Below are 60,948 nucleotides of genomic sequence, written 5' to 3'. Positions count from 1 at the left end.
TAGTCATTATAAAAATCAGACATCTAGGAGTTTACATTTAGTACAGAATTAAGACACAACCTACCCGTTAGTGCTCAGAATTTGTTCTTACTATTAAAACATAAATAATAATAATTATGCTTTTTTTTTTTCAACGTTCGTTATTATAGTTCCAGTGTGACTGGCTGGTAAGATAGATTTGACTTATGTAACCAAAGTTTTTTTTTGAGTTTTTATCCGTTTTCTTTCTTGTCTTGTTGTTGCTTTGTTTTGGTCCCTTCTGTAACCATCTTTGTTTTTTGTTGTTTTTTTTAAATTGAACCATCATATTTTTTGTTTTTTTGTTTTTTGCCTTACATTCGGACATCTGTGATATTTATAATTTAAAAATATCTACAATACCCACATAGCTTTTTTTTGTTGAGAGATTAAAAGCCAAATGCTTTCTTCTCCCCCCTCCCCTCCAGTGCCTGATGATGCTCAGTTTCTGGTTCTCAACTGAACATTCGATGGAGACGTTACCACCCCAACACTTGCCAAGGACCCTGGATGCAACCCCTTTGAAGGAGGGAGCAAGGGGCATAATTTTCTATGGCAAAGAAAATTATTAAGTGTGCAAAATGACGCCACAATGGTCCATGCCTTTCCAATGACTGTCACCGGAGTGCCTTATTTGCAGGTGAAAACCTCTGTCCTTTCACTGCAGGTATTGCATTTCACAAAACAGCACCAGTGGAACTTACAGTTGCATTGCCAAACTTTCGTATACTGGTGGGTATTGTAGCCACGCCCACAGCACATAAGGTCACAGCCATCAGTGTATGGAGAAGTGCGGTTACAAAGCCGTCCTTGCGTCCCCACACTCCCAGTGGCGCTGTCCTCCTCACAGTAGTTGGGGGACCTCTCAATGTAGACCAAGTCCGTCTCCATGGGTTTCTGGTAACTTCGGACTTTTTTGATCTTCAGAAAGGTGGGCTGCCGTAAGCGATTGGCTCTCACCACCTCTACGTGCACCGCGTCGTTGTACTTCTCCTTTAGGACAAATCCAATTTCTCGGAATTTAGGCAACGTGTTCCAGCAGGTTTTTGTGGTACAGGAGCCCGAAACACCATGACATTTGCACTCCAGTTTCATCCTTTCTTCCAGCACCTGAGTATACAAATAAATAGTAAGGAATACAATGCTACAAAAAATTAGAAATTGTCTACTAGACTGTACTGAATGTTTTATTTTTATCTTATAAATTTCAAAAATAACTGTAAAAAAAATTCAGGAACAAATAAATCTATATCATACAAAAATATTTTTTAAAAAATAGAAAAAATTTATAGATAATACAAGAATATTTTCAAAAATATTAGGAAAACATCTATTTAAAATAGAAAAATAATACAATATTATTAAAATTGAAACCATCAATATTATTAAAATAAAAAAAGTCAGCGAAACTGAACCGGAGGTCTGTAATTGTTTTATTATTATATTTTATAATATAAAATTGTTTTAAAAAATATTAGAAAAACAATTCTATAAACATTATATAATGATACTGTATTAGGAATACAATATTATTAAAAGGGAAACCATCAATATTATTAAAATAAAAAAAGTCAGCGAAACTGAACCGGAGGTCTCTTAATTGTTTTATTATTATATTTTATAATATAAAATTGTTTTAAAAAATATTAGAAAAACAATTCTATAAACATTATATAATGATACTGTATTAGGAATACAATATTATTAAAAGGGAAACCATCAATATTATTAAAATAAAAAAAGTCAGTGAAACTGAACCGGAGGTCTCATATTTTTTTATTATTATATTTTATAATATAAAATGGTTTTAAAAAATATTACAAAATAAAACAATTCTAGAAACATTATATAATAATACTGTATTAGGAATACAATATTATTAAAAGGAAAACCATCAATATTATTAAAATATTTTAATAATATTAAAATAAAAAAGTCAGTGAAACTAAAACCGGAGGTCTCTAATGTTTTATCATTATATTTTATAATATGAAATGCAAAAATAATTAAAAAAAATATTAGATAAATAATTATATAAACATTCTATAATAATACTGTATTAGGAATACAATATTATTAAAAGGGAAACCATCAATATTATTAAGATAATAATCCATGAAACTGAACTGGATGTCTCTAATTTTTTATCGTTATAGTTTGTAATACAAAATGCCAAAATAATTTTTAAAAATATTAGAAAAATAATTATATAAACATTATATAATAATATATTATTAAAAGGGAAACCATCAATATTATTAAAATAAAAAAGTCCATGAAGCTGAACCGGATGTCTCTCATTTTTATTAATATATTTTATAATATAAAATGCAAAAACAATTATATAAACATTATGGGGCAAATTTACTTATGGTCGAATATCGAGGGTTAATTAACCCCTCGATATTCGACTGCCGAATTGAAATCCTTCGAATATCGAACTCGAAGGATTTACCGCAATTCGTTCGATCGAACGAAAAATCGTTCAATCTAACTATTAAACCCTTCGATTTTAATCCATCGATCGAACGATTTTTCATTGACCTAAAAAAGCTAGCAAAGCCTATGGGGACCTTCCCCATAGGCTAACATTGACTTCGGTAGGCGAACTAGGGGGTCGAAGTTTTTTTTAAAGAGACAGAAACTTTGACGATTTTTACTTCGAATCGTTCGATTTGAAGTCGAAGGTCGAAGTAGCCCATTCGATGGTCGAAGTAGCCAAAAAAATACTTTGAAATCCGAAGTATTTTTTATTCTATTCCTTCACTCGAGCTAAGTAAATGGGCCCCTATATAATAATACTGTATTAGGAATACAATATTATTAAAAGGGAAACCATCAATAAATAAATAAAAACAGCCACTAAACTGTACTAGATGTATTCTATTTACTATTCTATTGTTATTATTTATTGTTCAGGCCGACCTCGCACTACTCTTCGCGGGTGGCGGGGGGGTGGGTTCGCGTTGAGCTCTTCTTCTGCTCTCCCCTTCCGCCACCTTGTACTGCTGGCTTCCGACTTACGGCTTCTTCTTTTATAGACAATGCGCCTGATCGCCAACCCCTTTTGTGACATCATCGGAGGGGCTATAAAAGGGTCTATAAAAGGAAGCCGAGCGAGGGCAGGCTTAGAGCGGGTTGTGGTCGGGAATAACCTACCCACACATCACTATTATCTTTCTTCTCATGAGTACTGAGGGAGGGACATACATGGGCTGTACTCCTCCCACATGAAATAGCTCCACCCCCTGACACTCTGGGAACACAGAGAAGACTAGAGTCAGGCAAAAACATCAGCTTTTTAATGCAGTTAAAGACATTATTTTTGTTCAATATCGATACCATCCAGTGGTTTCTTTATGGCAGGAACTGAACTCCAGTCTTCATCAGTAGAAAATAGATTAGTCACATTTTATATAAATCTGCAACATTTATGGGTTCGCATCAGATAGGACTTCAGGAATCAATTTAGACAAAGGATCCCTTCTAGAACCTCCATGACGAGCTGGGATTCCTGTTTGTCATTAACTGGTGCACCTTTCTTCCCCCCCCCCCAACCCTTGGGGGATCCGTAGACATGATTTCCCCGACACTGTAAACTGATATTTGTGAGGGTTTGGCAGCCTCTTAATTTGCATTCCTCGCAAAGTGATGCTCTTTGAAGGATCTCAATACTGAGCCTGGAGCATTCACTAGGACTCCTCGTTTGCTCAACCTTCCCACCTCTGGCCTCCATCCAAGGGATATACTGTTAACCAATTTCTCTAACGGCTGCCAGAAACGGCCTGATTAAACATTGAAAAACCATTAGTCTTCCATGACCCGAAGATCCATTAATCATGTGCTGGGACCTTCAATAATGCTGTATGAACCACAGGACAAATTTACAATCTCAGGACACTGGTAACTAGTTTTAAAGGGGAAGTCTAATCTTTCCATTCATTTTGAGCATCTTCTAGAGAAATCTGGTCTCTTTTATTTACTTTGGGTTTTTATTCAAATATTTCTTAAGCCTGCAGCTAAGAATGCTACCTGGTTGACAACCAGATAGCATTTATTGGGGAAAAAATGTACCTGTATGTATGACCCATTCCCAGGTGCAGTTCTGTGCTACAGGTATACATGGGTCATGCCCAGTTGTTTCCAAACTATGTTGGATCAACAACTTTATCATAAGCCCTTCCCCTTTGTGAAATAAAGTTCAGAACTACCCCAAGAACTTTTAGGAGGAAGATTTATAGAGGTTTCCTGCACTATTATTATGGCATATAAGGCAATTTGGGGTATTTTGTTGACCTTATTTTTAGCTAAATTGATGGTGATTTGTACAATGGGCTTTGAATGTGAGTAAAAACTTTCAAAAGTAAAAGGAGTTGGGGAGCAACACTAGCATGAAAAATGTTCTTTGGGTGCCAAATAAGTGCTATGATTGGCCATTTAGTAGCCCCTATGTGGATTGTCAACCTACATTGAGGCTCTGTTCGGCAGTGCACCTTATTTTTATACAACCAAAACTTGCCTCCAAGGCTGGAATTCAAAAATAAGCCCCTGCTTTGAGGCCACTGGGAGCAACGTCCAAGGGGTTGGAGAGCAACATGTTACTCACGAGCTACTGGTTGGGGATCACTGGTCTATATGGTAAATATACACATGGCTGTAATATATCAAAATACCCAAGTTAAAAGAAAGTTGCCTCTGATTATAATTAGGCATGGAACTCACCACTCCCCCCTTCCTTGAGACCCCCGTATTCATCTTAGAGACCCCTCCTCCTCACTAAGCCCATCTCCTTGTAAAACTGGCTTTTTGTTATGATGAAAGGTTTATGGTGTCACAACAATGGGTGTCTCTTTGTTATCAGTGCAGACGATGAATGAGGTCTCTTCCTTGCACACTTTCTGTTCCTTGGGGGTCTTTTTGGAGATTTCAGAGAGCAACTAACCCCTTTCTTCAACTTGTTACACACGTGAGCCTGTAGTTAGGTCAGAGGTTGGAAGGTCAAGCCTGTTTGACCCAACTAGACCTGTCACATGCTTGACTGCAAGCTCATCAGATCTCTTACCTACACTATTGTATGGGGAAACCTCATCATTGAACCATCCCCTGAGACTTATGAACACTCAGAATGTGACATCTCATTACCACTATGTACTTATTAGTGGAATTCCAGCAGCTGTCCAATGAGCAATTAATTACACTTCAAAGGATCAACAAAATACCAAAATTAATGATACGCCAATTGTAATTTTTGTTGCACTCTACCAGTTAGAGCAATCCTAAGAAAAAGCCAGAGGTCTAGTATATAGAATTGTATGAATCCCACAATGTAAATGTCAATTGCCTTGGAGTTGATGTATTCATAGAATAGGTGGGGCATCACAATCCCAATTTTGCCATTTGTAGTTCAATTTCAATGGTTATATGGTTAACCCCTCTAGAATGCAATCATGTTCTACAGTTCTTTCTGTGCAAGCATCACAAGCAGGGCCAAGTGTTTAGGGACCAATCCTGTAGAAGGGGTAAAAATTTAGGAGGAATGAGGAAATATTATTCTACTGATGGGCATAGGAAGTGACTACTCAAAGTATTGGGAGGTTTAGACTCACCGATAAAAGAGACCAACTGCCATATAGTGGAAGCCTCCCTCTATACTCCATTTATACACCATAAATAGTGAACTGCAATACACTGATCCCAAAGAAGGACCCATTTTGTACGTAGCGTACCTTTCTTCCCGCCTCATTGTTGTGCAAGTTCATGAGCCTCCGCGCATTCTTCTTGATTTCTCGAGCGTCTACAAATTTTCTGGAAAAATCGATGCCATATTTAATGTCAGCCGAGCAGCCTCCCCACTTCCAGCCTTCCTCCTGGTTATAGTAGCCTTGTTTCTCCCGGTCACAGCCGCAGTTACTCAAGTTGCCCTGGCTGCATGCGGATGTCACAGCGTGGGCAACTCCAGCAGCAGTGATGGCGTACGTGAATGCGGCTTCCCGGCTTCCTGTGGAGAAAAACAAATGCGTTAAAGGAGTCTGAGTGGCCCATCCATGCCTCTGGTGGCTTCAATTCAAGTGAAGTGACCCCAACAAAAGTTTTCCTGTGCCCTGTGGACTTCGGGCTAAATTCCAAATAGTGTTTGTATTGGTCTGAACATTGTAGGAGACCAAATAAGCATCCATGAGCCCAACAGTCACTGCCATAGATCTAGGGGAACCTGGGGAAGAATAAAATCACTCACCCCACATCTCAACTTAACTGACATCTAGGCAGGGCCCCCTTTGCCTATACCAATGTTATAGATGTTTAGAAACATTGGGGTAACAGTCACCCTGCTATAGTTCCAGGGGTACCCAGGGTACAAATAAGCACTCACCCCAAATCTCCCCCTAACTGACCTTCAGACTGGGCCCCCTTAGCTCATAACAAGGTTACAGATATATAGAAACGTTGGGGTGTCACCCTGCTATAGTTCCAGGGGTACCCAGGGTACAAATAATCACTCACCCCAAATCTCCCCCAACTGGCTTTCAGACTGGCCCCAGAAGGCTACAGATATATAGAAACATTGGGGTAACAGTCACCCTGCCAAAATCCCTAGCAACAGGGACCCCAAACAACCAGATAGCATTTTGTCAACACACAATTAAGGGTGTCATACCTTTTTGATAATGACTTGCATGGTGGTTTCTCCTACCCTTTAACTCACCTTGTATTTTGAAACCTCACCAAGTGCATTTCTCACCCACATTCCCTGCATTCTGTCTCTGCGCATGAAAAATACCTGAGATCTTTCTCATTGTTGAGGAACCAGAATGGCAGAAGGCAAGAAGGTGAGGATGTAGTCAGACAACTTTGCTACAAGGTGAATAGTTCAACATCGTCTCTCCTATAACAACCTAAACATATCCACGTACATTTTGTAGCTGCACCGGTGTCTGTGGCGCCTTGTTCTACTGACTGCAAAAATGTTTGTTTGGATTCTAAAGAAGTTGAATGATAAGCTGTAGGGCGTAGAGGTCCTGCTATTGGTGGGAGGTCATATCCATCTGCTGCACCACTCTTCTAATAATTAGATGTAGACGGCACTAAATATAATGGATTCCCCCGGGCATAAGGTAACATCAACAAATTCAACCTTTGGAGACACTTGTGGCCCAGAAGAAGCCAAACAACTCTCTTCACTAGAGTATTAGGCAGTTCAATCAAACACAATTCCATTGACACCAACACCAAATTAGATTTCTCCCTGGACACCAACAGAAGATAGAAAACCCATTTAATACAGTAGCATCTTCTCCTCTAAAGCTCTTTAGGAAGTGCAATCAGCTTCTTTATTTTGAGCAAAGCCACCACATTAAATTGTTTCTTTTGCCCTAAATCCCAGTGTTCCTCAAGTATTCAAACAGCCTCAACAACTGCACCAACCTGCCGATTTTGATACTACACAAACGTGTGGTCAATAGTCAAGACACGCGGTTCTGTTTTCTACTCATTTCTCACACAAGCCAACATGTGACTTCAGAATCCTTGGTCCAGATATTCTGGTTTACTGATTGGCCTGGCTGCACAGGTTCCTCACATTGACTCACTTCCTCAAAAAAGTATATTCCCAAATTCAAATGTCCTACTCTTATGGGTCAGAACCCTAACATTAGCCCCTATGCTATTTATCTTAAGTCCCATGATCCTCTTTAATTATGTGATGTTTCTTCCTGCAATACATTATACAGGTATAGGATCCCTTATCCGGAAACCCGATATTCAGAAAGCTCCAAATTACGGAATGGCTGTCTCCCATAGACTCCATTTTATCCAAATAATTCAAATTTTAAACAATAATTTCCTTTTTCTGTGTAATAATAAAACAGTCGCTTGTACTTGATCCCAACTAAGATTTACTTAATCCTTATTGGAGGCAAAACCAGCCTATTGGGTTTATTTCATGTTTAAATGATTTTCTAGTAGACTTAAGGTATGAAGATCCAAATTATGGAAAGATATGTTATCCGGAAAACCCCAGGTTCCGAGCATTCTGGATAACAGGTCCCATACCTGTAGTACTTAAAATGAGATGAATAATTGGTTCTAATCCAGTTTTTGGGTCATGAAACCAATTCATCAATGGATCTGGGTCTCTTGGGGATAAGGTTAAGCAACACTGACGTACACAGAAAGTCCCAGTGACTCCAGTGTTCTAGAAATTGGAAATATCTCCTGTCTAATACAGGTATGGGACCTATTATCCAGAATGCTCGGGACCTGGGGTTTTCCGGATAATGGATCTTTCCGTAATTTGGGTCTTCATGCCTTAAGTCTAATAGAAATTAATTTAAACATTAAAGGGATACTGTCATGGGAATTTTTTTCAAAATGAATCAGTCAATAGTGCTGCTCCAGCAGAATTCTGCACTGAAATCCATTTCTCAAAAGAGCAAACAGATTTTTTTATATTTAATTTTGAAATCTGACATGGGGCTAGACATTTTGTCGATTTCCCAGCTGCCCCAAGTCATGTGACTTGTGCTCTGATAAACTTCAATCCCTCTTTACTGCTGTACTGCAAGTTGGAGTGATATTACCCCCCCTCCCTTTCCCCCCCAGCAGCCAAACAACAGAACAATGGGAAGGTAACCAGATAGCAGCTCCCTAACACAAGATAACAGCTGCCTGGTAGATCTAAGAACAGCAATCAATAGTAAAAACCCATGTCCCACTGAGACACATTCAGTTACATTGAGAAGGAAAAACAGCAGCCTGCCAGAAAGCATTTCTCTCCTAAAGTGCAGGCACAAGTCACATGACCAGGGGCAGCTGGGAAATTGACAAAATGTCTAGCCCCATGTCAGATTTCAAAATTGAATATAAAAAAATCTGTTTGCTCTTTTGAGAAATGGATTTCAGTGCAGAAGTCTGCTGGAACAGCACTATTAACTGATTCATTTTGAAAAAAACTTTTTTTCCCATGACAGTATCCCTTTAAATAAACCCAATAGGCTGGTTTTGCTTCCAATAAGGATTAATTATATCTTAGTTGGAATCAAGTACAAGCTACTGTTTTATTATTACACAGAAAAAGGAAATCATTTTTAAAAATTTGGATTATTTGGATAAAAGTCTATGGGAGATGGCCATTCTGTAATTCGGAGCTTTCTGGATATCGGGTTTCCGGATAAGGGATTCTATATCTGTACAAAAAAATGTAATGCTAAATCTAGGGATGCACCAAATCCAGGATTCGGTTTGAGAATCAGCAGGATTCCAATTCGGACAAATCCTTCTGCCCGGCCGAACCGAAGCCTAATTTGGGACGGGGAGGGAAATTGCGTGACTTTTTGTCACAAAACAAGGAAGTAAAAAATGTTTTCCCCTTCCCACCCCTAATTTGCATATGCAAATTAGGATTTGGTTCGGTATTTGCCGAATCTTTCGCAAATGATTCAGGGGTTCGGGGGAATCCAAAATTGTGGATTCGGTGCATCCCTAGCTAAAACCTATTTACTATGTGAGCCTTGTTCTTAGCCCTGGGTCAAGAACCAGAAATGAGGCTCCAGTTCCCACAATACCTTGCATGTTCTGTAAAGAAAAAGTCTGGGAAAAATACTGATTTCCTTATTTTTATTTCCAGTTCTACTGCCTGGAGAAGGCTCTGACTTAGGTTTAAGAGTGGGAGTGATATGATAGACTTGGTTGAGTCAGTGCCAACAGAACCCCTGAACTTTTACAATTATATAAAACTATAATATTAATGAAACTAATAAGGGCAGATTTTTTTTTAAAAAAAATGCAAACATACCCAAGAATATTTTTTTTTTAAAAAAAAAGTCAACAATTCCCATGAAAAAAAAACCAGCTGTAATTGTTTCCCAGGATTTTCTTTAATTTAAAAGTGAACTGAACAATTTGTGTGCAAGATTTTTCAGTGCTATTTCAAATTATCTGATTCGCTTCCCCAATGTTCCCATTGAAATGATTAATTTTTGGTTGCGGCAGAAAAAACTATTTTTTTAAACCGAATTAAAGATTCTGTTCCTGTTTTGGAAGTTGTTTTTCAATATATTTACAATCTTTTTTTACAGGATGCAGTTAGATATAAGATAGGAGATCATTCGATAAGAAACATTTTAAGTCTAAATAGCCTACTTATTTAGAAGGGTCAAAAAAGCAATTCATCTACAACTTTAAGGGTAAAGATTTTGAGATCCGATGAGATTTTGTTATCGGTCAGGTTTGAATTACAATATTTTTTTTCTTTTTGAATTTATGTGAGTGATGTTATTTTATTCTTTGGCCACATGGTAGTTTTTAGTTACTATTATTCGTTTTCATTGATTTTTAACTAGTGTTGATTAATATACTTCTATTTATCTATCAATTATTTTATTTCATAATTCATTTCATTTAATAAATAATTGAATATAAAGTAAAATTATTATATGAATTGCTTATTGCTGTATTATTATAAAATTAAATAAAAAGAGATTGAAAAGAAAGTTTTTTTCAGTGACAAAACACGACTGAGACTAGTGCTCAAGAATTTAATTAGAAATATACGTTTTGTCGCGTCCACCTCCCAACCAGGTTTCTAGCCTTGGTTTTTTTTTTAAAAAAAATGATAAATCTGCCCCAGTGTGAATTAACAAAAAATCAAATCTAATATGACCTATTAGTTATTTTTTTTTCAGAATGACATTAATTAACAAAAGTTAAATTCTATTATTAATTCTAATCAGATTTCTGCATCAATACTTTCAGGGAGGCCAATTTATCAAAAATCTAATTGTCGAATTTTTGCATTTATTTTTATCGAATGTGCATGCATCGAAGCATAAATCTCAAAAACTAGATGGCATAGAAACATGAGAGAACAAATCAAATCAAAATCACATTCTACCCCAATTTTAAATCTTTAAATTGATCTCGAAAACCAGACTTGAAAAACATGCAAGTTTCGGAAACTGAAATATGAATTCGCGATTTTTTTGTGAATTCGATTATAATTTTATAAATTGTAAAATAAATTATTATTTTAATTTAAACTGTCTTTAATAGTGCTTAATAAATTCTAGTTTTATTAAAATGAAATAAGTATAAAAAACAGCTGTTATTAATATTTCTGCTTTGTTCTAAAATTTCCTAAACTTGTTCTTCCGTTTTTTTTTTTACATATTTTTAATTATTCTTTTTCTTATAAATATCTCATATCTTTTTCTAAATATATTGCAACAATATATTTTGGAATTATTATTTTCATTTTTAACCTTGTTATAGGACCAATCTTGTTTCCTTTTTTTACCTTTCTTTCCTTTTTTTACCTTTCTTTCGGTGATTCAGAACACAATAAACCTTCACCCTCAAGGCTCTATTGGATGCTCAGATTTCTCTCCATTGTGAACCCAGAATATTAGGTGTGGAAACATTATTGTGGTTTTTGATCATAATGGTGTATGAATTTCAGAGGTTAGGAGACGCACTAATATTAGGTGGCCCAGTGAATAAAACATTTCGGCAGCCAATGGGACGTCTTGTGTGGCACAAATCATTGTAAGGAACATTAAGACCCTCTGCATGGTCTACAGAGCAGATCAGGTGCCTGGATCTCCGGATCACGTTGGGGTTGGGCAATATTAAGTCTCCGGGTGGAGAGGTCAGAAAGCTAATTGGGATAACAGGCACCAGTGCACCAGAGCAGCTTTCTATAAAGCCGCAGATGAGGTGTTGATGTGTGACTCCATCCATCATATCATTTATGCGCCGCACTTCCCAAACTCTGTGAGTGCCATAAACTTCATCATGTGGAGCCGAGCGTTAACTCTTTTCCACCAAAATTGATAGAGCGTGTTTCGTTCATTCCTGTCTTTGTATGGATGGTAGAAAACAATCACTGTGCAGAGTTATAACCATTAGTGTAACTTAGACCTTTCAGCACCTTGATCCCCTCTACAATGTTTCCTCTTAGCTAATTGTTTTTGTAATTGTAGGAGGGTTAAAAAAGGTATTATATAGAAACATTGAGGTAACAGTCACTCTGCTATAGTTCCAGGGGTACCCAGGGTACAAATAAGCACTCACCCCAAATCTCCCCCTAACTGGCCTTCAGACTGGGCCCCCTTAGCTCATAACAAGGTTACAGATATATAGAAACATTGGGGTGTCACCCTGCTATAGTACCAGGGGTACACAGGGCACATATAAGCACTCACCCCAAATCTCCCCCTAACTGACCTTCAGACTGGGCCCCCTTAGCTCATAACATGGTTACAGATATATAGAAACATTGGGGTGTCACCCTGCTATAGTGCCAGGGGTATCCAGGGCACAAATAAGCACTCACCCCAAATCTCCCCCTAACTGACCTTCAGACTGGGCCCCTTAGCTCATAACAAGGTTACAGATATATAGAAACATTGGGGTGTCACCCTGATATAATTCCAGGGGTACCCAGGGTACAAATAAACACTCACCCCAAATCTCGCCATAACTGACCTTCAGACTGGGCCCCCTTAGCTCATAACAAGGTTACAGATATATAGAAACATTGGGGTAACAGTCACCCTGCTATAATTCCAGGGGTACCCAGGGCACAAATAAGCACTCACCCCAAATCTCCATCTAACTGACCTTCAGACTGGGCCCCCTTAGCTCATAACAAGGTTATAGATATATAGAAACATTGGGGTAACAGTCACCCTGCTATAGTTCCAGGGGTACCCAGGGTACAAATAAGCACTCACCCCAAATCTCCCCCTAACTGGCCTTCAGACTGGGCCCCCTTAGCTCATAACAAGGTTACAGATATATAGAAACATTGGGGTAACAGTCACCCTGCTATAATTCCAGGGGTACCCAGGGCACAAATAAACTCTCACCCCAAATCTCCCCCTAAATGACCTTCAGACTGGGCCCCCTTAGCTCATAACAAGGTTACAGATATATAGAAACATTGGGGTGTCACCCTGCTATAGTTCCAGGGGGACCCAGGGCACAAATAAGCACTCACCCCAAATCTCCATCTAACTGACCTTCAGACTGGGCCCCCTTAGCTCATAACAAGGTTACAGATATATAGAAACATTGGGGTAACAGTCACCCAGGGCACAAGTAAACGTTCACCCCGAATATCACCCTGATTGGCTTTTAGTCTGTGCTTCCAGGAATATCTAGAAGATAAAATAAGAATTCACCCTGAAATACTAATATTCCTTCTGGCAGCCCCCCTTCATTTACTGTCTTACATGCCATTGACGGCTCCATCCCCAGAGTTTGAGAACCGTTGCTATTAGTTATGTGCTACCCCATAGCTGAGACATAAGCCCTGACGTCATTAAGTGGTAAGCGCTGAAATGTTTTTTGAGCCCATACATAAAACAAACCCCACATTCAAGTCAATGATTAGAAAATGCACAGTGATTGTTTCCTTAGAAATATGATACATGGTTCAATGCGTACTCAGACCTCCATGCTACATGTGTACTTTTTCTAAAATTATTCTTCGCATAATCTATAAAAATGAGAGGTAAATCAGATGAAGGGTGATAGCAATAAAAAATTGCATAGGTATATGGATGCCTTCATTTCACTTCAAAAAAGTCAGCTAGCAGAAGATATTTTTGGCACCCCAAGGCCATAATCAGTGAGAGGTAAAAAGCACCCTGGACAATGAAGATGAAGGGAATGACAAATATTGCTGCCTTTGAACTTTCCTGTTGGTGAAGACTTTTGAGAATTCGTAAGGAAAACAAACACATGGATCCTTGGCCATATCAAACCTGACCTTGTGCATGAAGCACAAATAAAGTTAAGTTAAAGCCCTCCTCTTTGGAAGTTTAATGAGGAGAACCAGTTCATTGATAAAACAGTCATGATGGGAAGAGTTGAAGGCAAAATTGGACAACCGTTGGACAACAAGGTGGAAGGACTTAATGTAAACAATCATGAAGATGTCATTGGGAAGGCTGAAGCCTAAACATGAGACAGGATATTCTGGAGAAACACTGCCGATAAGATCAACTTGTAGGCACTTTGACATATAATGAGAAGACCCAGTTCATTGGAAAAGACAGCCATGATAAGAAGAGTTGAAGGCAAATGAGGATGATCGTTGGAAAACAAGATGGAAGGACTTAATTTCAGCAATCAGGAAGATGTTATTGGGAAGGCTGGAGCCCAAACATGAGACAGGACATTCTGGAGAAACACTCCCCATAAGATCAAGTTGTAGGCACTTTGACATCTGTATAATGATAAGACAGAGTTCATTGGAAAAGACAACCATTATAGGAAGAGTTGCTGGCAAATGAGGATGACCTTTGGAGAACAAGATGGAAGGACTTATTGCCAACAATCAGGAAGATGTTATTGGGAAGGCTGGAGCCCAAACAGGAGACAGGACATTCTGGAGAAACACTACCCATAAGATCAAGTTGTAGGCACTTTGACAAATAATGACAAGACCCAGTTCATTGGAAAAGACAACCATGATAGGAAGAGTTTAAGGCAAATGAGGCCGACTGTTGGACAACAAGATGGAAGGACTTAATGTCAACAATCAGGAAGATGTCATTGGGAAGGCTAAAGCCCAAACATGAGACAGGACATTCTGGAGAAACACTCCCCATAAGATCAAGTTGTAGGCACTTTGACATATAATGACAAGACCCAGTTCATTGGAAAAGACAACCATGATAGGAAAAGTTGAAGGCAAATGAGGCCGACTGTTGGACAACAAGATGGAAGGACTTAATGTCAACAGTCAGGAAGATGTTATTGGGAAGGCTAAAGCTCATACAGGAGACAGGACATTCTGGAGAAACACTCCCCATAAGATCAACTTATAGGCACTTTGACATATAATGACAAGACCCAGTTCATTGGAAAAGACAACCATGATAGGAAAAGTTGAAGGCAAATGAGGCCGACTGTTGGACAACAAGATGGAAGAACTTAATGTCAACAATCAGGAAGATGTTATTGGGAAGGCTGGAGCCCAAACAGGAGACAGGACATTCTGGAGAAACACTCCCCATAATATCAACGTGTAGGCACTTAAATGATAGAATTCTGATTCAGTAACCTAGAAACGACTGGACCTATGTTTCCCTAAACAAGGAATCATTTGGCCCCCTCATGTCTATTGTTGTGGCTGCTCTTCTGCGTGTGGCAATTTGAAATGTGTGTTTGTAATGAGGGTCACTGGGAGACTTTCCTTTCCCACAGGTTCCCACCTGTCTCAGCGACAGCCTTGGTGTTCCCAGCGAGTTTGTGTTGCATTAGTAATATCAGAGCTTTTGTCTGTGCCGTGTTTTTGCTTTGCTGGAGTTTGGGAGAAGTCTCGTCACTGACGGGAACTGAACCAGAAATAAGTAAGTGTCTTTTTAATGGCATTGTTATGAATTTTTCTGTTGGCTTAATGACATATTTTAGCTTGATTTGTTATTACACCTGCGGCTTAGTGTGCGTTTGTGTCCATGAGGATCTCACACACGCATTACAGACTTGCAAAGAGACACCCGCTTGTTCAGATTGGAGCGAAATGAACTTCGAAAGCAGTCTGTGAGTGGGACGGCTGGAAGATCTGATTCATCTCAACGAGATAATTACTGATCGGGCAAAGTTCAGAACAGAACCAAAACATAACACTTGTTTTATGTTTTATTCTTTTATTGTACTGGGGAATCTGTGACCAGGAGTCTCACTATATATTTTAGCCAATGCAGGCTCCTCCTCCCAACCATCAGTGTGTTCTAGTCCCACCCACTGCTTGAGTCACAGACACTCTTCCCAAAGATTAAGCCATGCACTCTTCCCACTCTTAGATGACCTTGTAGCCTTAGGAAGATGCCCTTAGGGTGATGGCACATGAGTTTTCAAAGGATATCACTGATTGTGTCAGACATTTCCCATTCAAGTGGATATGAAGTGGCGGCAATAGTTTTGGGGTGCTTCCCCTTTTGCCATATTACAAGCTTGCGTATCATTGACCGTGGAAACTAAGTTGATTCTGGCGAGAAACTATCTGTATAAGATTGTGGTAGGGACAGTAGCAGGACTAGACACCCCAGGGGCCGGGGAAAAAATTTGCAACTGGGTCTCCCTGCCCCCAACCGCGATCCCCTAATGATATCATTGATGGCCCCACCTCCACTGCTCCCAATGAATGGGCAGGCCCCGGTGCCCATACCTCCCCAGTAGATTTCATGCACAAAATCAATTCACAAAAATGGAGGAGACAATCTCAACAAAATATGTGATTTAACAGAATGGGGTTTCTTGTAGAGAATAAATATTCATTTTTGGGACATTTTCCATAATAAGTTATTTTCTAACCAGGGCTGGCATTTTTTTTCTGTTCTTAAAATGTTGAATTGCCTTGAAAATGTAACTGAATTTCTTTTGTTTTCTGAAAATTTCAATTTACCAAGGAGTCGCCCCTAGGATCAGACATGTTGAAAGGGGCAGGCCCACTAAATTTATTTCTTAATAAGATGAAAGAATTTGGGAGAGAACCCGATTTGCTCAGCAGAATTTGACAGGAACACGGTTCAAGCATTAGTGAAGCGCTGAAGTCAAAAGAAAAAGACAGCTCTTTCACGGCTCAGCGCTCCCCGAAGAAAGCCATTGTGTGCGACTAGCAAGGAGACAAAGGCTGCTTGGGTTTTGTCTAAGTGCTTAAGGCAGAATGACACATCGACACACATGCAGGTTTTGTCTGGCCTCGAACTCTCTATTCTCTGGGGAAGTTCAAAGGCAACATGGTCCCCTCCCCTTAACTTCATCGTAGGGAAAAAAAGGCCGTGAGACCAAAAGGAACTTGGATTCGGGCCAAAGAGAGTTTACCGTGATCAATTTCTTGCCTTGAATGGCTTCCATGAACATTTTTCTGGAATGATAATGATAGCCACGTCTTGAGAGTCCATTAGCAATCAGAAGCCAATCGCGTTCCTGTTTGGTCTTTTATTCTTCTGCTCCCTTCCTTTTTACTAGTGAACGAGATCAGCCCAGACGTTGGCAAGTCTACTTTATTCATTCCAACTTTATCATGTAGGCATGTCTATGAGCTTCTCCTGCAGCAGCCTAACATTGAGCGTTCCATCCAACACAACTCCAGAAATCTCCAGGAACGCTTTCAATATCCATTGGTCCACCAAACAGGCATTAAATTTGGTCAAGATCATGTTCTGCATTTCTGCTGTATCGTTGCAATGCTCAAATTCCTCCAGAATTCGGCTGAAATATCACGATTTCTATAGAAACCGTTTCAACTTGCGCGCAAAAAGTCTTGGTTTTTACAAAGTGAAATTAAACATGAAAATGGTGCAGTTTCCTATTGAGTCGGCATGCAGGATCATGACTTGTTAAACCTGAATTCATGCCTACTTATGGAGACATGCCAATGGGCTTCTCCTGCAGCAGCTTGTTGAGCGTTCCATCCAACACTATGGCCTGCAATAACTCCCAAATCTCCAGGAACGCTTTCAATATCCATTGGTCCACCAAACAGGCATTAAATTTGGTCAAGATTGTGTCCTGCATTTCTGCTGTATCAACGCAATGTTCAAATTCCTCCAACATTTGACTGAAATAATGTGATTTCTATAGAACACATATCAGCGGGAGCACAAAAGATCTTTAAGCCTGAGAACAGAGCAGTTTCCTATTGAGTCGGCATGCAAGCCTGTAATAAGCTTGGACAACGTTGAATATCAACTTTTATCAGAATTCCATGGACGATCAAACGGGAAGATGGTTCATTTAGAAACCAGTCCCAGTCTGTAACTGGCTTTCAAACGGGCATACTGGGTACCTCATATCATTTCTCTGAATATCCCAGATATTTGGGTTTCCTACACCAGATTCTTGGCGGTCAACCAAATGAAATGAGTCAAAATATGGTATCTGGGTAGAATTCACATTATCTTTAGCAATTTGAAGTATCTGGGATATCAGTATCGGGATAGAAAGTGGTCCTTCTGTGCACACCCAACCCTGAAACCCCTTCCAAACATGGGGATGTTCTGACCCAATGCCTCATCCACATCCAATGCAACACAGAACAGCCAACCAGTAACTCGGCCTAAATCATAAAACGAATCACTATTGTGGGTATAAGAACCGTCCCACGGAGCCAATACACTGGCGGATTATTTTGGGAACGCCATAAGTCCCTGTTTTTGTATTTACAAACACAAACTAAGCCAAACATTCTAACCAGTCGTGTAACTAGGGGGCCCAGGAACAAAAAATGGCCCCCCCTCTTAACTCCATGTGCTTCTAAAGTGACCAATTGCATCCGTTAGCGTTAAACCACTTTCGCCCCGTGGTATTTTAAATGACCCCTAATGAGACCATACAGGATTCTGATTGGTTAAATGAGTAGCCACAGAAAAGATGATACATTGCAAAAAGCCTTTCAGCCAAACATCAGAATGTGACGGTGGATAAAACCACAAACCTTTAGTTGCCCTTTAACTCCAACCTGTCAGCAGAGGGTTTTGTGCCAGTTTAGCAATAACCGTCCTTTCAGCCCGTGGGAAATGCCTGACAAAATGAGCTGCCTCCCTTTTTTTTTACGGTGATTAACCTGCCCCGCGCCCGCTGCAGGTATCTCCTGCCTAATTGGCGGTGGATAATGTGCCGGGGCCTAATTGGGGGATTAGACAGATTAGAGAGCTAATAGCAGCACAGGTAAATAATGGCTGAACTGTATCGGTTACCTGATCTTGCTATTTTTAGGTTTCCGATCAGGGACTCCCTTGTGTAAGTGCCACCGAAATGGGCACCCGTTTATCTTTCCTGGCACCCATGACAAAGGAATGCTCTGTTCTAAAATGTACTCAGCTCGGCATACTCGGCATGCTTCCCTTTATTACACCGTGCCCGGCGCTCTCATTGTTCCAAAGTAGCCGACGGAGGCTGATTCTGTCAACACAATGGCTTCAAAGGGAAAATAAACCCTGTGTTTGTGTGATTTGTGCCATAAAGTAAGGCCTCTGCTGTAAAACACCCTCCTCTTCTGCAGCCACCAAATTTGCTTTGATTAACTAACCATTGGCTATTCTCTGTTAATTATGCGTAACCATATACCAGCCTTGTTTATTGAAAACAGCAACTTCTTGAGTCGGTCTTTTGTGAAATGATTGAATTTTTCACCTCTGCTGGTTTGTTATAACGTCTCTCCCTATGTTATAGGGAATGACACGGCAGATTGCATTAACATAGGGAGAGAGAAACCTGTGACCTTTGAACTTTGTGTCCAAAGCCCAACATTCGTAAATGGAAAAGAAATAAAAGGCACACTATGCCTTTTTGTGGCTCAGCCATGCTGAGAAAAGGCTCCTAGTGGCTGGGAATAAAGGTTTGTGAGTGGTTCAACCTGTATGCATACTTAATGAGCTGTAGTCAGTGCTTCTTCTTCTGCAAGGGAACTTTCCTGCAGATTTGCACTGTGTTTTCCCTGCCCCCTATGTTACCTAACTATTGCCTATACCCCATAAATTATCCATATACTATAGACTTAATCAACCGCCAGCCTTGCTGCTTGCTTTATTATAAACCGCAACCGCAGAAGTCCCTCTGCCCTCTTTTGACTTCAGAGCTGCACAGAAGCAAGTGTTAAGCATTCATTTTTTTGATCGCCACTCGGGATGCACCGAATCCAGGATTCGGTTCAGGATTCGGACTTTTTCAGCGGGATTCGAATCTGAATTCCGACTGGATCCTAATTTGCATATGTGCAGCTCTGACATTTGCATATGCAAATTAGGAGCAGGGAGGGAAATCGAGTGACTTTTTGTCACAAAACAATTAAAAAAATGTTTTCCCTTCCCACTCTTAATTTGCATATGCAAATTAGGATTCGGATCTGGTTCGGTATTCGGCCGAATCTTTCGCGAAGGATTCGGTGCATCCCTAGTCTCCACAATTACATTTAGGATTGCTACATCTCCCGTCCGTTTCCTCTCCCTATGTTATAAGGAATGCCATGGCAGATTGCACTAACATAGGGAGAGAAAAAACTGCCATGTGACCAAAGCCCAACATTCTTATATGGAAAAGGAAGAAAGGCGCACCATTCCTTTTTGTTGTTCCAACATGCTGAGAAAAGGCTCCTAGTGCCTGGAATAAAGGCACGTGAGTGGTTGGACTTGTATGCATACTTAATGAGCTATAGTCAGTTGTTCTTATGCCAGGGAACTTTCCATTATGTTTTGCCTGCCCCAGATATCTCTTGTTCTGATTACCTAACTATTGGCTATACCCCATAAATTATGCATATAGACTTCAATGCTTTATTATAAATTGCAACCACAGAAGTCCCTCTGCCCTCTTTTGACTTCAGAGCTGCACAGAAGCAACTGTTAACTATTCATTGTTCATCTCCACAACTATGTGTAGGATTGCTACATCTTCCGTCCGTTTTCTCTCCCTATGTTATAGTGAACGGCACTGCCGATTGACTAACATAGGGAGAGAAAACCTGCCGAAATTCTTACATGAAAAAAACGGCGGCCCAGTAACTACACTGCACCAGTGAGAATAGACTGCAGTTGCCTATGAACCAGGCAGAAAGACTCTTGATTGGTTCAATTAGTACGAATAATTATCATAGTGACTCTATGGAACGGCAATGGGGAGACAGAAGGGAAGAGAAAAAGTCAAACTAAGTAGTAATAATCCGAACCACAATCTTGATATAAATCACTAGTATCAGTATCATACAATCAAATAATAGCCAGAGAGTTGATGTAGCGCAGGTCTCCGGTGTGTGAAAGGTTAAAATGTTTGATATTCAGATTGAGTGATGTTCCCTTGGAAAGAACTCTGGCCAGTTCAGTGGTGAAGCCGATTGGCAGATGCAGTGTCACCCGGCCGCTTAGTGACAGATCATCAGGGCAACTAGATGAAAAGGGAACTTACTGCCGGAACCAGATCAATGGGACAGACATTTGTATCAAGTTTAACTATTAGCAACTGTCAGTCAGTCTCTTCCAAGCGCTTAACTTTCGACTCTCTGCAACGCTAAGGTGTTGGAAATAGGATGATACATGGATACGGCTCTAAATATAATCCTGATATAAAAGAGCAGAGAAGGAATGTTCTGGGCACACAATAAGCTATACCCTCATACTGTACTGTCTAAGGGAATCAATATGGCACCTCCTCCTCCCATATGTATAAATACAAATATAGAGAGAAGGAATGTTCTGGGCACACAATAAGCTATACCCTCATACTGTACTGTCTAAGGGAATCAATATGGCACCTCCTCCTCCCATATGTATAAATACAAATATACAGAGAAGGAATGTTCTGGGCACACAATAAGCTATACCCTCATACTGTACTGTCTAAGGGAATCAATATGGCACCTCCTCCCATATGTATAAATACAAATATACAGAGAAGGAATGTTCTGGGCACACAATAAGCTATACCCTCATACTGTAATGTCTAAGGGAATCAATATGGCACCTCCTCCTCCCATATGTATAAATACAAATATACAGAGAAGGAATGTTCTGGGCACACAATAAGCTATACCCTCATACTGTACTGTCTAAGGGAATCAATATGGCACCTCCTCCTCCCATATGTATAAATACAAATATACAGAGAAGGAATGTTCTGGGCACACAATAAGCTATACCCTCATACTGTACTGTCTAAGGGAATCAATATGGCACCTCCTCCTCCCATATGTATAAATACAAATATACAGAGAAGGAATGTTCTGGGCATACAGTAACCTAAACTGCTGTACTTCTAGCCAATGACAGTAAGGCAAGCCCCTGGCAATTGATGGTAGAGTGTGCTGTGACTGATATAAGCACAGTTGGCTCCAGGCATGGGTACCATAACAACCCCAATTACATACCATGCATCTAAAACAGACTATTACACAAGTATCACATCTCTTTAAGAACCACCAGTGACGATACGATTGGATAATAATCGCTTACCTACTCGCAGCTCTTGACCGAAGACCGTTCTTTCCCCCAGCGCCGAGCAGTTCCATCGCCCGTAGCGGAATTGGTACTGACATTCATTGATTCCCATTTGTGCCCCTTCGCCAATAATTATGATGGCATCTGGTCGGCTTTCACAGATCGCTCTTTGCCGAGGCGCCAGCCCTGGGATTTTATTGCAGATGATGTTCGCTCCCAAAGCCACCACGGATGATAAAGCTCTAGAGGGAATCAAAAGGAGCTATCAGAGAGGAAAGGGTTAAACTCTCAGTGGATACAGAGAAGGATTCAGCAATATCTAATTTAGAGGAAAGATACTGTACTGTCTAAGGGAATCAATATGGCACCTCCCTCCTCCCATATGTATAAATACAAATATACAGAGAAGGAATGTTCTGGGCACACAATAAGCTATACCCTCATACTGTACTGTCTAAGGGAATCAATATGACACCTCCCTCCTCCCATATGTATAAATACAAATATACAGAGAAGGAATGTTCTGGGCACACAATAAGCTATACCCTCATACTGTACTGTCTAAGGGAATCAATATGGCACCTCCTCCCATATGTATAAATACAAATATACAGAGAAGGAATGTTCTGGGCACATAATAAGCTATACCCTCATACTATACTGTCTAAGGGAATCAATATGGTACCTCCTCCCATATGTATAAATACAAATATACAGAGAAGGAATGTTCTGGGCACACAATAACCTATACCCTCATACTGTACTGTCTAAGGGAATCAATATGGCACCTCCTCCCATATGTATAAATACAAATATACAGAGAAGGAATGCTCTGGGCACACAATAAGCTATACCCTCATACTGTACTGTCTAAGGGAATCAATATGGCACCTCCTCCCATATGTATAAATACAAATATACAGAGAAGGAATGCTCTGGGCACACAATAAGCTATACCCTCATACTGTACTGTCTAAGGGAATCAATATGGCACCTCCTCCTCCCATATGTATAAATACAAATATACAGAGAAGGAATGTTCTGGGCACACAATAAGCTATACCCTCATACTGTACTGTCTAAGGGAATCAATATGGCACCTCCTCCTCCCATATGTATAAATACAAATATACAGAGAAGGAATGTTCTGGGCACACAATAAGCTATACCCTCATACTGTACTGTCTAAGGGAATCAATATGGCTCCTCCCTCCTCCCATATTTATAAATACAAATATACAGAGAAGGAATGCTCTGGGCACACAATAATCTATAACCTCACCCATCACCATCAATGTAGGGAGATAAAATGGAAACTAAGCCCTTATCATTATTGTCAAGTTTCACCAATAAACAGACTGTACAAAGATATGGGCCCCAGGGACACTTTTATTATACGGAACAAGTTCCAGCAGATTCTCAGGTTGGTGCCCATTTCCCTGAGGCAGGAGGAGCCGTGAGCCCAATGTTAAATTCTCTCTGGTCAGACCCATAATCACAGGGTCAGAACCACAGATCCGTGGGCCAGTGCCGACGTTTCAGTTAATCCCTTGCTGCTGTCTCATCATTTTGTGTCTGAACTCAGTAATCAGGCCCCACCTAACCCAGAGCGGAACCTTCCCGGGTGCAGAAATCACGAGGATTAATGGCGTTTCTCATGGTCCCGCGCCAGCGCCCACAGCACTCATATCTGGGGGACGTAGTCGTTTTTGGCAGAAGCAAATCATATTGTTAACAAAACATTGCCAGGCCTGAAATAAGTGGCAGTGGGTAAATATTTGGCACGGGACTTCATTATATATTTTACAACAGCTGATTCTATCTGATCCCCATTGTAAGCAGCAGTCCTGTCCTGCTTTATGGCAGCTGAGATTCTAGCTATCTGTATAACAGAACATTCTGTCCCAGTGGCTGCACAGATCCTATCTGATCCCCATTGTAAGCAGCAGTCCTGTCCTGCTTTATGGCAGCTGAGATTCTAGCTATCTGTATAACAGATCATTCTGTCCCAGTGGCTGCACAGATCCTATCTGATCCCCATTGTAAGCAGCAGTCCTGCCCTGCTTTATGGCAGCTGAGATTCTAGCTATCTGTATAACAGAACATTCTGTCCCAGTGGCTGCACAGATCCTATCTGATCCCCATTGTAAGCAGCAGTCCTGTCCTGCTTTATGGCAGCTGAGATTCTAGCTATCTGTATAACAGAACATTCTGTCCCAGTGGCTGCACAGATCCTATCTGATCCCCATTGTAAGCAGCAGTCCTGTCCTGCTTTATGGCAGCTGAGATTCTAGCTATCTGTATAACAGAACATTCTGTCCCAGTGGCTGCACAGATCCTATCTGATCCCCATTGGAAGCAGCAGTCCTGTCCTGCTTTATGGCAGCTGAGATTGTAGCTATTTTTTCTTGAGCAATTTGGGGAAAAGCCAATGTGCAAATAAGATACAATGTTGCCAGACAATCAATGTGAGTTTCCAGGGATCATTGTCTCAGGATTCAGCACAAGACAAAGCTGTTGGTTTTTGTGTGTTGGGTAAATATTGGGTGATTAATGGTCAGACTGGGGGTCAGTGAGTGAGTTGGGGGGGATTATAAATAGAATCACTTGTCTGTTCTGGCAACTGATAAAAAACCCATTGTAGGAGGAAACTGATTCCGTTCTCTGAATAATCAAAATATTTTCTTTTCTGACTTGGTCCCATTCCAGTTTGGTTGAACAGGAGTAACAGCTCAGTAACAGGAGTGAGGTCCAAATAACTGAGAGATATTATAACATCATTAGAGGAAAATGGATTTGTAATTAGTCCTTATCCTCCATTTATTTTCCAGCAGCTTCTGTTTTCCCATAACACTGGAGCCTGGAGCTGACACTCCCTTTAGTTTATTTGCTCTGCAGATTCAGATTTTCTTTTCTCCAACCCCTTAAGCTTTCCCTGGAGTGTCATTTGCTCCGATCTGAGGGTCCCGTCTCCACACGGAGCAGGTTGTGGCACAGAAAAAGCTTTTAATCCCACATCTTGTAACCAGCGTCTGTATATTCCCTACTTATTAATATAGTTCCACTTTCACATATATAAAGTATGACAGTAGACAGTACAGTATGAGGGTATAGCTTATTGTGTGCCCAGAACATTCCTTCTCTGTATATTTGTATTTATACATATGGGAGGAGGAGGTGCCATATTGATTCCCTTAGACAGTACAGTATGAGGGTATAGCTTATTGTGTGCCCAGAACATTCCTTCTCTGTATATTTGTATTTATACATATGGGAGGAGGAGGTGCCATATTGATTCCCTTAGACAGTACAGTATGAGGGTATAGCTTATTGTGTGCCCAGAACATTCCTTCTCTGTATATTTGTATTTATACATATGGGAGGAGGAGGTGCCATATTGATTCCCTTAGACAGTACAGTATGAGGGTATAGCTTATTGTGTGCCCAGAACATTCCTTCTCTGTATATTTGTATTTATACATATGGGAGGAGGAGGTGCCATATTGATTCCCTTAGACAGTACAGTATGAGGGTATAGCTTATTGTGTGCCCAGAACATTCCTTCTCTGTATATTTGTATTTATACATATGGGAGGAGGGAGCTGCCATATTGATTCCCTTAGACAGTACAGTATGAGGGTATAGCTTATTGTGTGCCCAGAACATTCCTTCTCTGTATATTTGTATTTATACATATGGGAGGAGGAGGTGCCATATTGATTCCCTTAGACAGTACAGTATGAGGGTATAGCTTATTGTGTGCCCAGAACATTCCTTCTCTGTATATTTGTATTCATACATATGGGAGGAGGAGGTGCCATATTGATTCCCTTAGACAGTACAGTATGAGGGTATAGCTTATTGTGTGCCCAGAACATTCCTTCTCTGTATATTTGTATTTATACATATGGGAGGAGGAGGTGCCATATTTTGGGGAGGATCTATGACTGACAGACAGAATTACCCTACAAAAAGACAACAATATATTGATTCCTCAGAGCCGCAGAAAATCTAAAGGCAGATTAGGAGGCTCTTGTGATCCCAATGTGAATGACAGAGGTGAATGGGCCATAGAAACATCTGATAATCCCCAGAAGTCTCAGCCAGGCAAGTGAGATCTAAGGGGAACTCTTCCCAAATAATTACATTTACATTATACAAAGGGAAAGAAATATTGTGTTAATGTAATTTCTATGGGAAGCAAAGTCTGACCTTCTCCACTCACTACTGAATCAATGTAGCAGCAGCCACAATTCCCACAATGCCTTGCGCGTTCCATCACTCGGCATTGTGGGTCACTGTGGGTGGGTTATTTCTGCTGGGCTTTCTTTGGGAGAAGCTCCCCTTTAACAACAGAGAATGTCAGGCGATCTGACTGAATAGGAAACAATGTAGCAGTGTATAGCGATGCCAAGTATCACTGCTCAGTACTGATGGATCATAAGAAAGCAGAGAGTGTCGGGAATCCATTTACTCAGACCAACTGCAACACCCCCCTCCGACATTACATGTTGTAATTGGCATCATAAAGACTTGTAGGGGCCACACAACAGGTCAGGGGTTCAGCCCATTTCACCTTTCCTTAAAGGCAAATTAAGCAGTATGGCAGCTCCCATCCTTATTACACAGACACATGAAGGAAAAATAAAGGGGTTCTGTGACCATATAAAGGCACAAGGCTGCAGGCTGAGTTATACAGGGAACTCTGAGTATCACTCATGTATTATAAGGGATAATGTACCCCCTACTGTAAATGATAAGGATATTAGAAGTCACTGAGGGGTTGTTCTGTGACCATATAAAGGCACAAGGCTGCAGGCTGAGTTATACAGGGAACTCTGAGTATCACTCATGTATTATAAGGGATAATGTACCCCCTACTGTAAATGATAAGGATATTAGAAGTCACTGAGGGGTTGTTCTGTGACCATATAAAGACACAAGGCTGCAGGCTGAGTTATACAGGGAACTCTGAGTATCACTCATGTATTATAAGGGATAATGTACCCCCTACTGTAAATGATAAGGATATTAGAAGTCACTGAGGGGTTGTTCTGTGACCATATAAAGACACAAGGCTGCAGGCTGAGTTATACAGGGAACTCTGAGTATCACTCATGTATTATAAGGGATAATGTACCCCCTACTGTAAATGATAAGGATATTAGAAGTCACTGAGGGGTTGTTCTGTGACCATATAAAGACACAAGGCTGCAGGCTGAGTTATACAGGGAACTCTGAGTATCACTCATGTATTATAAGGGATAATGTACCCCCTACTGTAAATGATAAGGATATTAGAAGTCACTGAGGGGTAGTTCTGTGACCATATAAACGTTACAATGGAGACAGCAGACCCAGTGACAGGGGCAGGGGTACAAGTTGGGGGATGGCCAGTTTCAAATATAAACCAGATGACTTTCCATTATTCAGCATGGGCGAAAGGGGGGTCCTATAAAGGTGAGACCCAGTAACTAGGTTGGGGTGCAAGTGCTGACGTCACAATGAGTTTATCAAACCTTTGTTCTTTCCAAGAACCTCCAGAAAAGAAGTTCCCAGGCTGAATATTGTAGCTCAGTATCTACTCAATGCCCCGTCTGCCCATTCCCACATTTGCCCCGGCTCTAGGCACGGACTCTGTGTCCCTTTCCCAGAATGCTTTGAAAGCCTGGGGGGGGGGTTAGATGATCAAGATTAGATTTAGATCAAATACTTTTAATTCTGCCGATACCAATCTCACGCCCGGCACTAGCACACGTGCAATGGTTAACATTTGTTCTTCCACCAATCGGTGTGAAAGGATCAATGAGTTTAAAGGGAAACTTAACCTTTGAACATTCAGAAAACACAAATCGATACAACTGCCGGTTCCGCTTCCAGGGCTCCAGCTAAACGACAGATAGAGGTGCCTTTTGAGGAATAAGAAGAGACTTCTGTAGCTTTTCATTTTCCCAAACAAAAGCCAAAGTTGGGAGAGACTTACGGTTGCTTGAAACAGAGGAGGGATTCGGTTCGAGAATCTGCTGAATTTGGATTCGGCCGAATACTTGTGCCTGGCCGAACCGAATCCGAATTTGCATATGTAAATTAGGGACGGGTGGGGAAATCGTATGACTTTTTGTCACAAATGAAGGATTTTTTACACTTTTTCCTTTGCATATACAAATTAGGATTCACATTGAGTTCAGTATTCAGCCAAATCTTTCACCGGGGATTCGGCCGAATCCCATATAGTGGAATCAGTGCATCCTTAACTAAAAGTAGAAAATCTTTATTCAGGACATAATTAAGCCTGGTGCGTTTCGTGCCAGGGGTGGGCACTTACTCATAGGCTGTTTTGCATTTCCCTAATGGAAATAATACGGAAAAGGAGATTCCGGATCGGGCCAGGACTTTTCAGTACAGGACAGACTGACCCTTCCCCCCGGACTCCGGCCCATTTCTGGCAGACAGAGCGGCAGCTGCTGGGGTTAAATCTATGGAATTGGATTGTGCCCGAAATATTAAGCCGACAGTTTCTCTACTGTCAGTCAAGCAGCGCAGAGGGACATAGCGACGGTCTCTGGGCTCAGCCAGGGCTATAGCACTCTATTTTAGGACTGGCAGCGACCCACATGTTAGTGCCCCATTAAAATTTGGGATATCTTTTAAGGTAATTTCTTCCCAGTTAGCACCTTACTGCCCCCCTTCTATTCTTGGGACCCCCAGCAGTCATAGGCTCAGCTTCTTCATTAGTAACCCGTGTCTGCTGCCCTCCTGCCAACACTGATGCCCCTACCCCTATCCTGTCTTTACCCCTGCACTTTACATGCCCTCTCCCTGCCAACCACCGCTCCCTGACTCCAGTAAACAGATACTTCCCCGGAATCCACCACCTCTTCAAAGGTTCATGTCTGGCACAATCACTGCCCTGTTATCTGCCCCGACACATTCCAACCAGGAGATCTTGGCTCCTCTACAAACGAATAACCCGGCACCTATTTAGTGTTACCAATCCCTATTTCTGTAGGGAAATGAGAGAGAGCAGACAGTAACCCTTCCAACACTTTCCTCTTGTCTCTATATATTAGGTACCTATCTAGTGCTACCATCCCCTATTTCTGTAGGGAAATGAGAGAGCAGACCAGTAACCCTTCCAACACTTTCCTCTTGTCTCTATATATTAAGTACCTATCTAGTGCTACCAATCCCTATTTCTGTAGGGAAATGAGAGCAGACAGTAAACCTTCCAACACTTTCCCTCTTGTCTCTATATATTAGGTACCTATCTAGTGCTACAAATCCCTATTTCTGTAGGGAAATGAGAGAGAGCAGACAGTAACCCTTCCAACACTTTCCTCTTGTCTCTATATATTAGGTACCTATCTAGTGTTACCAATCCCTATTTCTGGAGGGAAATGAGAGAGAGCAGACAGTAACCCTTCCAACACTTTCCTCTTGTCTCTATATATTAGGTACCTATCTAGTGTTACCAATCCCTATTTCTGTAGGGAAATGAGAGAGAGCAGACAGTAACCCTTCCAACACTTTCCTCTAGTCTCTATATATTAGGTACCTATCTAGTGTTACCAATCCCTATTTCTGTAGGGAAATGAGAGAGAGCAGACAGTAACCCTTCCAACACTTTCCTCTTGTCTCTATATATTAGGTACCTATCTAGTGTTACCAATCCCTATTTCTGTAGGGAAATGAGAGCAGACAGTACCACTTGTTACCTGTTTTCAGGAGTCATATCCAGCAGTGCAGAGAATATACTGCAATCAGTAGCAATGATAGTTAGTACAAACCCAATAGGAATGAGGAACGAGTGGATATTGGCATCTCGAGGGGGTTTGTTTCGGTGACGCGGGGGACAATTGTCTCCCGGGATAAGAATGCATGGGAAACCCAAGAATCCCGGCTGTAGTTTCTCTGCCGCACTTTAAGGGGCCCATTTACTTAGCTCGAGTGAAGGAATAGAATAAAAAAAAATTTTTTGGATACTTCGACCATCGAATTGGCTACTTCGACCTTTGACTTCGAATTGAACGATTCGAACTAAAAATCCTTCGAATATTTGACCATTCGATAGTCGAAGTACTGTCTCTTTAAAAAAAACTTCGACCCCCTACTTCACCACCTAAAAGCTACCGAGGTGCAATGTTAGACTATAGGGAAGGTCCCCATAGGCTTTCCTATGTTTTTTTGGTCAAAGAAAAATCGTTCGATCAATGGATTAAAATTCTTCGAATTGAACGATTCGAAGGATTTAATCGTTTAATCGATTTTTCGATATTAAGTCGAAGGATTTACAATTCGGCAGTCGAATATCGAGGGTTAATCAACCCTCGATATTCGACCCTATGTAAATCTGCCCCTAACTGTCAGGGAGAAGCGAAACCCACAAGTGTCTGTAGTTCAGCAAAGAGTAACACTGCGGTATCTGAACCCAAAATAAGCAGAACCGTCCCAATTCCTTCATATTTATCACAGTTATTCTGACTTCATACAAAAAAAAGTCTGAGTCTAACTCTCTTACCAAATGCACACATAAGGGTTAATATCATTAAGGGACAATTAACTGCCATAGAAAGAACCTGCACTCGGTACCGACCCAGAACCCTGGCTGAAATCAAAGCCAAAACCTTTATTTACCTCTCACTGTCATTCATTCCTTGTTCCACAGGCCCAACCCACATTCATAAACCCGCCATTATTTCTCTGAACCGAAGAATTTGGAAATTCCGCTGATCCGACAGAACCAAAATCAGAATTATTTTATGAGCCAATTTCCTATATAGAACTAATCTCTGCCTCAGGCCAGCGCTGATCCCAACATTCAATTTGCTATTTTATGAAATACCTTGTTAACCTCATAATTATAATGGATTAACCCCTTAGTGTCTGACAGAGCTTCTTTACTCCTCAGTATCAATATATGTGTGAGATACAGACCATTCTACCCAGGGGATTCAACATTTGGGGGTGTTGGAGACCCCTGGGTCAAAATGTACATATGTCATATTTAAATCTGAAAACATTGTCAGTCACCCTGCTATAGTTCCAGGGGTACCCAGGGCACAAATAAGCACTCACCCCAAATCTCCCCCTAACTGGCCTTCAGACTGGGCCCCCTTAGCTCATAACAAGGTTACAGATATATAGAAACATTGGGGTAACAGTCACCCTGCTATAGTTCCAGGGGTACCCAGGGTACAAATAAACACTCACCCCAAATCTCCCCCTAACTGACCTTCAGACTGGGCCCCCTTAGCTCATAACAAGGTTACAGATATATAGAAACATTGGGGTGTCACCCTGCTATAGTTCCAGGGGTACCCAGGGTACAAATAAACACTCACCCCAAATCTCCCCCTAACTGGCCTTCAGACTGGGCCCCCTTAGCTCATAACAAGGTTACAGATATATAGAAACATTGGGGTGTCACCCTGCTATAGTTCCAGGGGTACCCAGGGTACAAATAAACACTCACCCCAAATCTCCCCCTAACTGACCTTCAGACTGGGCCCCCTTAGCTCATAACAAGGTTACAGATATATAGAAACATTGGGGTGTCACCCTGCTATAGTTCCAGGGGTACCCAGGGTACAAATAAACACTCACCCCAAATCTCCCCCCTAACTGACCTTCAGACTGGGCCCCCTTAGCTCATAACAAGGTTACAGATATATAGAAACATTGGGGTGTCACCCTTCTATAGTTCCAGGGGTACCCAGGGTACAAATAAGCACTCACCCCAAATCTCCTCCTAACTGACCTTCAGACTGGGCCCCCTTAGCTCATAACAAGGTTACAGATATATAGAAACATTGGGGTGTCACCCTGTTATAGTTCCAGGGGTACCCAGGGTACAAATAAACACTCACCCCAAATCTCCCCCTAACTGACCTTCAGACTGGGCCCCCTTAGCTCATAACAAGGTTACAGATATATAGAAACATTGGGGTGTCACCTTGCTATAGTTCCAGGGGTACCCAGAGTACAAATAATCACTCACCCCAAATCTCCCCCTAACTGACCTTCAGACTGGGCCCCCTTAGCTCATAACAAGGTTACAGATATATAGAAACATTGGGGTGTCACCTTGCTATAGTTCCAGGGGTACCCAGAGTACAAATAATCACTCACCCCAAATCTCCCCTAACTGACCTTCAGACTGGGCCCCCTTAGCTCATAACAAGGTTACAGATATATAGAAACATTGGGGTGTCCACCCTGCTATAGTTCCAGGGGTACCCAGGGTACAAATAAACACTCACCCCAAATCTCCCCCTAACTGACCTTCAGACTGGGCCCCCTTAGCTCATAACAAGGTTACAGATATATAGAAACATTGGGGTGTCACCCTGCTATAGTTCCAGGGGTACCCAGGGTACAAATAAACACTCACCCCAAATCTCCCCTAACTGACCTTCAGACTGGGCCCCCTTAGCTCATAACAAGGTTACAGATATATAGAAACATTGGGGTGTCACCCTGCTATAGTTCCAGGGGTACCCAGGGTACAAATAATCACTCACCCCAAATCTCCCCCTAACTGACCTTCAGACTGGGCCCCTTAGCTCATAACAAGGTTACAGATATATAGAAACATTGGGGTGTCACCCTGCTATAGTTCCAGGGGTACCCAGGGTACAAATAAACACTCACCCCAAATCTCCCCCTAACTGACCTTCAGACTGGGCCCCCTTAGCTCATAACAAGGTTACAGATATATAGAAACATTGGGGTGTCACCCTGCTATAGTTCCAGGGGTACCCAGGGTACAAATAAACACTCACCCCAATCTCCCCCTAACTGACCTTCAGACTGGGCCCCCTTAGCTCATAACAAGGTTACAGATATATAGAAACATTGGGGTGTCACCCTGCTATAGTTCCAGGGGTACCCAGGGTACAAATAATCACTCACCCCAAATCTCCCCCTAACTGACCTTCAGACTGGGCCCCCTTAGTTCATAACAAGGTTACAGATATATAGAAACATTGGGGTGTCACCCTGCTATAGTTCCAGGGGTACCCAGGGTACAAATAAACACTCACCCCAAATCTCCCCCTAACTGACCTTCAGACTGGGCCCCCTTAGCTCATAACAAGGTTACAGATATATAGAAACATTGGGGTGTCACCCTGCTATAGTTCCAGGGGTACCCAGGGTACAAATAATCACTCACCCCAAATCTCCCCCTAACTGACCTTCAGACTGGGCCCCTTAGTTCATAACAAGGTTACAGATATATAGAAACATTGGGGTGTCACCCTGCTATAGTTCCAGGGGTACCCAGGGTACAAATAAGCACTCACCCCATATCTCCCCCTAACTGACCTTCAGACTGGGCCCCTTAGCTCATAACAAGGTTACAGATATATAGAAACATTGGGTGTCCACCCTGCTATAGTTCCAGGGGTACCCAGGGTACAAATAAGCACTCACCCCAAATCTCCCCTAACTGACCTTCACACTGGACCCCTTAGCTCATAACAAGGTTACAGATATATAGAAACATTGGGGTAACAGTCACCCTGCTATAGTTCCAGGGGTACCCAGGGTACAAATAATCACTCACCCCAAATCTCCCCCTAACTGACCTTCAGACTGGGCCCCCTTAGCTCATAACAAGGTTACAGATATATAGAAACATTGGGGTGTCACCCTGCTATAGTTCCAGGGGTACCCAGGGTACAAATAAGCACTGACCCCAAATCCCCCCCTAACTGGCCTTCAGCCTCCCATCCAGTGGTTTAGGTCGCGGTACAGGGGGGAGCAGCCTTACAGTTTTGTGATCTCTGATTTAAAGGGTAAGTAAACAGAGGTGTGAATGGATTTTATCATTAATAACATTAAATCTTTTGCAAGAGATGAGATCACAGGAATCAGTGACATCACAGTTATGAGCAATGAGGTTATTGGCACATTTGTCTCTATATTTCCAGGTACATGAGTCACATGTCTGGGTTCCCAAGCCGCCAGCTTTATGACACAGAGGAAGTAGAAAACAAACACAATCACATATTTATAATCAGTTACAACTCAGTCTGTTCAACAATTATTTGTGATTTGGCAAAATTATAGTTTCAAAACAATATGTGCGATCATTTAAAGGGGGTGGTTCACTTTTAAGTTAACTTTTATTATGTTATAGAATGACTAATTCTAAGCAAGTTTTCAGTTGGTCTTCCTTATTTCTTTTTTATCGTTTTTGAATTATTTGCCTTTTTCTTTGACTCTTTCCAGCCTTCAAATAGGGGTCACTGACCCCAACAAATGCTCTGTAAGGCTACAAATGTATTGTTATTGCTACTTTTTATTCCTCATCTTTCTGTTCAGGCCTCTCCTATTCATATTCCAGTCTCTTATTCATATCAGTGCATGGTTGCTAGGGGAATTTGGACCCCTAACAACCAGATTGCTGAAACTGGAAATGGGAGAGCTGCTGAATAAAAAGCTAAATAAGTCAAAAACCACAAATAATAAAAAATGAAAACCAACTGCAAATTGTCTCAGAATATCCCTCTCTACAGCATATTAACAGTTAATTTAAAGGTGAAAAACCCCTTTAATGATATGGGGATTACACTGTGACAGGGGTTGGGGGAAAGATTGGGACCTTAGATTGTAAACTCACTGGGACAGCAGCTGATGTGAATGTGATAAGGATTTTAGATTGTAAACTCACTGGGACAGATGGGACTAATATAGAGACCTTAGATTGTAAACTCACTTGGGCAGGGACTGATGAGAATGTGACAGAGACCTTAGATTGTAAACTCACTGGGGCAGGGACTGATGGGAATGTGATAGGGACCTTAGATTGTAAGCTCACTGGGACAGGGACTGATGGAAATGTGATAGGGAACTTAGAGTGTAAGCTCACTGGGACAGATGGAAATAAGATAGGGTCCTTAGATCGTAAGCTCTCTGGGGCAGGGACCGATGGGAATGTGATAGGGACCTTAGATTGTAAGCTCACTGGGGCAGGGACTGATGGGAATGTGATAGGGACCTTAGATTGTAAACTCAGTGGGGCAGGGACCGATGGGAATGTGATAGGGCCCTTAGATTGTAAGCTCACTGGACAGCGACTGATGGGAATGTGATAGGGACCTTAGATTGTAAGATCTCTGGGACAGGGACAGATGGAAATCAGATAGGGACCTTGGATTATAAAATCACTGGGACAGGGACTGATAAGAATGAGACAGGGACCTTAGATTGTAAACTCACTGGGCAGGGACTGATAAGAATGTGATAGGGATCTTAGATTGTAAGCTCACTGGGACAGGGACTGATGGGAATGTGATAGGGATCTTAGATTGTAAGTTCACTGGGACAGATGGAAATGAGATAGGGTCCTTAGATCGTAAGCTCTCTGGTGCAGGGACCGATGGGAATGTGATAGGGACCTTAGATTGTAAAATCATGAGGCAGAACAAGATGGGAATGTGACAGGGATCATAGATTGTAAACTCACTAGGACAGGGATTGATGGGAATAATGTATCATCTCTGTACAGCGCTGTGGAATATGTCGGTGATATATCAAAAAGTATGGTAATAACAGTGATTAGAGTGCTAGCTCTTTGCCTTTTGCCAGGAGAATGTAATGTTTGGATTAAGGAATTAGTGCAATGTCGCTGCTACAGTTGCATAAAGTGCTAGAGATGAGAAAATGATCTGTAGTAACATATCAGGAGGGTGAAACTGCAACTCCCACACACCCCACATAATTCAGACTACTGTCTAGGTGTCAGGAACCAGAGCAACTGAACATCCCGTTAATTTAAAGGGGACATGAACCAACTTCTGCAACACCAGCTGAATGATCAGGTAACTGAAACCGCTTTCACTTTCCAACTTCCTGGTTCTGTCAAGTCGCTGTTGGAGGCGGAGCTAGCTGTCTGTACAATGAGCTGCTCCTGAACTCTAAGCCCAATAAATGCTTCAGCTTAGGGAAGGGAGGGGGCTGATTATACAGAGCTCATTATCTCCATTTGAACCATGTAACCTGGATACAGAGGGAGGGGGCTGAGGTAGACTTTAATATAATCCTTTCCACATCCACTACCAACAGCCTTGAACCATACCCCCCCCCCTCCAGCTCAGAGATCCTCCCCCCCCCCTCTGGCTACTTGCCTTTGGCACGATCCTTGGCTACTTCCATCGATGCAGCCGGCGGAGCTTATAATTAAGTCCCACAGCTCAGTAACCACCAGAATCTCAGCATCTGGCCTGCGGTCTCCCGACTTTTGTTTCAAGATCTCGACTATTTATAGGAGCAAAAACGTTTCAGGATAGTAATTTCCTATATGAGGGTTTCAGGGGGAAAAAGTGTGAGTGTGTTTGGGGAGAAACAAAAGCCTTTTGGGGGTGTTTATAGTTAAATGTAAGAATTAAAGCAGAGGCCGTTTCTCCTCCTCTTTAGGTCTGTGAAGCCGCTGGCTTCTGCTACATTGATTCAGGAGTCAGAACCAGCAGTGCAGAGAATATAAACAGCTGTGCAACTAATACACCAAAGGAAGATGAAAGTGAAAAGAAGGAGGTGCTACATTAGAAAATGGGGGACAGATGAAGGGAACAGTCTGCAGAGAGGCCACTCATACAACTTTGCACCTATTTGTACAACAATGAGCAGCACATTCCACTAGAACCCACTGTCCTCGTCAACATAAACATCAACCGGGGCAGAAATATCCAGATAAATACACTCAGCTGCTCACTGACCCTTAGGGACCAACCTCCTGCCTTCCAGGATTGTTATTGGATATTAACAACAAGGCCTAGAGCAAAATTCGTTCTGTGGGGCCCTTTGCTATTTGACAGTTAGTGAGTACTGGAAATTCCTCCTAAAGTGCCACAGGTTTACACTGTTACTCCATTTTCTCCATCATTTTCTTCTTGTCTGGATCTTTACCTACTGTCTCCAGCTTGTCCTACTGTCTCTATCTTGTCCTACTGTCTCTATCTTGTCCTACTGTCTCCATCTTGTCCTACTGTCTCCATCTTGTCCTACTGTCTCCATCTTGTCCTACTGTCTCCATCTTGCCCTACTGTCTCCAGCTTGTCCTACTGTTTCCACCATGTCCTACTGTCTCTATCTCTTTCCTACTGTCTTCATCTTGCCCTACTATCTCCATCTTGTCCTACTGTCTCCATCTTGTCCTACTGTTTAAATTTTGTCCTACTGTCTCCATCGTGTCCTACTGTCTCCATCGTGTCCTACTGTCTCCATCTCATCCTATTATCTGCATCGTGTCCTACTGTCTCTATCTCTTTCCTACTGTCTCCATCTTGTCCTACTTTCTCCATCTTGTCCTACTGTCGCCATCTCTTTCCTACTGTCTTCATTTTGTTCTACTGTCTCCATTGTGTCCTACTGTCTCCGTCTTGCCCTACTGTCTGCATCTTGTACTGCTGTCTCCATCTTGCCCTACTGTCTCCATCTTGCCCTACTGTCTCTGTCTTGCCCTACTGTCTCTGTCTTGTCCTACTGTCTCCATCTTTTCCTACTGTCTCCATCTCTTTCCTACTGTCTCCATCTTATCCTTCTATCTTCAACGTGTCCTACTGTCTCCATCTTGTCCTACTGTCTTCATCTTGCCCTTCTGTCTCCATCTTGCCCTTCTGTCTCCATCTTGCCCTACTGTCTCCATCTTGTGCTACTGTCTCAGAGGGTGCCCAAGTGCCATGCAGTGACAGCATTCTACTGTAACAGACCAAAGAGCTCCTCATGTTGCCCCATGAGTCATAACTAAGGTTGGATTTACCCAGACAAGGAGGCGACAGCCTATGAGACATGAGGAGAGGAAACCAGTAGGACATGTCATATGGGGCAATAAACTTATAATTGATATACTTGTGTCACTTAGATAGAAAGAATCACTGGTGCAACTGGGGGTCATGGTGACTTAATAGCCCCCGTATTTGTGTAATTAACCCCCCCACACACACACATATCAACATAAAATCCTGAGAGTCACAACTCCTGTACACCTTGAGTGCCAGAGGGATGCAGGGAGTTGCAGTTAAAAAAAACAGCTGTAGGTAGTACAGGGGCCAAGAATGGGGCAGGAGTAAGTACAGGTAGTACAGGGGGCAGAGAATGGGGCAGGAGTAAGTACAGGTAGTACAGGTGAGGGGTCAGAGAATGGGGCAAGAGTAAGTACAGGTAGTACAGCAAGAAATGGGGCAGGAGTAAGTACAGGTAGTACAGGAGCAGAGAATGGGGCAGGAGTAAGTACAGGTAGTACAGGGGGCAGAGAATGGGGCAGGAGTAAGTACAGGTAGTACAGGGGCAGAGAATGGGGGCAGGAGTAAGTACAGGTAGTACAGGGGCAGAGAATGGGGTAGGAGTAAGTACAGGTAGTACAGGGGCAGAGAATGGGGCAGGAGTAAGTACATGTACTACAGGAGCAGAGAATGGGGCAGGAGTAAGTACAGGTAGTACAGGGGGCAGAGAATGGGGCAGGAGTAAGTACAGGTAGTGCAGGGGCAGAGAATGGGGCAGGAGTAAGTACAGGTAGTGCAGGGGCAGAGAATGGGGCAGGAGTACATACAGGTAGTACAGGGGGCAGAGAATGGGGCAGGAGTAAGTACAGGTAGTACAGGGGGCAGAGAATGGGGCAGGAGTAAGTACAGGTAGTGCAGGGGGCAGAGAATTGGGCAGGAGTAAGTACAGGTAGTGCAGGGGCAGAGAATGGGGCAGGAGTAAGTACAGGTAGTGCAGGGGCAGAGAATGGGGCAGGAGTAAGTACAGGTAGTGCAGGAGCAGAGAATGGGGCAGGAGTAAGTACAGGTAGTACAGGGGGCAGAGAATGGGGGCAGGAGTAAGTACAGGTAGTGCAGGGGCAGAGAATGGGGCAGGAGTAAGTACAGGGGCAGAGAATGGGGGTAGGAGTAAGTACAGGTAGTACAGGGGCAGAGAATGGGGCAGGAGTAAGTACATGTACTACAGGAGCAGAGAATGGGGCAGGAGTAAGTACAGGTAGTACAGGGGGCAGAGAATGGGGCAGGAGTAAGTACAGGTAGTGCAGGGGGCAGAGAATGGGGCAGGAGTAAGTACAGGTAGTGCAGGGGCAGAGAATGGGGCAGGAGTACGTACAGGTAGTACAGGGGGCAGAGAATGGGGCAGGAGTAAGTACAGGTAGTACAGGGGGCAGAGAATGGGGCAGGAGTAAGTACAGGTAGTGCAGGGGGCAGAGAATTGGGCAGGAGTAAGTACAGGTAGTGCAGGGGCAGAGAATGGGGCAGGAGTAAGTACAGGTAGTGGCAGGGGCAGAGAATGGGGCAGGAGTAAGTACAGGTAGTGCAGGAGCAGAGAATGGGGCAGGAGTAAGTACAGGGGCAGAGAATGGGGCAGGAGTAAGTACAGGTAGTGCAGGGGCAGAGAATGGGGCAGGAGTACATACAGGTAGTACAGGGGGCAGAGAATGGGGCAGGAGTAAGTACAGGTAGTACAGGGGCAGAGAATGGGGCAGGAGTAAGTACAGGTAGTGCAGGGGCAGAGAATTGGGCAGGAGTAAGTACAGGTAGTGCAGGGGCAGAGAATGGGGCAGGAGTAAGTACAGGTAGTGCAGGGGCAGAGAATGGGGCAGGAGTAAGTACAGGTAGTGCAGGAGCAGAGAATGGGGCAGGAGTAAGTACAGGTAGTACAGGGGGCAGAGAATGGGGCAGGAGTAAGTACAGGTAGTGCAGGGGCAGAGAATGGGGCAGGAGTAAGTACAGGGGCAGAGAATGGGGTAGGAGTAAGTACAGGTAGTACAGGGGCAGAGAATGGGGCAGGAGTAAGTACATGTACTACAGGAGCAGAGAATGGGGCAGGAGTAAGTACAGGTAGTACAGGGGGCAGAGAATGGGGCAGGAGTAAGTACAGGTAGTGCAGGGGGCAGAGAATGGGGCAGGAGTAAGTACAGGTAGTGCAGGGGCAGAGAATGGGGCAGGAGTACGTACAGGTAGTACAGGGGGCAGAGAATGGGGCAGGAGTAAGTACAGGTAGTACAGGGGGCAGAGAATGGGGGCAGGAGTAAGTACAGGTAGTGCAGGGGGCAGAGAATTGGGCAGGAGTAAGTACAGGTAGTGCAGGGGCAGAGAATGGGGCAGGAGTAAGTACAGGTAGTGCAGGGGCAGAGAATGGGGCAGGAGTAAGTACAGGTAGTACAGGGGGCAGAGAATGGGGCAGGAGTAAGTACAGGTAGTGCAGGGGCAGAGAATGGGGCAGGAGTAAGTACAGGGGCAGAGAATTGGGCAGGAGTAAGTACAGGTTGGGGGTTTATAGGGGCAAATGTAGAGGTGCCAGGAGTCTGGGTGGGGGTAGGAACTGCTATAGACATTTACTATAACAATAAAGGGGTTGTTCACATTTAAATTAACTGTTAGTATGATGTAGAGAAGGATATTCTAACACAATTTGCATTTTTTATTATTTGTGGTTTTTGAGTTACTTGGCTTTTTATTCAGCAGCTCTCCAGTTTGTAATTTCAGCCATTGGTTGCTAGGGTCCAAATCAATAAATATAAATAAATAAATAATGAAGACCAATTGAAAAGTTGCTTAGAATTAAAACATAATAAAAGTTAATTTAAAGGTGAACCACCCCCATTAAGTGCTGTATTGGGGTGAGTGTGGGGATAACAATGTATGGGGGGGGGGGCCTGGAAGTCCGGAGATCCAGATGGATAATAACAAAGTAATGAAATCTGCCCAGAGAATCTGACCCGATCCTCCATTAATTATAAATAAGTGGCGCTATTGGCTGCGCTGGGGTCACATGGGATCCAGACAATATGATTAAAGTCGCAATATTCAGTCATTATCTCTCCGTTCTTTTAATTCATTAATTAATTATGGCTGGAGAATATAACGATCATGTCATGTGACTCACCCACTAATAACCCGACCGTGGGGAAAGGTCATATATATCGATATATACGTATAGCCTGTGCTCCCCCATTCTACTGGCACTGAGTAACTGTATGGCAGCTGTGTTAGACTTAAAGACGGCACTCACTACCCACCACATCACAGCTCTTCTTACTATTAACTGTAAGGGAGATATAGAGCGCCCCCTACCAACTGTACATACAGACTGACACTGAACTGACAGATACATTGAGAAATAAACTGTCACACCCCAGAGACAATGAAATATACCCCCATCTTTCCCCTGTCACCCCCATATCATATATGCACATAATGTAAGTGTATAATATATAGGCACAGCCCCCATCTTTCCCCTGTCACCCCCATATCATATATGCACATAATGTAAGTGTATAATATATAGGCACAGCCCCCCATCTTTCCTCTGTCACCCCATATCATATATGCACATAATGTAAGTGTATAATATATAGGCACAGCCCCCCATCTTTCCCCTGTCACCCCCATATCATATATGCACATAATGTAAGTGTATAATATATAGGCACAGCCCCCCATCTTTCCCCTGTCACCCCCATATCATATATGCACATAATGTAAGTGTATAATATATAGGCACAGATATACCCCCATCTTTCCTCTGTCACCCCCATATCATATATGCACATAATGTAAGTGTATAATATATAGGCACAGCCCCCCATCTTTCCCCTGTCACCCCCATATCATATATGCACATAATGTAAGTGTATAATATATAGGCACAGCCCCCCATCTTTCCTCTGTCACCCCCATATCATATATGCACATAATGTAAGTGTATAATATATAGGCACAGCCCCCCAACTTTCCTCTGTCACCCCCATATCATATATGCTCATAATGTAAGTGTATAATATATAGGCACAGCCCCCATCTTTCCCGTCACCCCCATATCATATATGACCAGTTTCCATGGCAACCACACGTTATATAATCTCTGTCCCTTATATCTATATGTCTCAGGGGCCCCAGGTGATGTTTGGGAAGATCCCGGGGTCCTAGGGAAACATTTTTGAATCTGATTTTCATGACAATTTTCAGTGCAGTACAAGGGGGGGTCCTTTCCTTCACATAACGGGGATCATGTTTGCCCCCCCCCCCCGGACTCACAGGTGAAGAATCAGTAATTATGAAATATTGAGGTGAAATGAAGGGGTTAATGGGTTGTGCAAGAGGCTGAACAATGATCGGAATGACAAATATTATTTTATCTGAAGCACCTTGCGAGGGCCGGGGGCCGTTACTTCATTCCTGCCTTTAGTACATTAGGTAATAATCGCTGCAAATAGGGAATTGGCCCCATAAATATTAACCCTGACATTGCCAGTGGCTTGTATCATTTTTATCAGCAGACTTGGGGGGGCGCCAGGAAAACGCAGATGCAAGGGCCCCTTGTCCCCCATCATTATTAAATGAGACCCTGCCCAGTGGATTTTACTTATTAGCTTCCATTTAAAGGGTAAGTAAAACAGCACAGAGATCCAGTCGCTATGCCATTGATATGACAGGCCTCACATTTATTATGCGTCTCTCATTGTCCAACTGCCAATAAAGACAATGACTCACAATCAATTTGTTTTGCTAAGGACCCCCCTGTCCCCATGACAGGCCCCTTTATTGGGAAGAACATAGTTCAAACCACAAGGTCCCAGCCAATGATTAGATCATATTTGTGCCTTTGGGAGACCAAAAACTTCCTGAGCTCCTCACAGGGTCTCACTATAGTTATAGAATGGGACAGGGTTTATTGGAAATGTTGCAGGGACTACTTATAGTAAATAATTGGTGCAATTAAGTCAAGATGGAGTAGGGAGGATGGAGTCTGAAGGGCAAAGTGCAGACAGAACTACAAGATGGAAAGAACAAGACAAGAGTAAACGTTACACCAAGATACAGAAAGTAGGATAGAATAGGACCAATCAGAGACAATTGGGGTGATGGAGACAGTAGGACAAAACAGAGACAGTAGGGAAAGAAGGAGACAGTAGGGCAAGATGGAGACAGTAGGACAAGATTGAGACAGTAGGGCAAGATGGAGATAGTAGGACAAGATGGAGACAGGACACGATGGAGACAGTAGGGCAAGATGGAGCCAGTAGGACAAGATGGAGACAGGACATGGTGGAGACAGTTGGGAAAGAAGGAGACAATATGACACAGTGGAGATAGTAGGGTAAGACTGAGATAGTAGGCCAAGATGGAGACAGTAGGGCAAGATGAAGACAGTAGACAGTAGGACAAGACAGAGACAGTAGGACAAGACAGAGACCATGGGACAAGATGAAGACAGTAGGGCAAGATGGAGACTGTAGGGCAAAACGAGGACAGTAGGACAAGACAGAGACCGTGGGACAAGATGAAGACAGTAGGGCAAGATGAAGACAGTGGGCAAGACGGATACAGTAGGACAAGATGGAGACAGTAGGGCAAGAAGGAAACAGTAGGACAAGATGGAGACAGTAGGACAAGATAGAGACAGTAGAACAAGATAGAGACAGTAGAACAAGACAGAGACAGTAGAACAAGATAGAGACAGTAGAACAAGATAGAGACAGTAGAACAAGACAGAGACAGTAGATCAAGATAGAGACAGTAGGACAAGATAGAGACAGTAGGGCAAGATGGAGACAGTAGGACAAGATAGAGACAGTAGGACAAGATGGGGACAGTAGGACAAGAGGGAGAGCTCAGTACCAGTACCAGCAGTTTGGGGAGATCTAGTTAATTAAATCTGCAGAATTCAAGAAAATCTGTTCCAAGACAATGCAATGAGTGATTTATGGAAAACCCACATGTAGAATGGCTAATTAGCAATTCATTTGCTGCAGACTGCACTGGTGTTTGCCGGCCATGCAGAAGTTAATATTGAATTAATCAGGTTGGATTGAATATTTGCCAGGGGGTGAGGAGGCAAATCTCTACATGGTCTTAGTGAAACACACACGGTTTTGTTGTTCGTTTTAATTGGTATCTTATCAAATGAATTGAGAAATCTCATTAATTTTCCTAACCTGCAGTTCTCACTAATTAGAGTCACTAGGAACCCCCCCCCCCCCATCAGCCTCCTCTCTACCCTGAATATATGGCACTTGGGGGGTCGAATCATCTTCTTTCCTGGCAACAATAATGTGGATTGAAAGACTGGACTGGAACCCTGGCCCGTTCCTCCTGTTGCTTCTACAGGGTCTCGCCTCATGTGCAGATCCCGGTACAGACAGTGTGAGTCTCACTATGGAAACATTTACACTATAGACATTGGGGATTTGGTTGTAAAGAAAATTTCAAAACATTTTCAGTTGTTGGGGACAGAGAAATATTTGCATTTAGAGTCGAAATCTCATACAACAAATCCGCCGGCTCCCCCCAAACAAAGGCCTGGATTATTGTTCTGCTGAATCTGCTGCACCTCATAAGGAATCTGCCCCCCCCCCCCGGGCTGAAACCCACAGGGTGGGAATCTTGGGAAATAGTTCATTGGTATAAATTTGGGGGAATAAGCAGCATCTGGGGATCTCCGTAACTGTGAATTGGTGTATTGGGGGGGGGGCAGTTTTCCACATTTCCACAATAATAATCATAGAGAGAGAGAGCTATGGATGATATGAAGATAGACTGATATACTGATAATAAACAATATAAAGATGATAGACAGACAGACAGATTACACAGATATGGACAGACAGAGAGAGAGATAAATACCAATAGACAGACACATTGATGATAGATTTATAGATTGATTGAATGATTGATAATAAATAGCTGATATATGATAGATAGATAGATAGATAGAAAGATAGATAGATAGATAGACAGACAGACAGACAGACAGACAGACAGACAGATAGATGATAGATAGATAGATAGATAGATAGATAGATAGATAGATAGATAGATAGACAGACAGACAGACAGACAGACAGACAGACAGATAGATAGATGATAGATAGATAGATAGATAGACAGACAGACAGACAGACAGACAGACAGACAGATAGATAGATAGATAGATAATAGATAGATAGATAGACAGAGAGGGAGAGAAAGAGAGACAGAGATAATTAGGTAGATATATAGATAGATTGATAGATTGATATATAATAAATAGATAGATGATTAGATAGATTGATAGATAGATAGATAGATAGATAGATAGATAGATAGATAGAAACAGAGATAGATAGATAATAAATAGATCGATGATTAGATAGATAGATAGATAGATGATTAGATAGATTGATAGATAGATAGATAGATAGATAGATAGATAGATAGATAGATAGATAGATAGATAGATAGATAGATAGATAGACAGAGAGGGAGAGAAAGAGATAATTAGGTAGATATATAGATAGATTGATAGATTGATATATAATAAATAGATAGATGATTAGATAGATAGATAGATAGATAGATAGATAGAAACAGAGATAGATAGATAATAAATAGATTGATGATTAGATAGATAGATAGATAGATAGATAGAAACAGAGATAGATAGATAATAAATAGATTGATGATTAGATAGATAGATAGATAGATAGAGATAGATAGATAATAGATAGATAATAAATAGATCGATGATTAGATAGATAGATAGATAGATAATAGATAGATGATTAGATAGATAGATAGATAGATAGATAGATAATAGATAGATAGATAGATAGATAGATAGAGAGAGAGAGCGATAGATAGATAGATAATAGATAGATAGATAGATAGATAGATAGATAGTAACAGTGAGAATGAGTGAGTGACAGTGAGTAAGAGGCAGAAGCACTGGGCTCCTCTCAGGAATGTGGAATTGCAACTCAGTCACTTTGCTGGGAGTGAAAGCAACAAGGGCACATGTGCAACTCCCTGCAGCCTGGGAACTTATGAAGTCGATTCCACACACAGTCTCCTGATCCACATCCCGGGCATCACATAACCTGCACCCAGAGCAGCCAAATGCAAGTGGCCCCTGATGAACAAACCCCTGCCCTGCTAAATCTCTGTAGGGAACTCAAAATAATAACAACAATAATTCCAGTGCACCCCTCTCCCTTATAAAAACTAAAGTCTCAAAAAGATCCAGAGGAACGGAAACCACTTTCCCCCCAAAGTACAAAAAAAAACCCAAATGATACAAATGTGTTGACTGTGCCCCTGTCACTCTCCTACACAACTATCTGGTGTATCAGTGTGTTAGTGTTGTGTATTAGAATATCAGTTATATGGGACCTGTTATCCAGAATGCTCGGGACCTGGGTTTTTCTGGATAATGGATCTTTCTGTAATTTATATCTTCATACCTTAAGTCTACTAGAAAATCATATAAACATGAAATAAAGCCAATAGGCTGGTTTTGCCTCCAATAAGGATTAATTATATCTTTGTTGGGATCAAGTACAAGCGACTGTTTTATTATTACACAGAAAAAGGAAATCATTTTTAAACATTTGGATTATTTGATTATAATGGAGTCTATAGGCCGTTCCGTAATTCGGAGCTTTCTGGATAATGGATCCAATCCCCGAATATCGGTATAATATCAGGGTATCAATATACCAGTGTCTCTGTGTACTGGAAGCACAGGGTTTCTTTATAAAAGACACACACATATATACAGTACAGCAAAGTGTGTTTACCCTTTTATTGTCCCTTTAAGAGCCGTCACTCAGGGGCCCGGGGGGCCTGTCACAACTCTGTCATCAGAGTGAATTGATGTTTAAAGATGTAAAGTTCATTCCTGAGCACAAAGGGGAAGAAATGTCCCAATTTTGCCCCAATTCCACCTGATATAGTGGAACCCATTTTTCATGTCACTTCCTGAGTAGTACTTGCATGGGAGGCAGCTGGGCAGAGGTAAAATGAATTGATTGATTTTCCCACCCAACATAAGAAATTGCCCCACTGTACAAAAAAAGATGTTTTTTTATCTCTTTTTGTTGTTGCCACAGAGAATATGTTGAGACCCAGTTCAGAGAACGAGGTGCCGTTTCCTCTTGTTTTGCACCAAAAAGTGATTTCCCCTTTAAGCAACGCCTGGATGCAGGACTACATTTCCCAGCATTCCAGGCCAGCCAAGCAGGTCAGAGCACAGTGCTGAGGAGGTGGGTGGGGGGAAAGAGGAAAAGTTGTACTCACCCTAATTTCATGTAGATGATCCCAAAGCAGAGAAAGACATAGAAGATCCAGTTGCGGAAGTGTCTGTGCATGGTCTACACAATGGGACGATCCATCCAAGTGAGCAGAAACGTGAGTGCAGAGATCAGGAGAGACCCAGGCATTCTCCTCTCAGCCCAAGGGGAGTCGCTTTGCTGATCAGGCACAGAGCTGCTCCTAAATCCATGGAGACTGGTGCATGTGAGGGGGTGGAGGGGCAGCACCCGGGGATTAGCTCCTAACCCCCCAAAAAAGCCAAGGGAGAAGGGATGGAGCTTGTGTAAGTCATCCAGTCTGGGAGATCAATGTGTTCTTACATGTTCTGAATCCTCCAGGTAACCAAGGGTGCAGGTAGGAGGATCTGCTCGTGTGTCACACTCTATTCTACTCTCTCCCTCTGTCTGCCGCACTCACACCTTCCTCTGACTGTCACTTCTACTGACACTCTCTCTACCACACTCACACCTTCCTCTGTCACTTCTACTGACACTATGTCTCACTCACACCTTCCTCTGACTGTCACTTCTACTGACACTCTCTCTGTGCCACACTCACACCTTCCTCTGACTGTCACTTCTACTAACACTCTCACTGTGCCACACTCACACCTTCCTCTGACTGTCACTCTCTCTGTGCCACACTCACACCTTCCTCTGACTGTCACTTCTACTGACACTCTCTCTGTGCCACACTCACACCTTCCTCTGTCACTTCTACTGACACTCTGTCTCACTCACGCCTTCCTCTGACTGTCACTTCTACTGACTCTCTCTCTGTGCCACACTCACACCGTCCTCTGACTGTGACTACTACTGACTCTCTCTCTCTCTCTGTGCCACACTCACGCCTTCTTCTCACTATCACTTCTACTGACAAACTCTCTCTCTGTGCCACACTCACACACCTTCCTCTGACTGTCACTTCTATTGACACTCTCTTTCTTTCTGTGCCACACTCACACCTTCCTCTGACCGTCACTTCTACTAACCCTCTTTCTGTTTCACTCACACCTTCCTCTGACTGCCTCACTGTCACATCTACTGACACTCTCCCTATGTCTCATACCTTGAACTAATTGTCTCAGCATAACTCACACCTTCCTCTGACTGTCTCACTGTCACTTCTACTGACACTCTCTCATGTGTCTACCTCACACTGACTTTCTTACTAGTGTGACTCACTCACAACCCTTGCACTGACTGTCTCACCGTCACATCTAGTGTGAATCTCTCTCCTTCCCTTTGCGCTCACTGTTAGCCCTAGTGTAAATCTGTCTGCCCCCCTCGCACACACCTCACTGAATTCCAAACCAACCAATCAATTGAAAATGTCCTATACACACACCTTGCACAGACAGTCAGTGTGAATATATGTCCCCCTTGCACACTCACATTGCACTGAGACCCTCTCTCTCTGCAGTAGCACAGTGTAAATTCCTCTTGCACACCTTGCAGTGAGTGTGAATCTCCGGCACACGTTGTTGGGTGTCTCATCAATCTCATTTTTCAGTTTCATTCTCCTACATAGTGATTGTTCCCTCCTTTCACTATTCTCAGACACACAAACACACACGGGCTGTCTCACCTGGGAATCACCCTCGTGTAAACTCTCGTGTGTCCCAGTGTCGATATACAAACACTCGGCATGAATGCCACCCTTGGGGCAGCCGCCAGCTTGAAACACAACTTTATGGTTTTATTTCCAGTACTTTTCCCAGCGATTGCTTGAGCGTCTGCCCTGCAGCTGAAGGAACTTGTTTAACCCTTCACCACCAAATCACAGTCCTTTCTACTTGCCCTACCCTTAAAAACACATTTTTAGGGAAAAAATTACCATAAAAAAAGCACTGGTGCTCACACATTCATGTGATTCTGAAAACGGCAAGAGATTTTGGGTGTTTTTGTCCCCCCATGTGTGTGACATTGCCCTAACACTAGTCAAAGAGAGGGGTGCACTCATTAAAGTGCAGTATCTGACAGGATATGACATCACTGTCATATGACATCACTGTTCGACTGCTCCTACTGCTCCATGAAATGTGACATCACAATCCAGAATTTATCATCACCTGAGACAGATACACGTAAACACCCACAGTTCCATGCACACACACCCGCACCAACAATATTAGATTTCGGGCAAGAAATGTTTCACCAAAATATTTAGGATTTTTTTTTCTTAGGGAAAAGTCTAAATGTCAAAGTTCCTCTTTAATCCGATCTTTTGAACTGATGTTTTCTCAGGGAAGAGAAAAAAGCCGAAGGGTTAATATAATCCCTCTCCGCATACCTGAGACAGGTACAAAAAGAAATATGATAACCACAAACCTGCACGGGGAAATCTTTGATCAGCCCCCGTGGCTTTTATCCCTTCTTTTTTAAACAGAAATAGATGAGGTTGATTTTTAGCAGTCCTGGAAACATCTGCCCACTAGCACCTCAATTTGTGCTGCTGAGCTCTGGATACACTTGATACAATTAAATGTTTCCTACTCCCTGCAAACTGCACACAATATTGTGTAACAGGTGGAATCTGAAAAAATGGGGTTTACTGTCCATCTGAAAAAAAAAGTTATATTAACTTTTAACTCTACTTCCTTTGCACGAGTGTATTTCCTGGTACTCTTGTGACTGTCTCTACTTCCTTTGCATGGGGGAGTGTATTTCCTGATACTCGAGTGACTGTCTCTACTTCCTTTGCACGGGGGAGTATATTTCCTGGTACTCGTGTGACTGTCTCTACTTCCTTTGCACAGGGGAGTGTATTTCCTGGTACTCGTGTGACTGTCTCTACTTCCTTTGCACGAGTGTATTTCCTGGTACTCCTGTGACTGTCTCTACTTCCTTTGCACGGGGGAGTGTATTTCCTGATACTCGAGTGACTGTCTCTACTTCCTTTGCACGCGGGAGTGTATTTCCTGGTACTCGTGTGACTGTCTCTACTTCCTTTGCACGGGGGAGTGTATTTCCTGGTACTCGTGTGACTGTCTCTACTTCCTTTGCACAGGGGAGTGTATTTCCTGGTACTCGTGTGACTGTCTCTACTTCCTTTGCACGGGGAAGTGTATTTCCTGGTACTCGTGTGACTGTCTCTACTTCCTTTGCACGGGGGAGTGTATTTCCTGGTACTCGTGTGACTGTCTCTACTTCCTTTGCACAGGGGAGTGTATTTCCTGGTACTCGTGTGACTGTCTCTACTTCCTTTGCACGGGGAAGTGTATTTCCTGGTACTCGTGTGACTGTCTCTACTTCCTTTGCACAGGGGAGTGTATTTCCTGGTACTCGTGTGACTGTCTCTACTTCCTTTGCACAGGGGAGTGTATTTCCTGGTACTCGTGTGATTGTCTCTCTTTCCTTTGCACGGTGGAGTGTATTTTCTGGTACTCATGTGACTGTCTCTACTTCCTTTGCACGGGGGAGTGTATTTCCTGGTACTCGTGTGACTGTCTCTACTTCCTTTGCACGGGGGAGTGTATTTCCTGGTACTCGTGTGACTGTCTCTACTTCCTTTGCACAGGGGAGTGTATTTCCTGGTACTCGTGTGACTGTCTCTACTTCCTTTGCACGGGGAAGTGTATTTCCTGGTACTTGTGTGACTGTCTCTACTTCCTTTGCACGGGGGAGTGTATTTCTTGGTACTCGAGTGACTGTCTCTACTTCCTTTGCATGGGGGAGTGTATTTCCTGGTACACGTGTGACTGTCTCTACTTCCTTTGCACAGGGGAGTGTATTTCCTGGTACTCATGTGACTGCCTCTATTTTTTCCTTTGCACGGGGGAGTGTATTTCCTGCTACTCTTGTGACTGTCTCTGCTTCCTTTGCAAGGGGGAGTGTATTTCCTGCTACTCTTGTGACTGTCTCTACTTCCTTTGCTCGGGTGAGTGTATTTCCTTTTACTTGTGTGACTGTCTCTACTTCCTACAAATAGGCAAAAAGTGTTTTTAGCCTTAATAATTGCACTTATGTTGTACAAGGGATTCTCAAGGGTACTCACGTGACTGTCTCTGCTTCCTTTGCACAGGGGAGTGTATTTCCTGCTACTCTTGTGACTGTCTCTGCTTCCTTTGCACAGGGGAGTGTATTTCCTGCTACTCTTGTGACTGTCTCTACTTCCTTTGCACGGGGGAGTGTATTTCCTGATACTCTTGTGACTGTCTCTACTTCCTTTGGATGGGGAGTGTATTTCCTGGTACTCGTGTGACTGTCTCTGATTCCGTTGCACGAAGGAGTGTATTTCCTGGTACTCGGGTGACTGTCTCTACTTCCTTTGGATGGGGAGTGTATTTCCTGGTACTCATATGACTGTCTCTGCTTCCTTTGCACGGGGGAGTGTATTTCCTGGTACTTGTGTGACTGTCTCTGCTTCCTTTGCATGGGGGAGTGTATTTCCTGGTACTCGTGTGACTGTCTCTACTTCCTACAAATAAGCAAAAAGTGTTTTTAGCCTTAATTATTGCACTTGTGTTGTATACAGAATTCAATTTAAAATAATGAGAACAGACCTAAGCAATAACACCTGCAGCCACTATCTTCTTAATGCATTCCTGTTTCTTCACTTATTCCACTTATTTATTGGGTGTCCGGTCTGATTTGAAGATTACATATTAAAGAACATGGGGTATATATGTGTCTATTTACATTATGTGCATATATGATCTGAGGGGGGAAGATGGGGGGCTGTGCCTATATATTATACACTTACATTATGTGCATATATGATATGGGGGTGACAGGGGAAAGATGGGGGTATATCTGTGCCTATATATTATACACTTACATTATGTGCATATATGATATGGGGGTGACAGAGGAAAGATGGGGGGCTGTGCCTATATATTATACACTTACATTATGTGCATATATGATATGGGGGTGACAGGGGAAAGATGGGGGGCTGTGCCTATATATTATACACTTACATTATGTGCATATATGATATTGGGGTGACGGGAAAGATGGGGTGCAGTGCCTATATATTATACACTTACATTATGTGCATATATGATATGGGGGTGACAGAGGAAAGATGGGGGTATATCTGTGCCTATATATTATACACTTACATTATGTGCATATATGATATGGGGGTGACGGGAAAGATGGGGGTATATCTATGCCTATATATTATACACTTACATTATGTGCATATATGATATGGGGGTGACAGGGGAAAGATGGGGGGCTGTGCCTATATATTATACACTTACATTATGTGCATATATGATATGGGGGTGACAGGGGAAAGATGGGGGGCTGTGCCTATATCTTATACACTTACATTATGTGCATATATGATATGGGGGTGACAGGGGAAAGATGGGGGTATATATGTGCCTTTTTATTAAACAGCTTTATTATAAACACAGCATAGCTACAAATATACAGAGTCAGAATGTTTGGTGCATGTATAATTAGGAATGTGGCTACTTGTTTCTTTCCACAGTGTTTGCACAGCGCAATTGACTCCTTCTGAACCAGTTTCAACTATAAGAATGTTCTAATACCCCATTTTAATCCCACATACACAAACATGTTCACCCAACACACACATTCTCAAGGTGAATTAGTCGGAATTATCTTTCTAGGGAATCTGCGGTTGCCGTGTTTGTTCGGGAGCTTCCTGTTATGTTTGTTCAGGAATATGGGTCTGAGAAAATAATTGTCCATCATTCCCAAAGTTGATGATCAAAGGTAATTCACATTTTATGTCATTTGTGTTTCCTAGAATGGGAAGACGCTCCTTCTGGAGGTTCTGGGTGGTCCCCCCCGCCCTTTCAAAGATGGGAAATTTTAACAAGTATTCTAGGATAACCCAAGTCTAAACGAAGAAGGTAATTGAGAGGTTAAGCAGACTGTGTCAGAAGAGGAGATAGTCAGAGATCTCATTACTGGATCTTTCAGCAGTCTCTTATACCGCTTTTAGCTTGGCTGCTGCTGCCACCTACTGGCCATTCCTCGCATGCCTCCGTATCACAATAATGTTGTTTACATCAATCAAAGTGGTAGATTTATCAAAAATTCTTTGGAAATTTTTTCGCCAAACTTCACGCGTGAGAAATGGGTTATAGAATATTTCTTCTTTTTCCCGTTCTTCAGTATTCAGAATTTAGCACTTAAATTTTCTCAAGGGTGAAAATGCTTGAGACAATTCTTATTGTGCAATGTTCTTAAATACTTTAATAATAAAACAACTCAATAATTTCAAGTGCTTGAAACTGACGAGCCCGTGGGTTTGAATCTAGTTTGACAGGTTTAAGCTCCCAAATATTATTTGACGAAATACATCTTGATCTGTGAGAGAAAAGTGATTTTCTTTTTTAAAAAATTCCTTCACGAACAAAATAAATTTTAACCTCGACTTTTAAAAATTTGTCCATTGTTATACAAGTCAACTTTTTAGATGAAGGTTTTTTTGAATTTCTAAAATAAATGAAAATGAACTCAAATGTTGGTTATTCTAGATTTCCAGCATAATATCAAAAATCTTGAATTGGTAAAAATCTTGTTAAATAGTCAAAATCACATTCTTCCATCCTTTTTCATCAAGTCTGCAAAATTTGAAAAACTTCTTGAAGTCTGAAAAAGGCACCTCTAATAGGTTATTGCATTTTAGCTGTTTTATCAATCTTTTCGACTGATTTTAAAAAATTAGAGATCGAAGAATTTGGATTTAAAAACCTGCAACCGTAGAGAAAACGCAATTTTGATTTAGATTTAGTTTTTTAAAAAATGTCTCATTTCCAACACAAATCTGTTTTGACGGCTTGTGTTTCACATTTCATCGTGTTTAAGTAGAATTTTGCCAGACCTAGCAAAAATCATTACTTCCAATAGGAGCTACCGTAATCAGCAAAATTCTCATATTTGTCAAAATATGGGATTTACGTTTTAGACATTTGATGTAATTTTAGTTGTGTTATTGACAGTGGTCTCACTCTCCTATAGTCTACAAAAGCAAAGACAAAAATAAGTATATATGATATATTGATTGATCGATATGCCTAAAATGTTTAACATTTTAAGGATTTCAAACGTTTTTGATAAAAACCACCTTTGAACATAATAGTGAACTGATCAAAAAAACACTATATGGCCAAAAGTATCCAGGCACCTGCCTGTCCAACACATCTCATTCCCAACCCAGGGAGATTAATATGAAGTTGAAGTTTGCTGCTATAACTACCCCATCTTTTCTGGGAAAGTTCCCACTAGACTTTAGAACATTGTTGCTTCCATTAAGCCACAAGAGCGTTAGTGAGGTTGGGCACTGATACTGGGGTTCAGGCCTCACAGTCAGGGTTCCAGTTCATCCAACAGGGGTTCAGTTGGGTTGAGGTTAGGTTCTTCCCATCTCAGCAAACCCATTCTGTACGGCCCTGGCTCTGTGCATGGGGACAGTATTGTGCTGATACAGGAAAGGCCCCCCCAAACTGTTCCGTGGAAGGAAGCATGGAATTGTAAGTAATGCCATTGAACTCTGTAGTCTTAAGGTTTCACTGGAACCAGGGGCTTAAACCATGGAAACAGCCCAAGCCCATTATGCGTTCTCCACCAAACATTACCACTGGCATCACATACATGCAGGTGGGTCGGGTTTTTCTGGCATCTGCCCAACCCAGTCTTTTACATTAGACTGCCAGTTGGTGAAATGTAATTTATCCCTCCAAACTCCAATGGCGGTGCTCTTTAAACCACTGGTGACGTTAGGCTTGTTGCCTATGGCTCCAAAAAAATATGAATAGTTCTTGTGCTGACAGTTTGAGTCAGTTTGAGTCTTGGCAAGAGGGTTCCACCTACAGTAAGCACATAGCAGTTAAGTTTTGAATACTTTTGCCCATATTGGGCTAATCAAATAGGCATCATGCATTTATCCAGCGCTGTGCCCAACCATATGTATATGTAAATACAAATATCCTGAGAAGGAATGTTCTGAGCACACAATAATGTATAGCCTCATATTGTACTGTCTAAGGGAATCAATATGGCACCTCCCTCCTCCCATATGTATACATACAAATATACAGAGAAGGAATGTTCTGGGCACACAATAAGCTATACCCTCATACTGTACTGTGTAAGGGAATCAATATGGCACCTCCTCCTCCCATATGTATAAATACAAATATACAGAGAAGGAATGTTCTGGGCACACAATAAGCTATACCCTCATTCTGTACTGTCTAAGGGAATCAATATGGCACCTCCTCCTCCCATTTGAATAAATACAAATATACAGAGAAGGAATGTTCTGGGCACACAATAAGCTATACCCTCATACTGTACTGTCTAAGGGAATCAATATGGCATCTCCTCCTCCCATATGTATAAATACAAATATACAGAGAAGGAATGTTCTGGGCACACAATAAGCTATACCCTCATACTGTACTGTCTAAGGGAATCAATATGGCACCTCCCTCCTCCCATATGTATAAATACAAATATACAGAGAAGGAATGTTCTGGGCACACAATAAGCTATACCCTCATACTGTACTGTGTAAGGGAATCAATATGGCACCTCCTCCTCCCATATGTATAAATACAAATATACAGAGAAGGAATGTTCTGGGCACACAATAAGCTATACCCTCATTCTGTACTGTCTAAGGGAATCAATATGGCACCTCCTCCTCCCATTTGAATAAATACAAATATACAGAGAAGGAATGTTCTGGGCACACAATAAGCTATACCCTCATACTGTACTGTCTAAGGGAATCAATATGGCACCTCCTCCTCCCATATGTATAAATACAAATATACAGAGAAGGAATGTTCTGGGCACACAATAAGCTATACCCTCATACTGTACTGTCTAAGGGAATCAATATGGCACCTCCCTCCTCCCATATGTATAAATACAAATATACAGAGAAGGAATGTTCTGGGCACACAATAAGCTATACCCTCATACTGTACTGTCTAAGGGAATCAATATGGCACCTCCTCCTCCCATATGTATAAATACAAATATACAGAGAAGGAATGTTCTGGGCACACAATAAGCTATACCCTCATACTGTACTGTCTAAGGGAATCAATATGGCACCTCCTCCTCCCATATGTATAAATACAAATATACAGAGAAGGAATGTTCTGGGCACACACTAAGCTATACCCTCATACTGTACTGTCTAAGGGAATCAATATGGCACTTCCTCCCATATGTATAAATACAAATATACAGAGAATGAATGTTCTGGGCACACAATAAGCTATACCCTCATACTGTACTAAGGGAATCAATATGGCACCTCCCTCCTCCCATATTTATAAATACAAATATACAGAGAAGGAATGTTCTGGGCACACAATAAGCCATACCCTCATACTGTACTGTCTAAGGGAATCAATATGGCAGCTCCCTCCTCCCATATGTATAAATACAAATATACAGAGAAGGAATGTTCTGGGCACACAATAAGCTATACCCTCATACTGTACTGTGTAAGGGAATCAATATGGCACCTCCTCCCATATGTATAAATACAAATATACAGAGAAGGAATGTTCTGGGCACACAATATGTAACTAATAATTTATGTAAAAAATACATGGAAGTTAATTCTTAATAAATAAAAATATACATTTTAATATCTGTTACATTTTTATATTCACAATTCACAAGAGTATCTTCCAAATTATAATACACCTGAGCATCAGGTTTCTTTTGCTTTAAAAGACAAGGAAAGAGTTAATTAGTGGGGGTTCTTTGTTCTTTAAAGGGGAACTAAAGTCTAAAATAGAATACTGCTAGAAATACTGTATTTTGTATACTAAACATAAACTTACTGCACCACAAGTCTAATCAAACAAATAATTTATGCTTTCAAAGTTGGCCACAGGTGGTCACTATCTTGTAACTTTGTTATAAATCTTTGCAAGACCAAGATTATGCACATGCTCAGTGTGGTCTGGGCTGCTTAGGGATCATCATAATTTATCAAAACAGCACAAGTCAAATAATATCTGCCAGAAGCCGATACAACAAGACTGATTAATAATCAGAATATGCAGACTGCACTAGGTCCTGTGTTGTCATGTACATGTAATGTAGATTTTATAGTTTTTGTATTGTTTAATACAAACTTTCTCCAACTCTGCAGAACCAGTGGCTGCAGCAAAATAATCCTCCAAATAGAATCCCAGTTTATCTGTTTAAATCTGGCTCCATGATCTTTGTCCCTGCAGCTGGAGTTGGAAATAAAATACAAATCTCTACACAGTCGCCGACTGCTCTACAGGGAACCAAACAAAGCTGTTTGAGTTCTGCATGGCAAGCTCCCCCTGCTGTTCATAAGTATGATTGTTTCCCTGCAGAACATGTAGGTACTGTCTGACAATTCCTATCCACAGCAGTAAATTAAAGGAGAATTTCACTGCATACAGTCAGGTTTCTATATATAAAGTATATTGGAGATATTGTTTTGCCTTTACATGCCCTTTAAATACAGAATGCTGTTTTATTTACCCTTTTATAAATACGTTTCATATAAATACTTTTTATTACAAAACAAATCAGCAGCACTCAGCAGTGCAAGTGATCATTGTGGCCACCAGGGGGAATCATTGGCTAACTATAACTCGTACGCCCCACAACTCAACAATTTTCCTTGCCAATTCGTGACTCACTACGTTCATTATTTTCACTGTGTACTAAATTGCTGCTTGCATTTCCTTTGATGTAAAGTGTGAAAAGTACAGGATGGTCATACATAACTATCATTACCATTGGTGATGAAGAGATGCTACTTGCAAGGCTCCCTTTGCATTTGTACCTACACACACAACTGCTCATGCATTAACATGTGAGGGGATGGTACAGTGCAATACTCCAACAGGAAAGCAACTAGTGCGTGATTTACCAACACATGTTATATAAAATGCTGCACTGTCACTTAAGGTGGGCAATCACGGGCTGACCACGACTCTATCCTATGAATCAGCCACCTTTCTATTGCACATGTTACTATGACAGCATTGGTATTCCCCTGTACTAAGCACAATTCAGCAGGAACAGCCGCTAAGTTTGCTCATAGTCTGTACAGAGAGATCCCATAAAACTATGGCAGCATAGGTATTCCTTGTACTAAGTACAATTCAGCAGGAACAGCCGCTAAGTTTGCCCATAGTCTGTACTGAGAGATCCCATAACTATGGCAGCATAGGTATTCCCTGTACTAAGCACAATTCAGCAGGAACAGTCCCCTAAGTTTGCTCATAGTCTGTACAGAGAGATCCCATAAAACTATGGTACATAGGTATTCCCTGTACTAAGCACAATTCAGCAGGAACAGTCCCTAAGTTTGCTCATAGTCTGTACAGAGAGATCCCATAAAACTATGGCAGTATAGGTATTCCCTGTACAAAGCACAATTCAGCAGGAACAGTCCCTAAGTTTGCCCATAGTCTGTACAGAGAGATCCCATAAAACTATGGCAGCATAGGTATCCCCTGTACTAAGCACAATTCAGCAGGAACAGTCCCTAAGTTTGCTCATAGTCTGTACAGAGAGATCCCATAAAACTATAGCAGCATAGGTATTCCTCTGTACTAAGCACAATTCAGCAGGAACAGTCCCTAAGTTTGCTCATAGTCTGTACAGAGAGATCCCATAAAACTATAGCAGCATAGGTATTCCCCTGTACTAAGCACAATTCAGCAGGAACAGTCCCTAAGTTTGCTCATAGTCTGTACAGAGAGATCCCATAAAACTATGGCAGCATAGGTATTCCCTGTACTAAGCACAATTCAGCAGGAACAGTCCCCTAAGTTTGCTCATAGTCTGTACAGAGAGATCCCATAAAACTATGGCAGCATAGGTATTCCCCTGTACTAAGCACAATTAAGCAGGAACAGCCCTCTAAGTTGGCTCATTGCCTGTACACAGAGATACCATAAAACAAAACCAACATTGGTTTTCTGTTGTCTTAAAAGGTATTGTTCACCTTTAAATTAACTGTTAGTATGATGTAGAGAGTGATAATCTGAGACAATTTGCAAATGGTTTTAATTTTAATTGTTTGTGGTTTTTGAGTTATTTAGATTTTTATTCAGCAGCTCTCTAGTTTGCAATTTCACAATCTGGTTGTTAGAGTCCAAATTACCCTAGCAAACATGCATTCATTTGAATAAGAGACTTATCAAGTGGGTCGAACTGAAAATTTGAATTTAAAATTAGATTTTTCAAATTTTTTTATGGTCAAAACTGTCAAATTTTGACTGGGGAGTTATTCAAATTAGATTCAAGTTTTTTAAAAATTAGATTTTCGAGATTTATCATACTCTGGCCCTTTAAGAACTCAAATCAAGTTTTTTAAATTCAAATCGAATTTGATTTGAATGCATTTCGATTTTTCAGGTAGATGTAATTCATCTGAGTTTTAAAAATTTAATTTTTTAAATAAATTTTAATTGCCCAAATTTCTAATTTATAGGAGTTTAGGGGAGTTTTTTAAAAACTCACATGAATTCGGTCGAAGTGAAAATTCGAATGAAAAAAATTCGAATTTCGAGCTAATTTTTGTGTACTTCGACTAGGGAATAGTCCAAATTCGATTTGAATTTGAAAAAAATTTGAGAATTCGAATTTTGAAATGTATCATATACTGTCTCTTTAAAAATTAGATTTTGACCATTCGCCATCTAAAACCTGCTGAATTGCTGTTTAAGCCTATGGGGGACCTTCTAGAAACTATTAGGATGTTACACCATGGGTAAAAAAAAGCATCCAGATTCACATTTTTTTTTCAGTTTTATACTTATTAAGTAAATTAGCCTTTATGTTTCTGTTTTTCCCAAAACTATTTTGCGTAAAAAAAAAAATGTTCCATTTCTTGCTGAATGTAATTTAGCTCTAATGACAATTAAAAAGTGCATATATGAGAAGCTGGAGAATTTCTAATCAGACACTAATAAATTATGCATTGAATATCAGTATATCATGACGTGATGGTTATTTTGGGCAGGAAGGAACATTTTATCCCATTAATGAGCAATGTGATAATCACAGAAAATTAAATATAATGTACAAACACTAAAATTCAACGTTAATTCCAGGCAACTCGACGCCACTGCGCCCCTCTGGGGGTTCACAAATAGATTCAGTACCATTATTCAGGGTGATTTTTTTAAATTAGAAAGTTCTATTTTGATTTTTGCAAAAAAAAATTGTCAACTTCCAATTTAAAGTTATGTGATAATTTTAAAAAGTTAAATAATACAGAAAAACCCTGATCCTACATTTTCCAGAAATTTAAATTTTGTGGTCAATTTTTTACACCTTTTTAACCTGGTCTCTTGGTGAACAAAAGATTGGGGGTTTTACTCTACAGCTGGCCATGGACGCAAATATACCATCGTATGAAACAAAGGTTTGTATGATTTTCGGACAGTGTGTGGATCGTCCCGACATTTTTCGTGCCATGGTGATCAGACGTTTAGTCGATCAAACAGGTTAGAAGATTTTTGTTGGCTATACCATCGCTGCATATATTGCATATCTGATGATACCAATGGGTGACTGTTAGTGATGGGCAAATTTGTCCCGTTTTGCGTCACCAAAATTTTACAAATTTCCAACAAAATGGCAAAAATTTGTGATACTCGAAAAATTGACACCGTCAATTTTGACGCAGACGTTAAAGTCAATGGGCGCCCGAATAGTGTTGACGTGTGGAGTTTTTTACGCGATCAGCTTTTGAGATGCGCGTACAAAAAATTTTTTTGTCGCAGGCAAATTTTCGTTTCGCAAATTTATTCGTTGGCGCCAAAACACGCAAATTCGGACAAGGCAAATTTATTTGCCCATCACTAGTGACTGTCACTACTATTTGTCGGACATAACTTTCCTACAATTGCTGTCTGTCAGTTAATGGGCAAAACATCGTCTGATTTATTTTTTTCCTATTTATTTTAATCTGAATGG

At 41.6% G+C, this 60,948-nt stretch overlaps 1 protein-coding gene across 1 annotated transcript; it reads right to left on the bottom strand.

Annotated features, from left to right (window-relative positions):
* Positions 1-561: 561 nt before the first annotated feature.
* On the bottom strand, positions 562-47,114 carry wnt7b.L (Wnt family member 7B L homeolog; the record flags this gene model as incomplete). The annotated part of the gene is given in 4 exon segments (NM_001090733.1): positions 562-1,128; positions 5,745-6,016; positions 21,972-22,198; positions 47,003-47,114. Coding segments are annotated over 4 exon segments (1,050 nt in total). The 3' UTR covers positions 562-648.
* Positions 47,115-60,948: the final 13,834 nt, after the last annotated feature.

This window comes from Xenopus laevis, chromosome 3L (genome assembly GCF_017654675.1).
Source record: "Xenopus laevis strain J_2021 chromosome 3L, Xenopus_laevis_v10.1, whole genome shotgun sequence".
NCBI classification, from domain to species: domain Eukaryota; kingdom Metazoa; phylum Chordata; class Amphibia; order Anura; family Pipidae; genus Xenopus; species Xenopus laevis.
The sequence above is the reverse complement of the archived record's forward strand: the minus strand, read 5'-3'. Positions and strand labels throughout refer to the sequence as shown.